At 55.4% G+C, this 69919-nt stretch overlaps 1 protein-coding gene across 2 annotated transcripts; it reads left to right on the top strand.

Moving 5' to 3' along the window:
• Window positions 1-13187: 13187 nt before the first annotated feature.
• KCNJ12 (potassium inwardly rectifying channel subfamily J member 12) lies at window positions 13188-50304 on the top strand. 2 transcript variants are annotated; one of them, XM_040245754.1, is made up of 3 exons: window positions 13188-13443; window positions 39684-39802; window positions 45770-50304. In XM_040245754.1, exon 3 carries the CDS (start codon window positions 45831-45833, stop codon window positions 47112-47114), a length of 1284 nt encoding a protein of 427 aa, XP_040101688.1. In that variant the 5' UTR covers window positions 13188-13443; window positions 39684-39802; window positions 45770-45830; the 3' UTR covers window positions 47115-50304. The 2 variants fall into 2 exon arrangements, with proteins under 2 accessions (XP_040101688.1, XP_040101689.1); XM_040245755.1 differs by lacking the exon at window positions 13188-13443 and adding an exon at window positions 34699-34921.
• Window positions 50305-69919: the final 19615 nt, after the last annotated feature.

Below are 69919 nucleotides of genomic sequence, written 5' to 3'. Positions count from 1 at the left end.
GGGAAGCGAGGGCCACCGGGTTGGGTCACAGCAGCGGCTTGGCCATTAACAATCCATTAGCCCCGTCCCAGCCCCCACTCCAGCCGGGGACCTGCACTTTCTGGCAGCACTTCTGCCCCCACGCTAACCCTGCGGGCTCTGAGGCCCCCACCTCTGCTCAAGGGCTGGCTAGCCTGTGTAGGGCTGAGGAGGACAAAGGCAAGGAAGAGCCCGGCAGGTGTGAGCTGCTGGCTGGACCTCTGAGCAGGGGGTGATGGCAGGTGGGGAGGGGGTGCGCTGTGGGGCCAGCAACTCAGCACAAACTCCCCTCTGTCCCTTTACCAAGTAGGGGTAGTATGCTGTCCTCTGCGTCCTCCCTCCAGCGTGCGTGAGGTGCCTTTTACCCAGGAGCAGCTGTGCCAGATCAGGTAGGCAGTCAACAAATATCCACCAAGCTCACAACCAGCAATGTTCCATCAAACCTTCGGTGTGAGAATAAGACTTAGACTCCCCTAGTTACCGAATTCATTCACCAACACTAGGTCTCCTGAGCTTCCTGCCCACTTCTCATACTTTCTAACTGGGAGAGTCTAATTCTATTTATTGAGCATCCACTGTATGCCAGGCCCTGAGCATAGCAAATATTCCCGGGGCGGGATGGAAAATAAACATGCGAAGCGACCAGTGGGGCAATTTCTGAAGGAAAGTGCCATGCAGGATATAAAACACGGTCCCCCGTGAGCAAGAGTGGGGGGGCCTCTGTGGTCTGGGGACTTGTCCTGGGGCTGTCGAGGAGGACACCACTGAGCTGAGGCCTGGACTGTAAGAAGGAGCCTGGTAAGTGGAGCGCTGGGGGAGGAGTGCTCCAGGCAGCAGGGACAGCAAGTGCGAAGGCCCTGGGGTGCTGAAGGAAGCCCGGAGGCCAGTGAGAAGCACAGAAAGAGGTGGGCGAGGGCATGGGGGTCACTGAGGACCCTGGGGGTCTGGTTTTTTGCTACACCAGGACAGTTGCCAGCGAGCTCAGAGCAGTGGTGGACTCCATCCAGCTCACGTTTCCAAGGGCTCGTCTGGCTGTGCGTGGCTGCAGAGGGGCCAGCAGGGAGGCCTGAGAGGTGGCTCTTGCCACTATCTTGGTGAGCCTCAGGCAGGGTGGGTGAAGGGTGGGACAGACTTGGACTTGCTTGGAGTCGGAGTCATCAGGTGTTAGAAGCCTTGCGAATCTGAGGATTAGACGCTCCCAGTTAGAACCAGAAGGAGAAGCCTCCAGGCACTTGGCCTCAGATGCTGACAGGAAGCTCAGGAGACCTGGCTCCTGGCCTTGTGGCCTCAGCCTCCACCTCTGCCTGAAACAGCCTGCCCCCTACTCCGACTCAGCTGCCCCTGAAACCACCATGTCTGACCCGCTCCAGTCCCCCAGCGTGCCCTGAAAGGCTGCTCCGCCTGCGTCCCTCATGGCAGGACTGGCCAGTGACCCAGGCTGTCCACACTGAGTGCTTCATAATATTCCTTTTCCAGCTCCTCCTGAGGCCCTGATGAGATGCGGGCTGCTGCCCTTTGGGCTCCATGCAGGAGCTGAGGTTCAGCAAGGGTCCAGATCAGCTTTTGCCAACAACCAGAGACAGGCTGGAGAGGAGTGTGAGTGGGTACGGTGGGAGGGCGGCGCTTGCCTGCCTTGCTAAGGGGGTAGTGGGAGGAGGGGAAGACAGTCTTCAAGTGAGGAGGAATGTCAAGTGGTGCTGTAATTGGGATACTCCAGGAACTGGTTCAGTGGGTGAAGAATCTGCCTGCAATGCAGGAGCTGCAGGAAATACGGGTTCGATCCCTGGGTCAGGAAGATCCTCTGGAGGAGGGCATGGCAATCCAGCCCAGTCTTGCCTAGAGAATCCCCGTGGACAGAGGAGCCTGGTGGGCTACAGTTCCTGGAGTCACAAAGAGCTGGACATGACTGATGCAACTGAGCAGCATGGGAGAAAAACTGTTACACATGCTCAGTTATTTTATATTAAGCCCATCAGGGTGAGGAGAGACCCCAAATCTCAGCAAAGTTGGTGTGTGTAGGGGGCGCACTGGTGCTGGGGGTGGGAGGAATGGAGGTTTCTTCAAGTTGCAAGCCCAGGAGGGTCCTCTTACCCCCCAAGCTCATACCCTCATGACGGAGGAATTCCAGGTGCTGCGGGGGACACTTTGGTGAGGATCCCAGAAGCAGACAGACCCTTTCTCCTTGACCATGCTAAGTGGAAAGGAGGGCCTCCTGGGAAGGACAGACCAGCGTTTATCTCTGTCTGGGTCACCAGCAGCTTCACACCCTCCATGCCTCTCCACCCTCCCCCGCCCCCCTCGCCCTCCTGATAAGGTCCCAACTCCCTGATAAGTGGTCCTCATCATCTTGTCTCATGGTGTCCCTCTGGTTTCTGCCGGGTCATTCCCTGAGACGCTTTGATTCTTAACCAGGCCTGGTAGGTTCCTGCTACCTGGACCACCATCTTCATTTTGCTCACAGCTGGAGAACTTGATGTCATTTTTTTCCTGGTTTGGTTCAACTTTTCTCCTCAGTAAATCATCCCATGTGTCTCACCGCTGGCAGGAGTCCCTGGTATGTCCTTGGCCCTCGGTTACCTCATCTCTTCAGCTGGGATGGAGGCTGGACTGAAATTTCAGAATTCTGAAGTACCTGCGCTGGGAAGGATCAGGGTCTCCAACCCGCAGGCCCTCGAGAAGGTTTCCACAGTGGCCGGCCAGAGATCAGTCATCCCCAGGAGCTTGGTCCTCAGCAGAGCCTGGCCCTTGGCAGGTAGTCAGTGTGAGTGAGGAAAAGCTGAACATTTTAGCTGAATTCCATTTTAGAATTAAATTTTAAATTTCAAATTAATTAAAGGAAATTTATTTGGCTGCACCAGGAGTTGTGGCACTTGGGATCCTTAGTCTCAGCAGATGAACCCTTAGTTGTGGCCTGTGGATCTAGTTCCCTGACCAGGGATGGAACCTGGGCCCCCAGCATTGGGAGTGTCGAGTCTTAGCCACTGGACCACCAGGGGAGCCCCTCAAACTGATTTTTTAAATCATGATTTTGCCTTCACAAATATGTCTGGGAATGGAACAGTGGCTGGGAAATGGGAACCTGATGGGGAATCATTTCTGGGGGCTCCCAGGAGCCACCCCATGGGCCTCCACTTCCCCATCTGTGAAATGGGAACACTCAGGTCTCCATGGAGGACTGAGTGTGTTAGAGAGGCTCAGTGTTATTGACAGTAGCTGTAACAGCTCCGCCTCCTGTGGAGACAAACGTCTAGATTTCTCCAGGCTCCAGAGGAGGCCCTCCTGAGCCTCCACCCCTCTGAGTCCTCATTCACCTACCTATCCCTCAGTTTCCTTTCTTCCTCATTTACAGCGTCAGTTTTTTCATTCACCTCTCACCTCCATCTGATTTCAACCTCCCAGCTAGAAGGAGGTGAGAGGTGAATAAAAAAACTGACGCTGTAAATGACTAAGAAAGGGAACTGAGGGACAGATGGAGGGTCAATGGATAGATGAATGGATCAATAGGTGGCTGGATAGACAGGGAGATGGATGGATGGATCAATCGATGAGAGGATGGGTGGGTGAACAGATGGTTGGGAGAAGGACAATTATGACGATGATAAGAAGCGGCTATGATGCACGGAGGGATTCCTTTGTGCCCTGCCTGCATTTCACATACTCAGTCTCATTAAATTCCCATTTCAACTTGGTGAGGGAGACATTTATGCCCCCATTTCAGAGAAGAAAAAAGCTGAGTTTGAGATGAAATGACTTACTAAGGGCTCACAACGAAAATCCTTTCTCAACCTCCCTCTGTCCTCCTCAAATGATGCTGGGGGTGAGTGTGAGCCCAACCTTCAGAGCCCTGAGAACAGCAAGGCTACAAGGGGCCCCAACCCGGCTGGGGGGCCCAGGTAGGGGCAGTGCCTCCTCACCCAGTGTGAGCTATGTGCTGACACAAAACCCCGGATTTCCTCACCTTGCTTCCTTCACTGCACGCATTTTGTGCCTAAGACCTGGTTTGATGGAAGGCTCAGGAGGGATCCCCGGACAATGGTGTCCCTCTGGGCACTGCCCTTGCAACTTGACATGCCCCCTGTCCCGATGAACACACACACACACGACACACTGACCAGAGCCCCCCCAGACGGAAGCAGCCCCTGCCTGCTGCTTAAGGACAGAAGAGTCCTGGCTACTTGCACACCTCTTGTAATGAGGCTCTGACCACCCCAATGGCAGCTCTGTCCAGCTTTGAGCTGCTCTGGTGGTAGGAAAAGTTGCTCTTTCTTCTGCAGGAAGAATGGACCAGAAGGAGGCTGACTTTTGGCCTCCAAGAGACTTTGATTCCACACCTACCACCTGGTCCCACCACCAACTATTTGTCTTTTCTGTTCTCTCTGCCCAAAGGCCCTCCTTGCTCCTGTTCATTTTGTAATGCTGGGCCTTTAGGCACCTGAGGACGAGGGGGGAACTTAGCCCCAAGACTCTTTCAGGAAAGGGGCAGCAGCTGTTGTGAACTTCAAGTCTGGAGTCAGTACTTCGTGGCCGTGTGATATCAGACTCGAGGGCTCTGTACCTTGTTTCCTTCAACACAAAGAGGCCAAGATGCTTTCACAGGGAGACTGGGGGTGTGGGTGGAGAGGTTGCCTGGAGAATTCAGTGAGTTGAACCCAGGGATGAGCTGAAAATATCCTGAGGTCTTGGGGCCTCCCCAAGAAGCCCGGGTTCTGGGCCCCCATATTCAGCTGAGCTTTGGGAATTGGACGAGGAGCTGCTTTCTCCAGGCCACCCACCTGCCCCATTACAGAGCCCCTTGTGGACAATGCCTGCACCCTCTCAACTTCCCCAACCTGGGCCCTCTCATCTCTTTCGCTACCCCGTCTTCTGAGTGCTGGTTTTGGGTACTGGAGATTCTGGCTCTGCAGGGGTGTCAGGAGCCTCGGCCTGGATACTGGAGAGGGACCTGCACCTGGGGAGGACGGCTCCCTGGTGGACTTGGAAATGGCAAGGCCAGCAGGGAAAGCACAAGATCTCTTAGGGCACCCCCAAGGACAGCACCTGCCTGGCCCCCACCCCAGGGCACAGAATCCCCTTCTGGCCTGACCCCCTGAGGGGACCTTGGAGCTTATGCAGATAGCTGTGCTCAAGGAAGGGTGAGCTTGGGGCTCTGAGGTGTGTGGCCATAGGCCCAGGACCAGAGCTGTGGTGCTGCCTCTCTGGGGCTTTCCGGCCCTTTCCTGTGCCCTAGACACCTCCTCAGCATCTTAGTTTTAAATGTATCACCTAACATCCAGGGTCCCCGCGGGGCCAGTTATCACAGAGGTTAAAAAGCTCACTGTGATATGGCAAGATGTGAGCTGTGTGTGCACACCGATGATAAAGCTGAGCGGCACATTTCATCTCAACCACACTTTGGGGCCAGAGATGAACAAAAATGACATACCCCCAGCCCCTGGGATATGCGCACTGCTGTGACTCTTCTTGGTGATGAAGTACTACTACTTCTTCTACTGCTACTGCAGATACCAGGCTTTGCTGCTTCAATTTACAGCTGAAGGAAATGCTAAATTTCAGCTGTGCTTGGTAAAAATAGTGATACTCTCCCCATTCAAACACGTGGGCCCAAGTCCATCCCTGACATTTTGCCTGCTCCCACCCTCTCTGCCAGGAAGAACAGCAGCAATAATAATGCCACATTCAGTGATGGATGGTGACAAGTGACGATCACTGGTCTTTATGGAGGCCTTGCACTGTGCCAGACACTGGGTGAGTGATTTTTCTGTGTCTTATCCTTACCACTTCCCTGGTGGCATAGACAGTAAAGAATCTGCCTGCAATGTGGGAGATCTGGGTTTGATTCTGGGACTGGGAAGATCCCCTGGAGGAGGGCATGGCAACCCACTCCAGTATCCTTGCCTGGAGAATCTCCATGGATAGAGGAACCTGGTGGGTTACAGTCCATAGTGTCGCAAAGAGTCAGACACAACTGAAGCGGCTAAGTACACACGGCACATCCTTACCATAGTGCCTGCAGGGTAGGCACTAGTATGGTCCCCATTGTGCAGAGGAATAAACTAGGGCACAGAGAAGTTAAGTAACCCAGCCAAGGTTACTCAGCTTGTAAGTGATGGTATCAGGATTTTAATCCAAGCCTATCTAACCCCAGAACCTGTGGTCATTACTGAACCCTCTGTGTTCACAGAGGGATGTTCTCTGGGGCTGGGCTGGGCTCTAAGGATGTATAGTTGATTCTGTGTTTGTCGTCCCCATCCCTAGGCTAATGGATTTTAAATGGAGGCGGTACTAACTGTCCCCAGCTGTGGATGGGCCAGTATGGGGGCAGGGTTCCCTCCAGCTCTGAGCGTGTGGCCAAGATGCCAGTAGGGGTAGCACTGGGCCAAGAGAAAAGGGCAGGCACAGGTGTGCAGGCCCCTACAGACCACTGGGGAACCACGCGCTCCCGTCCCTCAGAGCAGCAGCTCCTCCTGGCCCCTGGCACAGGGCGAAGCTGTCCCCAAGGAGCTTCTGCGAGATTTAGGTCATCACAGAGTGTTTATTAATCACCACAGACAGGACGTGGTTGGGCAGCTCCACGGGGAATCTGGAGCCGGAAGGAGCACTCACAGGAAGGAGCGGCAGGGGGTGAGGAGTAGGGGGGTCAGGATGGCTCTCTGGACCAGCCTCCTGGGCAGCAGGGAGCCCCTTCTCCCCTCCAGCTTTTATTTTTGGCTATGCTGGGTCTTCCTTGCTGTGGGAGGGCTTTCTCTGTTTGCAGAGAGCAGGGGCTACTCTCTAACTGTGGGCATGCAGTTTTTCCTTGCAGTGGCTTCTTTTTGTTGTGGAGTATGGGCTCCAGGGCATGCGGGCTTCAGTAGTTTTGACCCAGGCTTAGTTGCCCTGCGGCATGTGGAATCTTTCTGGACCAGGGATCGAACCCATGTCTCCAGCACTCTAAAGCAGACTGCCAACCACTGGACTACCAGGGAAGTCCCTGGGCTATTTTTAATGAATTGATGTGTGTGTGGTGGTGGTTGTGGCGGGGGGGGGGGGCGGTGCATGGAACCCTTGAAGGTGGTGTAAAGGCATAACTGACCCACAGAGAACAGCACATCTCCCTCCTGCCCCTAACCTCCTGATCCTCCTCCGGGGAGTCAGTTTCTGGCGTCCTTCCAGAAGGTGTCCTAGGTTGTGTGTGCGCATACACCCTGCTTAAGCAACATACACTGATGACATCCAATCCCGTCTCTTTTGCATTGTGCTTCTTCACTGTGTCTTAAAGAACTTGCCCCATTTGGTTCATTCAGCAAATATTTATCGAGCACCTACTGAGTGTCATCTTGTGGCACTTCCAGACCCTGGTCCTTCCAGACCAGAGCATGGTCCTCATTCCCCAAAACTGTGTGCTCCTCACCTCCCCGGGTGTGGGATGAATCCTCAGCATCAAGGGATGTGTCTTCTTAACTTGGCCAGTGGTAGCCAGACCATGGTTGAAATGTCAGGGCCTGGCTGCAGGCAGGGAGGTGACCCAGGCTGGAGGTGGTTCTGATGCAATGGAGAGGGAGATATCTGAGCTGGAAGGGGGATGTGTTTGGGGAAAGTTGGGGGGAAGTCCCCTCTGCCCTTGAGGAGCCCCCCGTCTGAGGGAGAATCAGGCTTGGAGAAGGACAGTGATGTGGTGTGGGCAGCTGGCAGGCTGTGGGTGCCTGGGGCAGGCGTGGGACCCAGCCTGGGAGGGCGGGGCACCAGCGAGGCCGAGGGAGCCCCTGCTGTGCTGGGAGAGCCGTGTCTTCTGTCTGCTCTTCCAGTGAAGCATCTGAGGGCCACCCTGGTGCTGGGCGCTATACCTGGGTCTCACTGCACCGGCTCCACAGCAGAGGACACAGAGGTATGGGAGGGGAGGGCAGGATCTCCTCCCTCCCTCCACCCCAGCCCTGCCCCTGTTAAGAGCCCAGGCTGTGGGTGCTCCTTATATAGGCGCTTCCACCCAGGCTGATCCCTGAGATGGGACCTTAGGACACCAGGGAGCCTTGTCCATCCTGTCACTTTATTACATTTACAAAATAACTTGACTTAAAAAATGCTGAAGTGAAAATGCTTTCTGCACAAAATTAAAAAGAAAAAACAAACAAAAACGACCAGCCCTGAAACCCACCTGTTGTACTGTGCAAACCACTCTGGTTCCTCAGGGTGGAGGCTGAGCTCCTGCTGAGGGGTCTGGTGGAGGGTGCTGCAGAGGCAGGGACCCTCCAAGCTGGCCTGAGCTCAGAGAACTCAGGAAGCAGGGTGGACATTTTCCTCCACACGGAAGTGAGTGAGGGGAAAAGGCTCCAGACCTCCAGAAGTTTTGCTTTGCTGATGCAAATCTAACTGTAGCTGTTCTTAACATAAATAGGATCAAGTAATAGGCTCTGTTCTGCTTCTTGATCCTCTGGGGGCTGGTGAGGAAGTGGAGATGGTGGCTTGGCCAATTCACTCTCTGTTATCTGGCCTTACAGATCTACCTTTATTTCGGAGTCAGGCCCAGTTCAGAAGACAGGAGATGGAGGCAGACAGCTCCAGCCCTGCCCCCTTTTGAGGAGGGAGGGGTGGGGGGCTGGTCCTGGGGCAGAGGCTCCATAGGTGGGTGAAGGCCCCTGTGGAGACTGCGATGGGCGCAGGCAGTGCCCACTGGGTGGATTATCCCAGCAGGGAGGCCTCCTTGGGGAAAGCAATTTTTAACTGTGAGAGCTGAAGCGACTTCCCTCCCCTCCTCTGTTGCCCTTTATTCCTGTCGGCCTGGACCTGCAGGTCATAGCCCCTCCGGAGGAAGGGAGAAGGTCTTGGACCCCCACGGTTCTGCCAAGGAGGAGGAGAGAGAGGTTCGGGAAGTCTGGGGGTGGTGTGGAGGCCTTGCTGGACTGCTTACCCCCTCAGCAACCCCTTGACGCTAGGAGCAGAGCCCAGGGATTGCTCTAAAGGGGTTCCCACGGCCATGTCTGGAGTCAGTTTTTTGCACTTTCACCTCTGCATTCCTCTGGGAGGGGGTCCTCTCAGGTGGGCTGAGCCCACAGTGGGGCAAACGTGTCCCTAGCAGCCCCTGGGGACAGAGTTCATCAGCCAGCTAATTTAAAGTCTTGGGGCTGGTTCTCATTGGTTGGCTTCAATCACATGTCCACCCCCAACCAATCACAGTAAAGCTCACAGCCAGGCGTGGGTCCCTTGTATTCTGGGCTCACTGTGGTTCCAGCCATCCCTCCAGCAAGCAGGTGGCAGAGGGCACAGGGTTGGCCTGGGTAAGATTCTCAGGAGAGGGGCCCAAACAGTGGGAGGATGTGGACCACCGAGGCCTCCTAAGTGGCCCAGCCAGTACGGCACCTGCCCAGCGGACAGGAAACACTGGACGGAGTGGCCTTCACCCTAGTGCTGCCCCCTGACCTCCAGACAGCTGCAGCCGCGGGGCAGCATGGGGAGGAGGCTGAGTGCAGAGCCCGTGGGAGGGAGACGTCAGCCAGCCCGCTCCAGGCTGAGATCAATGCCTGCTTCCTGACCGGCTGGGCAGGACTCAGTGTCCTGTTTCCAGGGCTGCCCTCCATTCCTGAAGTTCTGTTCTCATCAGATAGATGCTGAGGGTCAGCTCAGGGCCTGCAGGTGCCCGGGGACAGGGGAATGCATGGCCAGGAGCTCCCAGCTGTCTCTTTCTGGACCTCTCCCTGCAGTCATGTCTCCACAGCACTCCTGATAGAGGACCTTAGCCTCAGCCTGCACACCTGTCACATCCTCCCCAGGCAATCACTTCCTACTGTTCTGGGGCTGCGGGCTGTGAGCAGGCTCTCCCTGCCCTCATACAGCTGACATACCTTGGAGGAGACCGACAGTAAACAAGATTCTGCAGAAAGTGGCCTGCTGGGAAGAAAGCAAAACAGGGGAAGGGAGGCTGTGGGCGGGCCTCGCCAAGAGGTGCCCTGAGGTGCCCCTGAAGGAAGAACACCCTGGGAGGAGGGCTCAGCGGCAGAACCAAGCTGGTGGCGTCTGAGGCCTGGAGGGCCAGGCAGTGTGTCGGGAACAGGGAGGCCGAGGGGGCGGAGCACTGGCACTTTGGTTCTCTGTCCCGCCCTGGGTGGCCGTGAGCCCCTTGTATGTTTTGAGGGTTTCCTGCTGAGGAAGGAGAGACCTGGGCAGGTTCCTGGCAGGAGGCAGTTCCTGGGGCTGTGACACGGAGAGGAACCTTGGGAGCTTCAGGCGGCAGCCTGCAGGGCGAGGTACCAGTGAGGCACTGCCTGGTTTCCACATCCCAGTCACCGGTTGATTGACGCTGGTACTGTCATATTAAGATGCCAGTGTGACAGGAGCTGGCAGCTCTGAGCCTGCTGGCCACTCAGCCCAGTAAACCCCAGCCTGCAGGGTCCCCTCCTCACCCACCCCTGCTCCTCATGGCTCTGTGGCCCCAGGAGCAGCCCCTAGTCTCTGGGCCTCACATTTCTCAAATAAAGGAGCGGCTCAGTTGGGCCGAGGGGCTTTTTGCCCTTCTGGCTTGTCTGTGGCTCTGAGAGTGCCCGGCTCAGCAAATGTTTCTTCAACAGCTACTGTGTGCCCCACTCAAGGCTGGGAGGGCCTGGGCCCCACCTGGAGTAGAAGAGAGTATTTCAGAGTAAGGTGTGCTGGGAAGGACTGGCTGTAGCCAAAGGTCCTGCTCATCTCACTGGCTTCTCACACAGCTGTGGGAGGGGGTTTGTTTTACAGAGAAGGAAGTGGGACCTGCCTCACAGGGCGAGCCGAAGTTCTCCTACCTGGCCCTGCTTGGTCCCCTCCACATCAGGAGGTGTGATGCCCCCCTCTGCTGTGGGCAGTGCCCTGGAAGGGCCATGAGCTCTCTGCCCACAGGTAGACAGCGCTTGCATCTGGACATGGGAGTGCCTCCCCAGGGACGCTGGTGACCTCTGTTGCCCAGCCAAGGGCCCATAGTGGCTGCTGGTGGGTGTGATTAGGTTAGGAACTGAGTTCCCACCTGGCAGGCAGGTCAGGAGGGAGTTGCAGAGCCTGAGGAGTCAGGCTTATACCTCTGCTGGATGACCTTGGGAAGATGCCGGCTTCTCTGGGAAATGCTTCTGATAAAGGTTCTGGGGGAGGCTGGGGCCTCGGGGTCCAGCTGAATAGCTCTGAGACTGGCCCTCTGGGTGGGGGCTCTGTACTTGGGGCTGAGGGTGCCCTTGTCCCAAGAACTGCTTGAGTTCGACACAGAGTTGATCCAAGGTATTCCTGTCTAGTCCTCCGCTGAGACCGTTTGCTGGAAGTGTCTCCCAGCTGAGAGGTGTCTTGGCTCCTCTGGGGACCCTGGTGTCTTGGGCCCCTTCCTCCTAGGATAGTACTCTGTTCTCTGTCTTCTGGGAACCTGGGCAGGGGAGGGGGGCGGGGAACTGAGCCACTTCCCTCCTTGGTCACCATGAGGAAGAGGGAGGAAAAGTTTCCTGAGAGCCTTTGGTCCCCAGGGAGCAGGAGAAAACCAGGACACCAAGTGCCAGTGAGCGGGGGGAGGGGCTGTGGCTGGGATCTCCTGGGATGCCCCTTCTCTCTGCTGCAAGCTGTCAAGGCAAGGGCGCTCAGTCTGGGGGCAGATATACTTTTGAACTTGTGAAACAGGGCCAGTGTCGTGGTAACAGTGGAGTGTGGTTGTGAGCCAGCGCTCGGTCAGCGTTCCCCCGTGAGCCTGCCGAGGGTGTTGGGTATGCTTGGTCCTCAGTCCTCACTGTAGCTGCACGACCCAGGCGAGGAGAGTGAGGCACAGGGAGGTGAGGGGATGTCACCACAGCTGGGCAGAAGACCTGGTGTGGCTCCAACTCTGGACAGCCTGGGGTGAGTTTTCTGGGTGGCCTTGGCCAGGACGAACCACCAGCTGCCTGGGGCTAGGAGCCTGGGGCTGGTGGGGCCTGTAGACCGCTCTGTCTGAGCCGCCAGCAATCTGGGCGGTGGCCAGAAAGCCATCCTCCTTGGTTAGAATCCTGCAGCCAGTCTCCCTGCTGTGCAGACACATAATTATATTTCACATTAAAGGGGAAGCTGGAGGCTGAGGGGGCCAGAGAGCTCTTTGAGGCTGCTGCTCTGGGCACAGACCTGTCTCCTTGGCCCAAATCTGTGGCCCCTGAGCTGAGCAAGGGTTCAGACTGGTGATAAAATGGGGTCTCCCTTTTAGGCCAAGGTCCAGCAGGGCAGGTCTGTGTGCCGGGATGAAAGGCCTGGGCCCTGCCAATGGCTGAGAGATCTGAGGCCCAGACAATAGGCCCCAGGAGGCTTGAAGGGCAAGCCTGTGGGAACAGGCTGGGAAGAGGCAGAGGCAGGGGTGGCAAGAGAAGAGGGTCACATGGGGGTCAGGTCCTCCGAGAAAGAGGGCAGGGGGAGGAGCACAGAGAGAAAGCAGGAGAGAGGAAGAGTCAAGCAGAGCACAAGATGAGAGAAATTCTATTAAAGAGGGGGAAATATGAGTGTCCGAGTGTGCACGCCTGGTGTGCAACGGGCAAGGAGTCCATGGGAATGTGCAAGTTGAGATCTGTGCACAGGTGCCCTCCTGCAGCCACCAGCCTGCACGTGGAAGTAGGAGTGCTTATCGCACCTGTGCACCTGCAACCGTCATGTATGTCGCAGCATGCATTCTGCATGTGTGGATCCAGACGCCTGAGCTCGTGTACTTGGCTGTGTGTGCCTTCGCCATGCACCTGTGTGGGTCCCTGGGAGGACATGCCTGCGCCTGTGTGTGTGTATGTGTGTGTGCGCGCGCGTGTGCACGCTCGCGCGCGCGCTCCAGTGCGCAAGTGGCTGGTGGTGTGTCTGTGTGTGGAGGGGGGCCGGGGCCAGGGACGCCCGGTCAGGCCTGGGTCTCGTGGGCGGGGGCGGCGGCGGAGCGGCGCAGAGCGGGAGTGCTCTCGGCTGAGAGTTAGAGTTGTTGCCGAGCTGGGTTCTGGTGACAGCCGGGCGCGGAGCTGGGAGCGCGCCGAGCCTCAGTCTCCTGCCGCCTCCTCGCCCTCCATTCCACTCTCCCCGCCTTCTCCGGGCCTTGCCTCTGCCACCGCCTCCCGGGGAACCGTAGCTGAGGGCGAGCGGCCGGAGCGGGCGTGGAGGCGCGGGGCGCCTGGGCGTAGGGGAGCGCGCCGGGCCCAGCTTGGGATCAGATAGCAGCAGGCGGGGGAGGGGTTGGATCGGCCGCACGAGCCGCCGGACTGAGGGACGGAAGCCAACCGCGCCGACCGGAGCGTGCGCCCCGCGACCGGGGGCGCCGTCCAGGCGCGCGCCCCCGACCCGCGGCTGGACCGGGGCGATCGGCGGCCCAGACGGACGCGCCCCTCAGCATGGAGCGCCCCCGGGGGCTGCCCTGAGGCGGCGGCAGCGATGCAGGCAGCGCGGCGGCTGCCGGGGCCAGGAACAGCCGCCCGGAGCTCGGAGGACGCGGAGCGCGCAGTGCCCAGGGCACTGACCGAGGTAAGCGCCCGGGGGCTCGGTTCCAGCTCCCCGCCGGTCCCCTCCCGAGCCGACCGAGCAAGAGAGGGTGCCGCAGCAGGGCAGGTGGGACGGCGGGCTTGGTTCGTCCTCTCGTTTTCTGTTTTTTCCTTTTTTCCCCCTTTCTCCCCCTCCCTGATGAGCTATCGGAGGAAATGCTGACTGCAAGCTTTTCTCCCCTGCCATGTCTCCAGCCGCCGCCACCAAGGAACTTCGCTTCTTGCTAACCTTCGTCCTGGGGGCGCTCCGGGAAACTTTGAGGCGCCCACGGTCCCCTTCTGGACGACTTGCACGAAAAGATTCGGGAGGGAGCGTGGGAAGGCACTTTCGTGGGCAGCGTCAGTCTTACCCATGACCTTCTCCGGAGACCCCCCGACCGGGGTCGGGATGCGGAGGGGAGCGCGGACTACTGGAGGCCGGGAAAATGCCCCCAGGCCCAAGGGCTGCGGGTCCTTGGAATCGGCTCTCTTTCCCATCTTCTGTGCTTTAATGGAGCAAAAACATTCTGGAAACGGTGTTCTCCGCTGGCGAGTGAGCTAGCCAGCGAGTCCAGGCGCACCTTTTTTTTTTTTTCCTTTGCTTTTAGAAATCGGCCTTGATCGCGGAGCGGGGCGCCTTGGCTAAGAAGCCCGGCGGATTCAGGGCCGGGGTCCCCTCACCGTGCTGCGGTCTGCTCTGGACGTCCTGGGGAGCAGGGAGGGCCCCCGGAGAGAGCAGTTGGGTGCAGAGCTCCTGTGGGGCTTCAGATGGGATTCGAGGCCTATTCTGACGAGTGTGCACATGTCATGTGAATATTTAAACACCTGTGTTCAGAAAGGGAGAGCACAGGAAAGTGTCTCTTTGGAGGTGGTCCTTAGTTCTGCCTCCCCACGGCCTGGATCTGCTAGGACCTGGCCACCCTGCTTCCTGGGCTTCTCATCCTCCCGGAGCACTGCACTGCCTGGGACCCCTGCCCACTTCTTCTCTGCTCTCCCATGCCCAGGACGGGCCCTGGAATAAAGTGCTGGGGACCTCCTGTCCCCCATATCCATGTCCCGTCCCACAGCCCGGGGTTTTCAGGCTCCGTTTCCTGGGAGCACAGAGGCGCCCACACACCGCTGAAATCAGCAGCCGCCTCCTCGAAGGTGTGAACCCAGAAGGTGGTAGCCTCTGGCCTACCCCTCACCTGCTCCCTAGGTGCAAAGGACAGCCAGGCCCTGGCTGCTGCCCAACTTGGACCCCAGCCTCCCCTTGTGCTAGTTTGCTCCTTTGCCGTGCCTCATCACAGGTCTCCGTCCCGACCGCCACCATGTGGCCAGGGAGGGCCAAGGAGGGGACAACCCATGGAGCAGGGGGGTTTCCGGCCTTCCTGCTGCATGCTTCCTCCTCCGTTGTGAGAAGAGCACCCCCACCTCGTGCTGGATTCCCATCCCAAAGAAACTCCCCAGCAAAATCTGCCCCTCAGCTTTCGGGCAGCCCCTCCCTTCCAGGTAGGGGGCTGGGTTTTGGTAGCTCCAGAAAGGGGGCTTCCACCATGTGAGGCCAAGACCCCAAGGGAGAGCAGGGTGCAAGGGAGAGGGGCTTACTTGAGCATCCTTGGGGACAAGAAGGGGGCACCAGTATGCTGGACAGCCATGGGGGCCCTCTTCTCTACTGATGTACCGCTAAGGGCATGCACTGGGCATTCTACAAATGCTGGGTGTTTACAAACACCTGTGTGTGTATATGTTTGTGTGCCTGGTCACGTCCAACTCTTTGTTACCCCATGGGCTGTAGCCTCCCAGGCTCCTCTGTCCATGGGATTCTCCAGGCAAGAATACTGGCATGGGTTGCCACTTCCTTCTCCAAGGGATCTTCCCAACCCAGGGATTAAACCTGGGTCTTCTGTACTGGCAGGTGGATTCTTTACCGCTGTGATTGGGACACACCGGCACATCTGAGTTCCCAGTCCCGGACCTTACCTTGTGCCCCCTGTCCAGGTGAGGGTAGAGCAGAGCCCCCTCCCTAGCCCTGAGTGGGATGGACCTTCCCTTGGTGAAAGGGGCAGATCCTGACTTTGTTGGTCTCTCCCTGGACCTCCTCCCATGCCCGACTGCCATGTCAGACCCCCTTTGGGCTTCAGGTTGCTCAGGAGGGGACCCCCTGAGATATGTGCCTGGTGGAAGGATGTTCAGTGAACTGTGCTGTACTGGGAGGAAAAGGTGCCCAGGGAGGGGTAAGATCTTGCCCAGAGCCACACAGCTTGTCAGGAGCTTGAGCGTAAAACTCCACCTTGCTCTTCCTGGGCCAGAGGGCTGCCCTGTTGGGTTTCCTGTCCCAGGGCCATGCTGTCCCTCCTCTCAAGACTGCCCAGACGGGACAAGGTAACACTGGTGGCCCTGAGGCAGTGAGTAGTAGCAACAGCAGTGATAGCAGGAGCAGCAGTCACAGCGACAGCAGCGCCTGTACTTGTGAAGCACTGGGACCGGCTTGGCTGTGGGCAGATTCCTCTGGCCTGGCGAGGCCTCAGGTGCCCTGGGCCATGGCTGGCAGCACCAAGCATGGCACCCGGAGCCTTGGCACAGTGTCTGGAGTGGAAGCAAATGCACTGTCACTCCCAGAAACCTCTGTGGCCCTTGTCTGGCTCCAGGCAGGAGGCTGCTGGAGCCCCCTCAGGGCCCACCTGAATCCCACTCTTAGCCTGCTGCTCCCAGCTCCAGCTGGCTGTCCTTTGACTGGGTTCACCTGGTGCCCATTGCTGGGCCCCTGCTGGGGCTTTTGCTGTGAGTGACACTGGGCACACCTGCCCCTCCCCTGGGGCTGCAGCTGGAGGCTTGCCACCGCTGACCTGGAGGAGGGGTTGGGGAAGGCAACTCATGGACAGCAAGGGGGTGGAGGCTGGGCTGGCCACTCGGAAGGTGTGGTGGGTGTGGGCTTGGTCCACAGGATGACTGCTCCAGAGGAATTTGGCCGTGTGGTAGGGAGACAGCCAGGGGAAGGCCAGAGATGAAAGAGAGCCAGCCTGAAACTGGGCTGCGGGCAGGGCAGGAGGCTCAGAGGCTTCAGAGAAGCCGTGGGGGTAGGGATGGGATTGGGGGTGGCGGTGAGGCCAGGCTCAGGCAGGCGGGTTTTCCAGAGGATCTGGGGCCGAGAGCAGAATTGGAGCCCTCACTGGGCACTGGCTGAGGGCCCAGCACTTTGCCAGCTGATTTAATTTCCTAATGGTCAGCCAGTGCAGAGGGTGGCAGTAGCTTTTGAGTCCCAGGGAGGCTCCCGGAGAGACTGGAACATGGCTCCGACCCAGAGCCCACCTTCCTGCATCCCCCAGATACCCCGCCCAGATGTGTCTCTGTGCCAGGCTGACTGTGGCGGCTTCTGCATCCAGGGCTGGTCCCCTACAGGGCCTGGTGCCTGCCCGCCATCTCAGCTCCCAGGTTGCTGTGTCCTCAGGGCCTGGTTAAGGCCTCGCATGCAGTAGGAGCTCTGTAAATGTTCAGCGGGTCTGTGTCTGGGCTGCTTTCTCTGCCGCAGAGCCTCAGCAGAAGTGTGCTCCTGGGGTGGAGACTCTGGTGCTCTCTGCTGAGCTGTGGCCTCAGTGCAGTGTCTGGCATACAGAAGGTGATTCATAAATGGGTGTTGAGTAAATGGAGACCCGGCCCTTGCCCTCAAGGATCTCCTTGTTTCGGGAGAGACTTTGGGGCAGACAACTGGGGCAAATGCAGCCGGTGGTCTGACTGTGGCGAGTCACTTCTCCTCTTGGGCCTCAGTCTGTCATCTGTGAAGTGGGATCAAAGCACCAGGCAGGGAGGCTTCTGAGATGCCCAGGACGGGACAGTGAAATGTGAGCCTCTGTGTGTGCCTCTGGGGGGTCCTAAACCAGTTGGGGTGTGGAGTGGAGGGGCTCCGTGGCAGAGGGCGTGGGCTGGTGCTGGGGCTTTTGCTGTGAGTGACACCGGGCACAACTGCCCCTCCCCTGATACCTTCCTCCACTTGAACAGGTGGGGAAACTGAGGCCCAGCGAGGGCAGGCAAGTCGCCTCCCCACTCCACTGCCTCCACTCACCCCACCTGTGTCCCGCTGCTCCGTCTTCCTGCCCAGCTGCTGAAGTGGCAGCTGCAAAGGCTGCATGAGGCTGTGGGGGCCCTGGGCCCCTCATTAGCCTTTAGTCAGGTAGTACCACACGTGGCCCTCTTCGCGTGGCCCCTGGGGTCTGGGCTCTGGACCCTCCTCATCCTGGTCCACCAGGCCCTGCAGACTGGTCCTCCTTGTGCCTTCGCTTCCTCTTCCCCTCAGGCCATCCTGCTGCCTCGCCTCTGCACCTCCAGCACGCAGGCCAGCTCCTGCCCCGACACTCCCCTGCAGATGTCCGCTTGACTCCGCCCTCATCACCTTCAGGTCTTGCCTCTCGGGCCCCTGGGCAAAGCGGTCCCTCATGTTTGTCTTGTTTCCTTTCGGTCTCCCTTGGAGTGTTAGTACCTTGAGTGCTCATCTCCTGAGTTCACCTCTGGGACACAGCCTGGTCCCACCAGCTCACTGTGGCCATGGTCCCCAACTGTGGGGGCATCCTGGGGGAGAGGACGGTGGGACATGCCCACTCTGGGAGTGGGGAGCCTGTGGCCTGAGAGGGACAGCCCCAGCTGGAGGTGGCAGGTCTCTCTAGGAGCAGAGTTGGGGGCAGCAGTTGAGACCCTCTGCCCCTAAAGCCTCCTCACAGCATCTTGGAGGCATCCCTTGGAGAGCTGGGCTGAGTGGGTGAGTAGGGGGGAATGTGGAGGTAGCGAGGTACTGAGCTCTGTGTGTGTGTTTGAACAGCCGATGGCCGAGGTCAGGGAGGGGCTGTGTGCCCCCGCTCCCCGCCCACCTCCTCTCCTTCCAGCTGCAACCCAAGCCCCCTGAGTTGGCTGCTCCAGCCTGCAATTCCCCAGCACTTAAAGCAAAAATAAATCTCTGCCAGCAGCTGGCATTCTGGGTGGTAGCAGTCACGCCACCCCCTGCCCTGACCCTGTGCCTCTGGGCTCTTGGTTCCAGGCCAAGCTGGGCCAGGGGTGCCAAGGGGAGCTGGCTTCATCCGGCCTCTTTCCAGAACTAGAGGTGCCTCTGTGGGTCACTGTCACTGGGAGGGCAGAGGAGGATGGATGCTGGTGACTCCTGTGGGAGCTGGGATCTGGGGGCAGGTGGGGGCTCAGAGGTGGGGCTTCCCAGGGGCCTGGGCCATGACCTTGTGGAGGCAGGGTGTGGGCAGGGCCCTGGAGCCCCTCTCACATGACACCCTCGGGATGGACCCCTGGATCTCGCTATCCTTGCTGGGCTCTCTTTCTGTTCTCAAAGAGCCCTGGAGGTCTCCGATAGATGAGTTTTAGTGACACAGGCCTCGAGGAGCTCAGAATTCAGCACTATTCATTCTTCTGACAATTAAGTCTCCAGCAAGCATCATTGCTATGCCCTGTGCCTGGGGCTGGGGCCTGGGAACTGATGTCTTGATTGGGGGGATAATGAAACAAGTGAACAGACGTTTAAGGAAGCATAGACTTTGTCATATTCTTCTGCTAATTATCACAGCTTTTTATGACAAGAGTGTTACATGCTCATAGTAAAGCATCAGACAATTTTAAGGATAGAAATGAATTTCTTTTTCTCAAACTTTGTCTTCCCCTCACCCCTACCACGAAGCTACATGCACTTGAGGTGACTGTCATTAGAAAACTTTCTGGGTTGTCCGAGTGCTTCACCAGTACATGTCGGCAGCGCCCTGTGTCTCTCTCCCCATCCCTGTTGCCATGTTTCTCATCTTCTATCACTGCTGTCCATGCTGGTGCCCCAGGCCCCATCCCCTGGGGCTTCATCCTATCTCCTTTGATGGTGTTGGGTTGAGGGCTAAGTCAGAGCCTTGGGACCATGGAATCTTAGCTGTGGAATCTAGGAATGCACAGCCACCCAAGTTCCCAGGCTCTGAGTTGTGGTTGTGGCCTCTTTAGGACAGAGAACCTGGAATTGCAGAATTGGTGTATCTTGGCCTTGGGAGGTGTATTGGATCTTTGCTGGGGTACCTCCTTCCTCAGCCCCCTCGGGCAGCAGTTGGAGAATCCAGATCTGGCTCCACCCTCAGAAATCCTGGTTCCAGGGGCCCGGGGTGGAGCCCTGGCTTAGCACCCGTGGGTAGGTCCCCCTGCTGTAGTCAGACCTGGGCTGTCCATGCCTTCTGGGTCTCAGGGACTGTGTGGCCCAGCATGGACAAATGCGAGGCTGAGGCTGGTGTGGTGCCTGACCCCAAAGGGGAAGCACTGGCCAGGTTGCTCCTCTGAGGCCCTGGGGGTGGCGGAGGGGCCAGGGAAACAGGCCTCTGCTGGGGACGGTCACCCTTAATCCACCACTGAGCTTCCTGCTGGGTGCCACCATCACTCCTGTTACCTGGTTTGGAGGAATCAGGACGGTCCCCACCTGGCCCCACTGAGGGCCCCTGGAAAGGGTCTGCGAGGCTGAGTTGAGAGGACAGCCCGGGTGCTCATCCCGAGCCTCAGCAGTCCTCCTTGTGAAGTGGATGTGAGCATCACGCCTCCGTCTGGGAATCTGTTTTCTTATCCCCCTTCTGCTCCAGCTCTGCGGCCAGGGCAGCCAGGGCAGCCTCCTCGCTCCCTGCCCCCAGCCCCTCTGCCATGCAGGCCGGAGGCTAACTGTGCCCATCACCTTGGCCCGCTGTGCCTCAAGCTGTCAGCAGCACCTGCCTGGCCAGGGTGGCCAAGTCCCCCCCACCCCCCCACCCCCCCGGCTCCAGGAGCCTTCAGGACCATTGGAGGGGATGCCTTCAAAAGTCCTTGAGGGCAGCCACAGAATGGCCTGTCCCCTCCCTGGGGGCTTCATAGCAGAGGAGACCCCAGCCACCCTCTTTCTTTCCTCTGCTTGCCCTGCCAGCTATAGCCTCAGGGCACTTGTGGGCTTTGTCCCAATCCTGCGGCAGATGCCCTGACCCTGAGGCTACAGAACGAGGTGGCCAAGCTCTGGGTCCTGTCCTGACCCAGCTGCCCTCCTGGTGGGCCTCTGATCAGACCCTGGGGGAGGGGGTGGGGGGGGCAGCACCCCTGGGAGCTGTGACCTGAGCCTGTGGTCTCAGGCTGCTCATCTGGGAACTGGGAACATGAGGGCAAGTGGTTGAACGAATGAGCACAGCTGCCACGCGTGCACTGCCCTGCGTGGGGCTGCCATCCTGTGGGCGTCAGTCAGCTAGGTCCCAAGCGGAAAATGGAAGCGCGATGGTGGGCAGCAGGGGGGTCTGTACTACTTTCTTCCATAACAAGTCAGAACAGACTGGCGGGCTTAAAACAGAGCAGGCTATTGTCTCTCGGTTGCAGGGCCAGAGTCTGAATTCAAGACTTTGGCAGAGTCGCTTCCTCCTTGAGGCCTCCTGGGGTTCCTTGGCTGGCAGACGTGTCCCTGCCATGTGTCTTCACATGGCCTTCTGCTCCCCGAGTCTTCTCTCCTCTCTAGAGGACACTTGTCACTGGATTTAGGGCCATTTTCCCCTGAGGACTCAGTGGTAAAGAACCCGCCTATCAATGCAGGAGACGTAAGAGACCTGGGTTTGATCCCTAGATTGGGAAGATCCCCTGGAGGAGGGCATGGCTACCCACTCCAGTATTCTTGCATGGAGAATCTTGTGGACAGAGGAGCTTGGCGAGCTACAGTCCATGGGGTCACACAAAGTCGGACATCGCTGAAGTGACTTAGCATGTATGATCCAGGATGATCTCATCTCCAGATCCCTTGCTTAATTATATCTGAAAAGACTCTTTACCTAAATGAACTCACATGCACAGGTACTGGGTGAACACGTAGTTTGGGAGAGCCATCATTCAACCTGGGTATGCTGCCCTGCATCCTGATTTTTTTTCTCCTTTAAGAAAAATATGTAGTTTTTAGCAATGTATCTTGGAGAGAGAAGCATATTCAACATGCTTGGTTTGTGCTACTTACCAGCTGTGTGTCCTTGGGCAGAGTTCTTGACTGTTCTGTGTCTCTATTTGCTCATCTGCAAGTGGAGGTATTGATGGTCCTCCCTCTCATCAGACTGCTGGGAACTCTAAGAGGAAATGGACAGGAGAGATGTAGTAGATGGCACCTTTGATCAGTACGTCCATGAGCAGAATGGTTTTACAGTCGCCCGCACTGCGTGCATTGGGCTGGATTTCTGGTTTGTGAGCAGCCTCATCACCCCACATAACACTGCTGTGATCACCTGGGTCCTGAGGTCCCTGTGCCAGGACCATGCAAGCAAGAAGTCCGCATGTAGCCCTGCCGGGTCAGAGGGCCTGCTCCTTGGCAACTTTTAGAGCCGCTAGCAATGTGCCCTCCAGGGTGGGTGCTGCCCTGACCCTCGGAGAAAGGATGAGACTCTGTCCTTGTCAGCGCCTCCATGGGCACCTTTCTTGTTTTAGAGCCAGAGGAGCTTTTCTTCCTGTTGAAATACCTTCCTGTGGTTCCCTTCCTGGCTGCTGCTAGCTCCTGCTGAGCGGTTATTTCCTTAACCTTTGTCCTTCCCCAGGTTGAGGTCTTTCCCGGGGCCCCTGCCACATGTGGCACCCTTTCTCATCCTGGTGGGTCCTCATGGTTAGACCCAAGGATGGTGAGCAGCTGCCCTATTTCCAGATGCCAACACTGAGGCTCAGAGAGCCCAGCCTCTCGCTTCTAATAGTTCATCTGTACCTGGAGCCTGCAGGGCCTCCCCAGGTGTCTTGGTTTCCCTGCAAGCCTGCTGTCACTGGAGGGAGAAAGTTGGGTTTCAGTCTTCCTGTGCCCCCGTCCTGGCTGCATCCCTAGGCTGCCAGGCAGAGTCCCTTTGGAGATGGCTGATGTGCTGTTGAGCCGCTGGGATCTGCTGGCCTGAGGTTGCTGCCCTGGGAGCTTGGGTTTCCTCAGCCCCCTCCCTTGGCTGCTGGTGACCATCAGGATATTTTGGATGCTTCAGCAAAATGCCTGCCTTGGCAGTGACTTCAGCAACCCGTGGTGTCACTGGGTGCCTTTATTTCTCAGGAAGTGCTCTGATGTTTCACTGAGACTCGGCACCCAAAGATGATAATGAAGATGACTGTTTACTGTGTGTTCTGGTTCCAGGCACTGCGCACAGTGCTCTCCTGAACTTTGTCTCATTTAATTCTCAAATGTACTGGCTGAGAGAGGGGCAGGGATTGAGAGATGAGGCACCAAGAGAGGCAGGCGGCCAGGTGGAGAAGCGCCGAGGCTGGAGGAGGCCCCAGGACCTTCCAAAGACATGAGGTCCTGTAGGAAGGCCACGGGTCCTGCTGGGTTCTCCCCTGAGGGAAGGCTGAGACCTGGGCTGAGGATCCAGGTGCAGTGTTGGGCATGAGCCAGTTTGGCCTAGATTTAAGTAGGGCTGCCCCTTGCCCTGTCTGTGGCTCCAGGCAAGCAGCTTCACCCTTCTGAGCCTCACTATTCTGAGAAACAGGGCCAAGTCTGCCCTTTCAAACGTGATTCTGTGTGCCAGGTTTTAGGAGTATTTCAGAAGCCTAGATGGTGAAGGGTTCTTAGCGGCCTGTCCATTTTGCCAGTGGGAAAATTGAGGCTCAAGAGGAGGAGGGGCTGAATGACCTTCCCCCAGCCATCCCCTGAGACCTCAGCCACAGGACTTGGGGCTGGTCCAATCTCCCTCATCTTTACTCCCACAAAACTAGGATAGGAAGACAGGTCATTGTTTGAGCAACTGCTCTGTGCTGAGAGGCTCATGCAAGGGAAAGATTTAGGCCAGGGCCCTGCTAAAGCTATCAGGGTAAGGATCAGGCCTCCTTTATCCTTTCCTTAGGCAGAAGTGAGGCTCCCATCTCTCCATCAGCCCCTTGTCCTGGGAGCCCCGACCCCTCCCAGGGCTGAGTTCTGTGCTTCTGCATAGGTGGGCGCATTGGACTTTCCACAGACCTTCCCAGGAGTGCTGCTGAGAGGCTAGGATGCAAGGGCCCAGCAGAGCTGCTTGGGGTGGAACAGCGCTGCCCATCGACCCATCCCCCATCCACTTCACTTTGGATCAAAGTTAAATGAATTCACGTGGCCTGAGTAGAAGTCCTCAGCAAGGACGGGCTGGTGGAGCAAAGAAGGTACCTCGGGGGAGGGGTGTCTGGCCCTGGCCCCACGGAAGGCTGTGGTGGCGCCCGTGCCTCCCAGGGTGAGTGTGCAGCCAGTGGAACTTAGAGAGCCCTTCAGAACCATCCCTGGTGCCCTGGTCCCCTGCCGCTTGCTTCCTGAGCCCACCCTGTCCCTCCTGGACATGCAGGAGACGAGATTTAAAGGGCATGACCCTCTGCTGCTCTGGTGCTGCGTGGACCCCTCTCTTGCTCTGGTCCCAGACCCACCTCCTCCCTCTCCATCCAGAAGCTGCTATCTCGGTCCTGGGGCCCTGCCTCCCCTCTAGGCTCCTGGACTCTCAGCCGACAGTGTGGCCGCCCCATTACTGAGAAAATTGAAGAGGCGCCTTCCACTTGCTCCCACTGCAGCTCCCACCTCCCGCCACCTGCACCCCTTCACCACAGCTGCCTCCCTTCCCTGTGACTCCCCACCTCCTGCCACCTGCATCCCTTTATGCTGCCTTCATCCCTTTCCTGTGACTGGATTGTTGTGCTCCACGTGCACTCGGCCCCTCCGCTCTCAGCCACCCAAGGCCAGCGCTGTGGCGTCTCCCTCTCCCTGCTAGAGCCTTTTCTACGTGCTGCACCGGTTCCTTCCTGAGGTGGCCACTGAGGGCCTGCCGTGGGCTGACGCTTCCTCCAAGCACCAGGACATACCAGGGGAGGAAACAAAGCCCGGCCAACATCTGTTTGTAATACAAATTCTCAGTGAACTAGGAATCGAGGGAAACTTTCTCAACTTGCTAAAGGCACCTACAGAAATCTAGAGCTGACATCCTACGGTGAATGAGATGCTAGTGGGAACGATGAGAAACTTCCCACTAGGATCAGGAACAAGGCAAGGAAGTTGTCTCTCATGACTGCTTTTCAACATCTTACTGGAAATCCTGGCTAAGGAGGTAAGAAAAGGAAATAAAAGATATACACACTGGGGAGGAAGACATAAAACTGTCTCTACCCGCAAATGACATGATCATCTGTGTAGAAAATCTGAAGAAATTGACACAAATGCTCCAGAAAGTATTTCCGTGCTCCGTGCTAAGTTGCTTCAGTCGTGTCCGACTTTTTGCGACCGATCCCATGGACTGTAGCCCACCAGGCTTCTCTGTCCTTGGGATTCTCCAGGCAAGAGTCCTGGAGTGGGTTGCCATTTCCTTCTCCAGAGGATCTTCCCGACCCAGGGATCTAGCCCATGCCTCCTGTGTCTCCTGCACTGACAGGCAGGTTCTTTACCACCCAGCCACCAGGGAAGCCCATGGAACTGTTTAGATTGGTGCAAATGTAATTGCAGTTTCAGATGTGAATTTTAAATCATTATACCTAGGTTCAAACACATCTTGATTACTCAAAATAGGAACCATTACAATGAATACATTTTTGCCAACTAGAAATAAGGAAATCAGTGTGTTTATTCCTGTAGCGTAAAAACCCATGTTTTGGGATTATATGAACTCTTGGAAAGCATTTTCTGCCTCCTGCTGGTTGTGGAAGTGTTTTCCCTGTAAAAAGCTGTCGAGAAGCTTTTAGAAGTGGTAGTTAGTTGGCGAGAGGTCAGGTGAATATGGCGGATGAGGCAACACTTCGTAACCCAAGTTGTTTAACTTTGGAAGTGCTGGTTGTGTGACATTCAGGCTCGTGTTGTCGTGGAGAAGAATTGGGACCATTCACTTGACCAGTACGGCTGCAGGCATTGCAGTTTTGGGTGCATCTCATCGATTTGCTGAGCATACTTCTCAGATTTAATGGTTTCACCAGGATTCAGAATGCTGTAGTGGATCAGATGGGCAGCAGACCACCAAACAGTGACCGTGACCTTCTTTTGGTGCAAATTTGGCTTTGGGAAGTGCTTTGGAGCTTCTTATCGGTCCAACCACTGAGCTGGTCATCACCAGTTGTCATGTAAAATCCGCTTTTTGTCACATGTCACAATAATCTGATAGAGAAATGGTTTGTTGTTGTTGCATAGAATAAGAGAAGATGACATTTCAAAATGATTTTTTTGGTTTTGGTCAGCTCATAAGACACCCACTTATTGAGCTTTTCATCTTTCCAATTTGCTTCAGATGCTGAATGACTGTTAATGGTCGACATTGAGTTCTCCAGCAACTTCTCATGCAGTTGTGAGAGAATCAGCTTTGATGATCGCTCTCAGTTGGCTGTTGTCAACTTGCGATGGCGGGCCACTATGCTCATCTTCAAGGCTCCCACCTCCTTTGCAAAACTTCTTGAGCCATCCCTGCACTGTACCTTTGCTAGCAGCTCCTGGGCCAAATGCACTGTTGATGTTGCTAGTTGTCTCCACTGCCTTACGACCCATTTTGAACTCAAATAAGAAAATTGTTTGAATTTTCTTTTTGTCTAACATCATTTCCATAGTCTAAACTACATATAAAATAAATAGCAAGTAATAAGTCATTAGAAAAAAAATAAATCAAAATATGTGCATTAAAATGATGTATAACATAACCACATTTATTTATTTAAGAATGTATTCCAATATCAGATGGCGAAGGTTAACAATGCAAACTGCAATTACTTTTGCACCAACCTAATAATAAGCAGTTAAAGCAAGGTTGCAGGATACAAGGTTAATGTGCAAAAGTCAATCACTTTCATATACACTAGCAGTGAACAAGTGAAATCTAAACTAAAATCACAATACCATTTGCATGAGCACCCCCACAACGAAACTGTGCTGTGCTCAGTTGCTCAGTCGTGTCTGCCAGGCTCCTCTATTGACAGGCATTTTCCAGGCAAGAATACTGGAGTGGGTTGCCATGCCCTCCTCCAGGGAATCTTCCTGACCCAGGATCGAACCTGGGTCTCCTGCATTGCGGGCAGATTTTTCACCTTCTGAACCACCAGGGAAGCCCATGAATACTGGAGTGGGTAGCCTATCCCCTCTCCGGGGGATCTTCCTGACCCAGGAATAAAACTTGGGGCTTCTGCATTGCAGGTGGATTTTTTACCTGAGCTACCAGGGAAGCCCTCAAAGAAACTACCTAGATATAAATCCAACAAAACTCTGATGAATGAAATCAAAGAAAAGCTAAATAAATGGAGAGATATTCCATGTACATGGATAGGAAGACTCAATATTGTTAGATGTCACTTATTCCCAGCTTGATCTATAGGTTCAATGTATCCCAATCAAAATCCCAGGAAGTTATTTAGTAGATAGCAGCAAACTAATTCTAAAGTTTATTAGAGAAGTGAAGGACCCAGAATAGCCAACTATTGAAGGAGAAGCACAAAGTTGTAGGACTGATGCTAACTGACTTAAAGACTTACTATAAAGCTACAGTAATCAAGACAGTGTGGGATTGGCAACAGAACAGACAGATAGATCAATGAAGCAAAATAGAGAGCCCAGAAATAGACACACACAAACATAGCCAACAGATCATTGACAGTGGGGCGAAGGCAGTACAGTGGAGCAAGGATAGTCTTTCAACAAATTGTGCTGGAGCCACTTGGATGTCCACATGCAAAGAACTTAATCTGGACACAGACCACATTACCCTTCACCACACGGGTCATAAATGTAAATGTAAGGCACAGAGCTATGAAACTCCTAGAAGATAGTGTAGGAGAAAACTAAGATGACCTTGGGTATAGTTAACGGCTTTTTAGATGCAATATCAAAGGCATGATCCATGAAAGAAATAATTGACAAGCTGGATGGACTTCATTAAAATTAAATGCTCTGGGAAAGATGATGTCAATAGAATGAGATGGCAAGCTTCAGACAGGGAGAAAATATTTGCAAAAGACACATCTGATTAAAGGCTGTTATCCAAAATAAACCAAAAACTCTTTAACACTCAGCAATAGAGAACAAATGACAGACGACAGAAAACAAATGGACCAGAGACCTGAACAGATACCTCAGCAAAAGAAGGTATAAAGATGGCAAGTAAACATATGAAAAGATGCTCTATGTCATTTATCTGCAGGGAAGGGTAAGTTAAAACAACAGTGAGACACCACTCCATACCTTTAGAAGGGCTGGCGAGGAGGTGGAGCAACAGGAACTCTCATCACTGCTAATGGCATACAAATGGTACAGTCACTTTGGAAGACAGTTTGGCTGTTTCTTATAAAACTCAACATACTTTACTGTATGACCCAACAGTGATACCCCTTGGTATTTACCCAAGGAAGCTGAAAACTTATATCCACACAAAACCCTGCATGCAGATGTTTCTAGCAGCCTTATTGGTTATTGCTAAAACCTGGAAGCAACCAAGATGTCCTTCAGTAGGTGATGGATAAATAAACTGTGGTCCACCCTGACAGTGCAGTATCCTTTAGTGCTAAAAAGAAACCAGCTTTGAAGCCATGAAAAGATATGGAAGAACCCAAATGCATACTTAGCCATACGCACGAAAGAAGTGAAAGAAGCCAGTCCTGAAGGCCTGCATGCTGTGCTATGTGATTCCAGCTACCAAATGTTCTAGAAAAGGCAGACCTATGGACAACAGGCAGGTCAGTGGTTGCCAGGGGTGGAGAAGGGGACATGGATAGGCAGAGCACGGAGCTTTTAGGGCGGCGAACCGTTCTGTGTGATACTGTCATGGCAGATACAAGTCTTGGTCCATTTGTCCAAACCCACAGGCCGTACAGCACCACGAGTGAGTCCTGATGTAACCTGTGGACTCTGGGTGATGCTGACGGGCCCAGGCAGGGCCATGGGTCATAGAGAAGGTCCTGCTCTATTGCGGAACACTGATGACGGGAGGCTGTACGTGTGCGGGGTCAGCGTAAATGGAACTCTCTATTCCCTCCCCTCAATTTTGTTGTAAAGCTAAAACTGCTCTAAGAAACACTCTTGAGGAAAAAGGGAATCCCGGCCCTCACATGTCCACAGGCGACTGAGTTTGTGACCAGAGGACCTGTGAGAGGGCAGGGTCGTCTGAGCAGAGATCCATGTGGACTTGGGGAGGAACCAAGAGGGGGCCTGAGGGGGGCGGGGGTGGACGCTGCTCACCGGGTCAGGTGTGTCAGGCTGCGACTGGGTTCATGTCTCTTTCGTGTGTGCCCTTATATTTGGTGTGTGCCCTCGTAGGAGTGGATCGCGGTGAACTGAGGAGCCCCCGAGCCCCGTGTCGCTGGGAGTGCGATAGAGTCACGTCGCCCACTCCAGACCCAAGTCGAGCCATGGGAACCCTGGGTTCCACAGGCCTGGCATACAGTAGGCACTCAGCGTGTGCTCACTTCAGGGGCACAGTTGTGGACGTGTGTATGCCCTACAGTGCCCAGTCCCCCAGGCGTGGGCTCCCCAGGGAAGGGTGGGTTCGCCTGCTGCAGGGAGGGCAGAAAGGCAGGCAGGGGACAGAAGCCCCTCCTGTGGCACCCCTCAAAGGCTGCAGCTGCTCCAGTGGGAGGCGGGGGCCCAGCTGGCCCCCCACCCCCTAATCAGCCTGTCAGCACTGAGGAGCTGGCAGGAGCTCCCATCAGCACTATGCTGGTGGCTGGATCTGGAGGGAGGCCAAGCCACCTGGCTCCCCTTGGCCCGGGGGGCGGGTGCTGTGGGAGTGCAGGGTCTCACGGACCACCACCCTCCTTTCTGTGTCCCCCTGCCTACAGCACAGCATCCTCAGAGGGTAGAGCCCAAGCAAGTGGGTTCAGAGGGTAGGCTTGGGTCAGGGTTGTAGACAGGGTCAGGCTGTGTGAATGGCAAACAGTGTGGACGGCCAGTGAGCAGGAGGGGTGCTTGGCGGTGTGTTCCGTGGCTGCCCAGGGCCGTGACTGTGTGGAGGGTTGTGTCTGAACGTGTAAGCAGGAGTGAGGGGTTCGTGCACTGTGACAGTGATGTGGATGCAGCCAGTGGGGCAGGTGGGGGAGCTGTGCCACTGCGTGTGTGCAGCACCTGAGTGTTGTGCCCAGACCCTCAGTAACTTTTAGGTCCCAGTGCCTTCTGTCATCCCCGGCCTGCACTCTGTCCCAGCACCTCCCCAGCTCATGGGTTTTCTGACCCCGTCACCTCTCCACCCCTCTCCCCAGCTGCAGGGAGGGCGGGCTCCTGGGTCTCGGGAAAGCATGCTCCTGGAAGCTCCTGCTGCCTTGGGCTTTCTAGGTGTTGATGCATGGCTTCCCTGAGGCGACCTCAGGAGGTGCCAGTGCTCTTCTTAGCCCATTTACAGAGGAAGGCATGAGGCTCAGAGGAGGTTGGGGACTTTCTGGGGCCTGAGGTGCCCCCTCTGAGCCTCTGTCTAGAAGTCTGGCTGTGGCTGACAGAGTAGCCTTCGGAAGCCTGGCTTCAGGGCCCCAAATGGTCTGTCCCCACATCCCTGGCTATTTTCAGGGCCAGCCTGCTCACCTCACCTCCATGCTGCCCTTGCTCATGGGCACAGAGTCTCTGCAACTCCCTGCCTTTGTGCCAGGCCTGGAGCCTCCTCTTCTTTGCTTATGGGGCCATCACAGTCTGCTGGCTGTTAACCTGGTGCCAGGACCTTTAATGCCCCTCTGGGGGCCTGAGATCCCTGAACCGGTGACCTGTCAATAGGAGGTGGAGGCCTGAGTGGCAGGAGGCTGGTGGACCCTGGACAGTTAGGACCCCCTACCCTTCCTTCCACACCTGATGGCTGAGTGCCCTCTGCCGGGTCCTGGGCTTATCTCTACAATCCATTATACAGAGCAGGCTGCAGAGACCCAAGTGCAGCCTCCAGGTGCCTCCTGCTCCACCTTCCAGCCTCCACGTCTCCACTGAGGGCCTACATTGGGGCTAGAATGTGGCTTCCCTAAGCTCGGGGCTGGGAGTGCCACCAGGGCTCAAGGGGGCTGTTGCCATTGCTGGTCACAGCCCACATGGTCTTCAGCATTCAGAGGCCACCTTTCTGTGCTTCAGTTTCTTCTGATGTCAAAGCAAGACTCTTGGGAGGCTTAAGGGAGAGCATCGAGATAAAGTCCTGGTGGACGTGCACACTCATTTCTGGTTCTGCACACAGATGTCAGCCCTTGCTCCTGCCCGGCACTGTGCTGGGTGACTCCAGTGATGAATCAGATCCAGAAGCTTGGGATACCTAGTGTGGCCACGGTTTGTGTGATACAAAGAAACCCCAGGCTGCCAGTGGGAGCTGCTGGGGTTCAGCATTGCCAGAGACAAACCATCGGAAAACGTGCATTCATCTTCTTTCCAGAAACTCTTTCTAGGCTGTGCTGGGGCAGCAGAAAAGGGCTGCCTGGACATGCTCGAGGACTCCTGGGGCCTGGCAGGCCTGGAAACAGACCATGAGCGCACAGCATGGCCAGTGCTGGAGTGAGTGGGTCCCTCCTGCTGTCCCCCTGGTGCCTGGCACAGAAATGCTGCTGCTGCTCATGATGGTGGTGGTGGTTACTCTTCTCTAGGCTCTTTATGAACTTGTCAGTCCTCAAAGCCGTCACATCTGAATGCCCGCACACTACAGATGGGACCCGAGGCCCTGAAAGGCCAGTGACCTGCCCAGGGTCTGGCCTCATCTGACCTGCAACCCTAGGATTGCACGTAGTCGGCACACAGGCAGGGTAGTGGACTGGCTGGGGGAGGGTAGGGAGGGGCCGTGCCCTGTGGCTGGGGCACTGCGGGCCCTCACTGGGCCCTGGAGGGGAGGCCCAGGTGGAGGTGTCCCTCAGGGGTGTCTGCTGCCCTGGCCTTGGGGTTGAGTGGAATGAGAAGCTGTTTGGCTCTCAGGCGCTTGCTGAAGCTGAAGTGGAGTCTGGCACACACCTGGACAGGCCTGTGGGAAGGCAGGGAGACCATGGCTCAGAGGGGCTGCCAGGTGCCTAGACATGCAACCAAGGAGTCAGAGATGGAATTTGAGCCCAGAACTGGCACACTGCAAAGCCCATGCAGCTCTGTAGCTCGCAGGTGGGCTGTTTCCCACTTTGCAATCGTCAACATGAAAGGCTACTCTGTGGCCACAGGCTGAGAGGTGACTGTGAAGGCCCAGCGCTGGGCCCCACATCCCGAGGGCCCAGCCCCTCTCGAGGGCCTGCTGCACCTGTCTTACAGATGAGGACACTGAGGCCCACACTGCATTTCGGTAGCCAGAGTTCTAGCTGGCTCAGTTCCCAGGGTCTCAGGAGAAGCCAGGGATTACGGGATGCCTGGGGGATGGGCAAGGGATTCCCGGAATCCCCCATCCAGTGCTGCTGTGGCCTACTGAGGGGCCCCTCGCCTGTGAGGGTGATGGTCAGAGGTTAGCAGTAGGATGCCAAGCCTCTTCACACTTGTCCCTGTGTTGACAGCTGGGCCCTTGGAGGCACCAGAGCCCGGCAAACTGGCCTCCACAGCTGTCTGGAAGGTGGGCTGGGTGTTGAGGCAGGGCCACCTCGCAAGGTGAAGGGGCCCCACATGGCTTCTGCTTCAGGTAGCAGTGGGGAGTGGCTATGCTGGGCCATTCTCTCCCCTCGGGGGCTGCCCCCTGCAGGCACTGGAGGGTCACCAGGGCATGGATTGGGGCACATTACCAGGCAGGGTCATGTGTCTGGCTTCCCTTCCTGGATGCATGACCGTGAGCAAGTCCCTTCACCTCCCTGAGCCTTAGTTTCCTCTTCTGTAAAACAGGAATCGTAATGAGTCCCTCGCCTCTGGGACTCAACTGGGGAGGTCTGTGCTGTGCAGCGAAGGCCCAGGTTTTGGGGGCGGCCTGGCAGGGGTTTTGTCCCCAGCTCTGCGTCTTAACAGGCTGTGTGGCCTCGGAGAAGTCACTTTAGCTCTCAGCTTCCTTATCTGCCCGCTGGGGACAGCAGCAGACCCTACCTCAAAGGGCTTTCTCAGGACGCAGTGAGCAGGCAGGGCAAAGCCCCTGTAGCTGTGAGCGGAGGTCTGGCCCAGGCTCCTGAGCAGAGTGTGTGCACCTCGACTCCGCCTGACGCTGCTGGGTGGCTGCCTGTGGGGAGCGGCGCCCGGCTGGTTCCGTCTGATGAGATATAAATAGCGGGCAATGTTTGCGAGCAAGGATCCGCCTCCCTCCCCAGCCGGCAGGGCAGCGAGGCTGACGAGCTGGTCGTGGGGACGGGAAGGGGACGGGAGCTCGTGAATAAATCATCACACGACCCGGCTTAGTGCCCCGGCCTCAAGGCGGCGGTGCAGTTAGCGCCTCAACAGGCGGGAGAGGGTGACGCGTGCGGCTCGGCCCAGCGGCCCTGATGTGCCTGGCGTCTGGAGCGCCCTCTTCTGGGGCCCGGTGAACCTGCAGGGCGGCCCCACCCAGTCCCTGTCCCTGCCTGCTGCCTTCCCCGGTGGACTCCCCGGTCTCCGAAGGGACCCACACCACGGACTGTCTGCCCACTGGGTCGAGCACTCGTGTCCTGGCTCTGGCAGCCCTCACTGGCTCAAGGACAGACAGGCCAGGTTGCGAATGGAGCCTGGGCCAAGCCTGGCCCTCTCAGCCCTCCTGCTCCTCTTGTGTTCAGTGGTTTGATTTTTTTTTTCTGGGAACCAAGGCCGCCCCAGCTTAGCCAGCTCCTGCCCCATTACCAGGGTGACCAGGCCAGCCATAGCCTTCACCCCACAGCTGCAGCCAGGGTCAGGTGAGGGACTTCAGTGCATGCACATGCATGTAGCCTGAACATGTGTGCATGGCTATGTCACACCTCCTACACACGTGTGTACACACAGCTCACACATACAGATACACGCGTGCAAGAACAGACACATGGAGACTCACCCCATGGTGTCCAGCCCTGGCGTGATGGAGGCACAGATGTGCCTTCGTGAGGACACAGCCCAGGCCCTTTTGCTGGTGTTCCCAGAGGAGCAGGGGTGTGGACGCTCCCCGGTCAGTGTGTGAGCTTTGTTCCTCGTGCCCTGGTCTCTGCATGAGTGCCACCTCTGGCCACGCAGCTGCGTGATGAACACAGCACCCTGTCTCCTGGCTGCTGCAGCCTCCAGCTCCCACAGCACCTGCTTCCAGCTGCTGTCCTTCTCCGGTCACCTCCCAAAACCTCCACTCTAGATCTGTTTCTGGGGAAACAAACTGGGGCCATGTGCGTACACACTCTGACGCTCCTGGAGTCACACGCACCCACACCCCAGGCTGTCTATGCAGGATGTGTGCACATGTGTGTGCATACGTTTGTGTGCTGGACTGGGGTCTGGGCACTGTGTGTAGACTAACAGGCAGGCAGTAGAACTGGGTCCCTTTCACAGATCTGGAAATGAGACAGAGATTAGTCATATAAACATGTAGCTCAGATGTAGAGGAGGGTAGGCTGGAGCCGGTGAGGCCGGGACCGTGTGTAGGACTCCCTAGCCCCGGCCTCTGGCAGTGCTGATGGTGCAGATGAAGGCAGGAGCAGCCTCCATCCCTTGGGCTCTGGTCATGGGCCCCAGCCCCTGGGTACGCACAACCTCTCCAGGATGTCCGGCCTGAGGATGGCACTGACTAGCCTGTAGCCTTGGGGCACTGTATTCTATCTCTGACCCTGTTGCTTCCTCTTGGGGCAGTTTCAGGATTGTTGAAAGGTGCACACAGTTGGTGCTAAATAAAGTTCCAGGTAGGAGAAAGCTCTTCCTGGGGCTCTCAGTGGCCACTCTTCCCGCTCTTGGGGAAACTGCCCCCACAATCTACCTCGTCTTCCTGGGCACAGGCTCAGAGAGGGCCAGTGGCTCAAGCCACACAGCACAACAGGGCCTAATATGGTCCAGACTCCAGGCCCCTGTCCCCTAGTCTTGGGCTCTCTGCAGCCCCTGGCCTCCCACAGTACTGGTTTGCCATGAAGGAGAGGCACCTGGGGAAAGCTTCCTGAGCCCCTTGGAGAAAACTGGTTTTTCCTGGAGACATCTGGGCCAGACATGTGGTCAGTGCCCGAGTCTTGGTTTCCATGGCCCTGAATCTGGACTCCAGTGATTCCTACCCAGCTCTGGGTGGACCAGCTGTGTGACCCTGGGCATGGTGCTCACCCTCTCTGAGCCCCAGTCTGTTGTGACTATCCGAAGGAACCGTAGTGTGAATGGAAGTAGCCCATGTCACAGTGTCCACATGGGTGCACAGTTCCAGCTGTTAGGCTTGGAAAAGCATCTGTGGTGGAGGCCAGTGTGAGGCTGTGTGGGTCAGAGGGTCAGACGCCCTCTAGCTTGCTGCCTTGCCACCCTGAGCCTCAGTTTCCTCGAGCAAGGCAGGACGTGGGAGCGTTTCCTCCAAAAGCCATTTCTGGGGCGTGGATTGTTCTTACTGCTGGCAGATGAGAAAGAGGAGGCTCAGGTGCCCCAGCACACGCAGCTCTAGCCTTGCTGCCTCCCTCCAGTGCCTTGAGCACATGGAGCAACATCCCAGCCTCAAGGTCTTTGTCCTTGCTCATATTTCCAAGAACGCTGCTGTCTCCTCCTGCAAGCCTCAAGTCACTTGTCACCCCCGCAGAGAGGTCTTCCTCTGCCCACTCTGCTTCAGGTATGACTCGGTTCTTTCCTCCCCAGCATGGTTTTTGTCTGCCTTGCCCCCACGCAGTCTTGGCCCTGAGCACCGTGTCTGCATACAGCGGAGGCCCAGGCGGTGTCTGCTGAGTGAGTGAATGCCCCGTCCGTCGAGCAGGTGGAGGCCCAAGGCCTCGGCTGTGCTCCTGGAGCCCAGCTCTCCAGAGGATCCTGGGTGGAATGATGGGTCGTCAGGAAGCCCACCCTGTTTTCTCGGCCTCTTGATCTCAGAGCACAGCTTCCGGCCCATCCCAGGGTGAATCCTGGACCTCAGAGGTCTGTCAGGCCTTCCTAGTGAATCTTCTGTTCCCAAAATAAAGCCAGATTTACAAGATGAGGATGGGGAGAAGAGGGAAACTGAGAAAACAACAGTCCCTCTGCTCCCCTAGCAAGCGTCCAGGTCCATGGGGCACTGAGGCCAGGAGTCAGGCCGTGTCCTGCCCGACTTTTGCCTGGAAGGCCTCACACTGTGCCCAGCCTGCCATGAAGCAAGGTGGCCCTCGGTCAGGAGGGTTCCTTAGGGAGGAGGTGGCTGGACACAGAGGGACAGAGGCCAGGTCGTGGATGCGGGGCTTGGTGATGGTGGACACAATGCTTCTCTCTGCAACTTATTTCCTCCTTGCTCAAAGACACGTGGGCCATCTCACCTGAACTGTCCTTGGGTGCAGTGCCAGACACTCAGCAGAAGCTAGGCATTCACTTCCAGGGTTCTAAGAAATGTGCTGCCGGGACCTGGCAGGGAGCAGCAGGGGACCCAGGGAAATCTTGAAAGGCTTCCTAGAGGAGGCATCCTCGGAATCTGAAAGACGAAACGCAGAGCAGGGTTTTCCGAGGTGAGGGCCCAGCCCAGGCTGAGGCTCTGGGTGTGCACACTCCTGAGACGTCCCCCACTGAGGATGGGGGTTTCATATTCCCACTGTGTCCTTTTCTCTTGTTGATTTATAAGAACCCTTTATATACTAAGTCTATCAGCCCTTTCTATAGCAAACGTATCATTTACCGTCCATTTTGCTTACAACGCATTTTAATAAGCAACATCATGAATATTTTTATGGTGGCCGATTTTCCAACCTTTTGTTTCGTGGCCTTTCATGTCCCAGGGCGTTCCTTGTCCCTTTGTCTCAGGTCTCTGCTCTCCTGTGCACACTTAGAAACTGTTTGAGACTTAAGTTGAAGATTGGTAAATTACAGCTGTAAGGAAAACAGACACCACAGTGCCTTTGCTCACTGCATGGTCCCTCCCATCCTGTCTATCCCCTTCCTACTTGGAGTGAAGTCCAGTCCAGGCCCTCCATGGAGGGACCTGTGACCCTCCCCCTTCAGGGTGAGTCAGAGGCTCAGAGATGTGGTGTTGGGAAGGTGTGGGGGGACCAGGATATTTCCAGCTCTGTGTACTAACCTGATGAAACCCATCATGACCACATGAAATAGATAACATTATTCATCCCATCTCACTGGTGAGAAAACTGGGCTCAGAGAGTTATATGACTTGCTCAAGGTCATCCAGGAAGGGACAGAGACAAGATTGGCATGCAAGCCATACTGCCTCTGGTTTTATACTTTCAAACTCTTCTTTGGCGCCCTGATTGCCGTTGGGGCCAAGTCCAAACTCATTAAAATAACGTGCAGGGCCTCTCAGCACCTCTGCTTCTACACATCGGTGTGAAGTGCACAGGCACTCAGCGCCTTGTTTCCCTGCTTTTAGGGTCTCTTTCTGCACCCTGCTCAGCTGAATGCAGGTGCTGGAAGGGCCATCCCCCTCACGTGTAGTAGGAGCAGAGTTCAGAGTTGGGTGAGCTTTGCCCAAGGCCTAGTGTGTGAAGAGCAGAGCCAATGCGCACCCTGCTCTCTGGGACCCCGAGTGCTCCTGGCAGTGGGTGGTCACTCTCAGCTGGGCCCTCCCCAGGGAGTCCCCTGCCCCCCGACTGGGTCACACTCCTCCCCTGGCCTCCAAAGGCTCTGACCGTGCCTCTGACCCTGCCCGTTATGGCTGCTACCTAGCTCGCTGTCTTCCTGCTTGGTGAGGTGCCCCTTGTAGACAAACGCTGCTGGTCCATCACAGAGCCCCTGGTGCCCAGCTGAGACCAGCAGTGAGTGAGCGCTCAGGAAAGTTTGCCTCCCAGAGGGAGGTCCAGAGAGGGACGGGGGCCTGCCCTAGGCCACACAGTGAGTTTGAGCAGAGCTGGGGGCCCCATGAGTAACCCCAAGATCCCCCAGGCCCCACTTGGTCCCGGAACCCAAGGAGGCCCAGGGATGGGGCAGAGTCTCTAATGGCCACTCTAGCAAAGGGCACCAGGAGTCTGTCCTCTGCTGCTTCAGGGGCCCGGGGCCAAGGACACCCTGTCTCCCTCCTGCTCCTACTCCTCGTGGAAGGATGTTCTCAAGATAAAAATACCCTCGGAAGTATTTCCTGGTGCCTGGCGTGACCTGTCTTCCACATTGAGGGCCAGAACTTCCTGCCCTGGCTTCACCTCGGGGCTCAGAGAGTGGACATTTATCCCTCCTGGCCGCATGGCTCAGCCTAGCCTTGTGGTCAGTGCATCCAGCCGTCTCCAGGCCACGGAATCTAAGGGGCCTGAGAGGTTGTGTTCGCTGTGGTTCCTGTAGCCAGCACTTACCGGGTACCCTTGCCAGAGATGACACCCTGGGCACAGAGCTGGGGGGTGGGGGCAGGGCGGCCAGACCCAACCCCTGCAGAGCTCAGGGCTCTCCTGCTTCAGAGCCTGTTGGGTGCGTCCTGAGAGCAACACACCAGGCCACACAGGAGGGTGTCGTCCTCTTAGAACACTGGGACAGCCGGCATTTACTGTTAGTCTGCTGTGCTGGACACCTTCTTTGTAGCCTCCCCATTTTGCAGATGAGAAGCCTGAGGCCCAGGGAAGTTCCCACTGGGAGCTAGGGGGTGATCAGGCCTCAAATGCAGGGCTGAGGCTCGCTGGTCCCCAAGCCCCACCCTCCAGGGGAGGTTGTCATTGGTGAGGATGGTGACTGTGGTGGTGGAACCACGTGGTGCCCGGCTGGGGCCCAGTGCACTTCCCCCACGGCACTGGAGCAAGGCTGAGCAGCAAGGGGAAGGGACCCGCCCCTGACTGACGGGATGGTCCTGGGGGAGAAGCAGAGGGCTCCTCTCCCTTGCTGGGAGGCTGAAGGACAGTCTTGCTGTCGCATCAGGTCATCCCTGTCGGCTGAAGACCCTGCCCCTGCTCTGACCTTCCCTGTTCAGGACTGTGGACCCCCCTCAGGAATATGTTTAGTGAACCTCCGAGGGTTGGGTGTCACATCTGTCTCATGGGCCGTGGCCGCTGCAGGGGAAGATGGAGTGCTGGGAGGGTGTCAGATCCTGAGCTCTTGTCCCTGAGCTGCCACTCACTCTGTGTCTGTGTGACCTGGGGCAGGTCCCTGCTCTACTCAAAGGCTTTGTCTCCTCCTTGTGGAGCTGGTTTGCTTCCCTCACAGGAGAAAGCCCGTTTTAGGGAGCAGGGAGGCAGAGGCTGAGAGAGCCAGGGAAGGCAGGCCGAATGACCCCAGGAAGTGGGAGGCAGGCGCTCCTCCGTCTGCCCTCCCCATGGCCAGATGTCATCTCCCCTGCTCAGTTCCAGCTCTCGGTGACCTCACCCATCTCAGCCTCAGTTTTCCCATCTATCCCTCAGGGTGGGCTGTGAAGGTTGAAGTATCACTGAGGCCAGGAACCCAGCACCCAGGGCCAGATACAGTGGTTGTCCACTCCAGAAGGACAAGAGGTCAGAGGCCCCGGAACTAGTCCTCTCTGTCAAAAGTCCAGCTACCTGTTGGGAGTCTGGGGTTGAGACTTCATCATTTTTAGAGGGACCAATGGCAAGGCCCCTGGTTGCTGCTTTGGGAACCATGAGGGATGGGGAAGCAGCAGGCTGAGGACTGGGTGTCTTGAGGTGAGCCCGGAGTGAAGGGAGACCAGCCAGGCCACCTCCTAAAAGCATGAGCAGGTGCCCTGAGCCAGGAAGTGACTCAGCCAAGGTCATACAGCTGGTGAGAGGCAGAGTTGCAACTGAAACTGGGTTTGTATGCTTCTAAACCCACCACTGGCGCTGCCTGAGAAGGCTTGTGATATGGGGCTGACTCACCACCGTTCCCTTAATCCCAGCTGGAAGATCCAGCGTGACTGTGGATGCCCGCCAATGGTGGCTGCGAGAGAGTGGCCTGGCACAGTGTCCACTGTGGCCAGAGGACATTTCAGGTGGACTTGCCTCCAAAGACTCCCTGATGCCCCCTTCCCCCTGCCCCCTGCCCTGACCTTATGGCATGCTGCAGAGGAAGGCAGGGGCTGTCCGCTCACAGCGGGGCCTGTGGTTGGTGTGCTGAAGGCTCTGCAGGTAGCCAGGTATGCAAGTCACACCCTGAGGTCATCTGACCTGAGGAGAACCATGACAGTGCCCCGTCTCTGCAGCAGGAGCAGCAGCAGCTCTGACTTCATAGGGTTCCAATGTCATGTGGCTTGCCTGAGTTGATGTCTGTGAAGCGCCTACCAAGTGGCTGGCACGCAATAGTAGGCATTCGGTAACTGCCAGCGGTCACTTTCTCTGGGGGCCCGCATTGTACTGCCTTTCTCTGGTTCTGAAGGGTTGTTATGAACAAACTCACAGGGTCCTCCACCTTCCACGGGGTCCTGGGAAAGCAAGCAGAAATGGGGGTTTGTGTGGGAGTTTATGACTGTTGAGCTCCCCCCAGCAAGGAGAATGGTAACTGTGCTCTATCAACTTCAGGGTCTTCCAGCCGCTGAGGCCTCTCCAGCTGGTGGGGAAATGGCAGCCACTGCTAGTGCAGCCTTGAAGACGGTCACTTGCTTGGTGAGCACCGTTACTTAGAAGATAAGGTTCCAGAGGTAAGACTGGGTCATGGGTATGCACCTGTTCACCCAGTCATCCTTCCATCCATTCATCTCTTTACCCACCTGCCCATCTACCCATCCACCCACCTATGTGACCTCTCATCCACCCTCTATCCATCATCCATCCATCTAACTCTTCATCTACCTACCCAACCCATCCAGCCATCCTTCCATCCATTCATCTCCCCTGCCAGCTATCCAGTCACCCATTCATCCATCCATCCACCCACCCACCCACACACCCATCCATAGATTCATCTGTCCATCTGTTCTTTCACTCATTCATCCATCCACTCAAACATCCATCCACCCACTCTGTCCATCCATCCATCCACTCAATCCATCCGTCCATCCACCAATCCACTCAAACATCCATCCATCCAACTCATCCAGACGTTTCTCACCCACCTAACTAATCTACCCCTCTAGTCATCCTCCATCCATCCATCCATCCACCTGTCAGCCCCGTTTATCCATCTACACACTCGACCACCCATCGGTACCTGTGAAGGTCTCCTCATTCATGATTCATCCAGCTCCTCATCCATGCCTCTGTTCAGCAGCTTATTCCCTTGTCTTTGTCTGAGCAGCAAACATTTACTGGGTGCCCGCTCTGTTCCAGGCCTTCCTCAATCTCTCTGGACTTCTGAGATTGGCCAGAGATGGGGCCAAGGCAAAACCAACTCTCACACAAGGTGGAAAACACCTTCTGGTCTTGACAGAAGGTGCCCAGGGCCGGAGAATCTAAAAGGGCCTCAGGGAAGTGGTGGGCTTCCACTGGTTCCTAACCAATGGATTTCCAGCATTCCCATTAGCTGTGATTTGGAGACTGGACCACGTGGGGCGAGGGTCACCACAGGAACATCCATAAGGAGCCTGTTGCAGTGTCCAGATAGCAATGCCTGGAGAGGAGGGGTCTGTGGGCAAGGAGTGGGTGGATGGCTTTGATCATTCAGGAGATCAAATGCACAGGACCTGGGGAGGGAGTGGATTTGGGGGCTGAAAAGGAGGGAGGAGGCCAGGCTTGTTGGCTGGGGTGACTGGGGAAATGGTTGGGCTGCCCAGTGACCCCATAGGGTGCTGGGAGTGTGAGGAAACAAGGAGACTGAGGGGGGAAGAAGGGGGAAGGGGGTGAGCTTTGGAGAAGAGGAGGAGCCTGTTGGCTCTGCGGGGCTGGGAGGACATGGGGGGTAGTGGGCTGAGGGTTTGGAGTCCTTGCTCCAGAGCAGCCCAGAGGCCTGAGGAAGGCCCAGGCCTGAGGGGCCCTGCGAGCTTTGGTAGAGTAGGCGCCCCAAATGTGCTCTTTGTAGTGGGGAGCTGCTCCCTGGCCTGCCACTGCACAGGTGGAAAGACTGGTGTTAGTGGTTGGAAACTGGGCAGGTGGGCCTGGGAGTGGGGAGGGCCCAGGGACAGCTGAGCGTCGGCCAGGCCCATCACCAGCACACAGCTCTATTCAGGCCTCACGTGGGCCTGGCAGGGGCCCCACCCTGAAGGCCTGCACAGTGTTGACTCCAAATGTTTGCAGCCTGGGGGTGACATCTGGGGAAGGGGAAGGACTGTGTCTGGGAAAGGTGGGCAGGCACAAGAGATGGCCATCATCACCCCAGACTGTGAGGGGAGAGGTGTTGGGCTCTCCCCAACCAGCCTTAGCCTGCTTACTGGACCCTGAGGTGCCAGCCTGCCCTCCCCACTCCAGGGATGCCCCTCTCCCGCCTTTGCACCCTGAGCTGCCCTGTCTCCCTGTGGTGCATCCTCCAAGCCTGGTCCAGACCGCTTGCTCCCTGTGTGACTGGGTGAGGCACCCTTCTCAGAGCCTCCGACTCCCTACCTGCGGATGAAGGGCTGCATTTTTCAAGCCCTGAGTCTGATAGTGTCTGGATTAGAAAAGAGGGCGTGGCCACCACAGGCTGTAGTGAGAAAGTGCTCTGTGATGGATTAATGATGTCTGCCTTGGGCAGGGAAGGAGGAGGAGGTGTTTGTAGGTTACAAACACCTGGCTTTCCCTGAGACAAGTGCTTTGTAAGGATTCTTCCAGTTGGCCATGGACTTGTAAGGAGCCTGAATGGCCACAGATCAGGGGTGCTTGCGAGGGTCTTGCCTCTGCTTTTGTGTGCTGAGAGAGGGGCTATTTGTGACTTATCACCACGTGGCATTGCAGGGACCCTGAGGACTGAGGCTGGGAATACAGTGTTATGTCCACAATCTGGCCTTGGGGCCTGGAGGAGATAAGGAGATGGGAAGTTGAGTTCTCTTCAACCCCCCACACTAGGTGCTCACTTATGAAAGGCTGTGTGACCCTGGGTAAATGGCTGAAGCTTTCTGAGCTTCAGTTTCCTCACCCAGAAAGTCATAAGAAGGGATTACATGACCTATTTGAGCTCTTAGTGCCTGGCAGGTAGTAAGTGCCTGACAAATACTGATCACCCTGTTCACACCCATGCAGGGGTCCTGCCACCTGGGAAGCCTCCCAGGGAGGGGGACATTGAGCGCCTCCTCAGTGGCCCCTCTGTCAACCCAACTAGTTAGTGCTTTCTTGGCTTCACCCTGGTCTTCTCTCTGATGCTGCAGAAACCTGAGGCCCAGAGCCTCAGGAGACCTGGCAGAGGGTGGCCCGCTCCATCCGGAGGCACCTCCTGATGACTCGGCCCCACCGGTAGTCACGTGTTAGCTGCCTGCCTAAAAGCTCCCAGCCCAGTCCCTGCTGGGGCACTGAGTCTGCTGGGTGCCGGAGCCTCTGTGCGCGGGTGCTGTGGCCAGCGGGCATGCCGGCTCTGGAGACGCTGGGATCAGGACAGGTTTGCCTCCCCTTGGGGCTCTCTGGGTCCAGCCCACTGGGGGCGCCTCACACCCCACCTCCGCTGCTGTAGTCGCCTGTCCTGGCTCAGGCGGGAGATCCCAGTGCCTGTCTCCCCTTCCCCTCTCACAACATCTGGGACCCCTGCTGGTCAGCCTGGGCTTCCACCTGCTGTGGTGTTAACTATTGTCTTTATTATGTACCTCAAAGTCTCAGCCTCAGTTTTCCCATTTATAAAATGGAGAGCTAGCCTCCTTGCTTGCTAAGGCCTCTTCCAGCAAAGCAAATCTAGCTTCCTGTCAGTCTAATCTAACTGTATGTACCTGTTGAGCAGGAGCCAGATAGGCCTGTACATCTTGGTTGAGAATATTGTCCCACTTTGGATTTTTTTTTTTTTTGGCCATGCCCTGCAACTTTCAGGATGTTAGTTCCCAGACCAGAGATGAGATCCAACTTAGGTCCCCTGCAGTGGAAGTGCAGAATCCTAACCACTAGACCGCCAGGGATGTCCCCCACATTTCTTAAACCAAGTCCTTGAAGACCGCAGAGCCCTGCAACCTTGCCTTCTGTGTGTGGAGGGTCCCGGCATGTTTGGCAAGTTTGTGGTGCCAGGGCTCCTACTGTGGGTCCTTTCCTCAGCCTTTCTTTGTGGTGGTGTGTTCACAAGTGCCTGTGAGGGCTCCCCACAGCCCTGGCATCTCACACACACACACACGCCCACATGTGCACACAGAGCTGCCCACTGTGTCTCTGCTCCTTGGCTTCCAGGGGTCTTTGCCTGGGTGACTTGGCTCCAAGTACCAGCTTCCAGCTGAATAGTGGGGGAGTGGCTGTGAGTGTGGCCTGTGGATTTTCTCTATGGTTTTAGGAGAAACATCAATAGAATAGGTGTGGGTGGGGCATAGGCACCCAGCCCAGGCAGAGATGCCAGTGGTCACCTGCCTGGGAGCTGGCCAAGTCACAGCCTCCATGTGAGGCTTCCCAGCTGCTGGGAACAGTCGTGCCAGTCTGGGCTCTCCTGGCCTTTAATTCTTTTGATTCTGTCCCCATTACAGGCCTCAAGCTGCTCAGAGCCTTACCCAGAGCAGCTGTGACCTGCTGGACATCCCGCAAGTCCTCCCGGCCACACAGACCTGCCCCTTGCAATCTGGTGGCATGCTGCCAGCTTCTGAGTGCCCCATCCTGGTCACCTCTGCTTGGAAGGCCCAGGAATCTTGGGCTGGGCTGTCTTCCACGGTTCCTGGGGTACCCCCACCACCGGCTCCTTGCCTCCTGGCCCAGGCAGAAGCAGCACCCACCATTATAGCCTCAGGCCTCAGCTCCTCAGACCCAGGGTGAGGTGGTCAGCTGCAGCAGCTGTAGCGGAGAATCACAGCGTGAGAAGAGCTGCCGCAGAGCCTGGGGTCCCCACGTTGGGAGACCTTATGTCAGACAGAAGTGGTTCTGAGTTCAGCTCTCCTGCTTAGTGGTTATGTGATTTTGGGAAAGTCACTTGACCTCTCTGAAACTCCATCCAGAGAGTAGAAATAGCCACAGTAGTTACCTCCTTGGGCTGCTGAGGAGTGACCCAGGAGTGTTTGCTGACGGGTCTGGCCTGCCCTCCCTGTGGGCGGATGAGCTGGGAGCATTGTGTACTTGCCAGACCTGGGGATCCAGTGACATTGGCAACTGGACGGCCCCTGGGAGGGGTCTGCAGCCTGGCTGGTTGAGTGGGATCCACCTCCACCTTCTCCCAGGTGTTTGGAGCAGAGATCAGAGGTGGTGCCCTCTCTGCGGCTCTGGCTGTACCGCATCCCACAGACCAGGGCTGATCCCAACTTTGCCACCTCCTGGCTGTCACCTCCATTCCCTTTCTCCTGGTCTGGCCGCCCTGGGACCTTCTCTGGGGCCTCAGCATCTCAGTGCATTCAAGCGCTCCCAGGCTCATCTGGCTCTGACCTCGTGGTGTGACTGATTTGGAGTTGGGGAGGCATGGAGCCCAATAGTGCCCTGCCACGCCGTTCCTGCTTGGTGCCTGACATGGACAGCCACATGGCCTCATTGCCCACCCATGGGGCCAAGTGGAGTTGGGATCTCCCGTCTACAGATGCTGCCCCAGAACCAGCAGGGCCATGGGGAGGGGTGGCTACCCGCGCATCTGGGGCCTGGATGCTTGCCCCCAGCAGTGAGAATGGGATTTGTCTGGCTGTGGGAACAGTGCCGTGGGGTGTGGCCTGGGACCACCCAGCGTGCGAGTGTGTGTGCCAGCCACGTGCTGTGCTGAGTGGGCTGAGGATGAGGACTCTTCTGAGTGCTCCCCACATGCTCTTATTTAGGGCTGAGGATGGCAGGGGTGGCGGAGGTCCCCAGGCTGAGGTCAGTGACCCCTCTGGAGGCTGACTCGTGGGCCCCCTTCTAGCCACCTTTGGTGATGGGGAGGCCACAGGCCTCGCTTATGGGCAGTGAGAATAGGCACCTGGGGGAGGTGTGAGTGTCAGGAGGGTGGTGGGTCCAGCCTTGGGTGTCCATCAGGCCCAGGCCCCCAGAGTCAAACGACCGTGAACAACAGCAAACCCCTGTACTCAGGGAGCTGGTGGTCTTGTGGTGGGACGGCTTGTGCAGCGCCGAGCAAGCTCTTGTTGTGGTCACTAGTGCTATGGGGTGAGGGAGGGATGTGTGGGGTTCGAGTGGGGTTCTGGGGGGTTTTCTCAGGTGCAGGGAGGCCCTGGGAGATGCCCCCGAGGCATCAAAGCCAGGGCTCAGAGGAGGGTGTCCATGTGGGCCCGGGGGCGAGCAAGGGCAAGGCTGGAGACGAGATGGACTGACTCCCAGTGGCTGCTGTGGGCACTGGCACCGAGCAGGAAGGCCAGCATGGTGGCTTTCATGCTGGTCTTCGTAGGTGATTTCAAGGACTCCGGCTGAGAGGGTAAAAGAAGGAGCTGGATCCTGAATCCTGAATATATTGGAAAGCAGAGCCCTTGGTAGGAAAAGGAAGAACCCAGGGTTCTTGTCTGGAAGCTGGGAGGATGGAAGCAGGCGAGGAGCTGGCTAAGATGGGAGGGAGGACCAGGAGCTGGTTGTGGGTGAGTCTGGGTCTCCGCAAGCATGGCTGGGACGGGAGGTGTGGAGGTTAGAGGGCAGCTACTGCGCCAGCACCATCATCAGCCCTGCCATCCTCTCTGTTGCAGGAGCTGCCCAACCCTGAGCCAGTCTGGGGTCAAGCAGGGTCCCGCTGCCCCCACCTCCTGGATGACTGCGTCCGGCCGCACAAACCCCTACAGCATCGTGTCTTCAGAGGAGGACGGGCTGCACCTGGTCACCATGTCGGGCGCCAACGGCTTCGGCAATGGCAAGGTGCACACGCGGCGCAGGTGCCGGAATCGCTTCGTCAAGAAGAACGGCCAGTGCAACATCGAGTTCGCCAACATGGATGAGAAGTCGCAGCGCTACCTGGCGGACATGTTCACCACGTGCGTGGACATCCGCTGGCGCTACATGCTGCTCATCTTCTCGCTGGCCTTCCTCGCCTCCTGGTTGCTGTTCGGGGTCATCTTCTGGGTCATTGCGGTGGCCCATGGGGATCTGGAGCCTGCCGAGGCCCATGGCCGCACGCCATGCGTGCTGCAGGTGCACGGCTTCATGGCGGCCTTCCTCTTCTCCATTGAGACGCAGACCACCATTGGCTACGGGCTGCGCTGCGTGACCGAGGAGTGCCCGGTGGCGGTGTTCATGGTGGTGGCGCAGTCCATCGTGGGCTGCATTATCGACTCCTTCATGATTGGCGCCATCATGGCCAAGATGGCGCGGCCCAAGAAGCGCGCGCAGACGCTGCTGTTCAGCCACAACGCGGTGGTGGCGCTGCGCGACGGCAAGCTCTGCCTCATGTGGCGTGTGGGCAACCTCCGCAAGAGCCATATCGTGGAGGCCCACGTGCGGGCCCAGCTCATCAAGCCCCGCGTCACCGAGGAGGGCGAGTACATCCCGCTGGACCAGATCGACATTGATGTCGGCTTTGACAAGGGCCTGGACCGCATCTTCCTGGTGTCTCCCATCACCATCCTGCACGAGATCGACGAGGCCAGCCCTCTGTTTGGCATCAGCCGGCAGGACCTGGAAACGGATGACTTCGAGATCGTGGTCATCCTGGAGGGCATGGTGGAGGCCACGGCCATGACCACGCAGGCCCGCAGCTCCTACCTGGCCAACGAGATCCTGTGGGGCCACCGCTTTGAGCCTGTCCTCTTTGAGGAGAAGAACCAGTACAAGATCGACTACTCGCATTTCCACAAGACGTACGAGGTGCCATCTACACCCCGCTGCAGTGCCAAGGACCTAGTGGAAAACAAGTTCCTGCTGCCAAGCACCAACTCCTTCTGCTACGAGAATGAGCTGGCCTTCCTGAGCCGCGACGAGGAGGACGAGGCGGATGGAGAGCAGGACAGCCTCGGCCCCCAGGCCAGGCGTGACTTTGACAGGCCGCAGGCCGGCACAGCCCTTGAGCAGCGGCCTTATAGACGGGAGTCTGAGATCTGAGCTGCCGTCGGTCGGCCGAGGTGCAGCATCTGCCCCGCCAAGGAGAGGCCTGAGTGCCTCGAGGGCTCTGGGCCTGAGCAGGATGGGCTTGGGCCCTGGTTGCAGACTCAGTAGCGTTTTAGATGTTTTATGTTTCTTTATAACGCCTGGGAATGTTGGCGGGAGAGTGGGTGGCTTGTGCTGCCTCCGGAGCTGGGGAAGGCCCAGGGGTGGGGAGGTGGCCTCCGGGCACTGGGCTGCAGGAGCCAGGGCCTTCTGCCTGAGGAGGGAGCTGCAGCCTGTCCAGAGATGGCTGACCAGTCCCCTGACCTCTGTGGGTGAAGGCCAGCAGGCAGTAGGGTGCCTCACTGGTTTTTACCTTGGGGAGAAACACCAGTTTTGGCTTTCTCAATCTTAGTTTGAGTAAGACTGTTTACAAAAAAAAAAAAATTAATATGTGATTGATTTTTATAATTTGTTGGGGGGAGAAAGGACAGTTAGAATTCTGTTAGTCTGCTAGGATACAAGTAGCTGAGTGGAGTTTCCAGCAAGTTCCCGATGCTGGGCAGGCCTCTCTTCCATGAAGACGGCACATGTGCCTGATGGTGCAGCCTGCAGGGTAGTCGTGGGGGTCACCCCCATTCTTTATGCTCACAAAGTGAATTGGATTTCATTTGTGATGGCAATACCAAGACCATGTTAATGATCCTAATGGAAGCTTTCCAGTGTTGCTGGGGTCGGGGTAAGAGCCAGGAAGAGTCTGGGAAGAGCTTTCAAGTTTGACTCTGTGCCTCCTGCGAGGCGTGTCTCAGGGCCGGGATGGGACCTGCCGCCCACCGTCCCCCACCCTGACCTGCTGGGTTCTCCTGTTTGCTTCTCTCTCCTTTTCTGCCCAGAGACCTTCCCCAGAACTGTGGGGGTGGATGGCTCCATGGAAAGGAGAGCTGGGTTCCCCAACTCCAAGGAAGTGTTTCAGCCCCATCCCCACGGGGCCCCAGCATGAGTCGTGCCTTAGAGACCCTGGGAGTTTGGCTCCAGTTGTCACCGTTTTTACTGGATTCAAGCATCCTCTCCACAGCCCCCAACTCCATCATACTCCTCTGTCTGCAGAGGTTGGGCTGACCTGGCACCCCACCCTCCCAAGGCGAGCAGTGCAGGTGTGCCCAGGCAGGGCCCAGCCGGGCTGTGCCCTGATGCTAAACACACAGGAGTGTCCTAGGAAAGGTGAGCTTGTCAGCACACACCTCTGGGTCAGGTATAGGCTTGGGTTCTTTGTTTGTCACTGGCTTTTGGCTCTGCCAGCCCAAGAGCTGCCCAGCACAGGCTTGTTCTTGATGGAGAAAGCAGGTGGCAGGGGACAGGCCTCAGGATGGAGCCTGGGGCTTTCCCGGGACTGCTGAGAGCACTGTGCTCACATATGACTGGGCTGTTCAGTCATTAGAGAGCTGGCATCTCCCCAGCCTACCTGCCCAGGTGCTGTGGGACAACTCACGACCAGGAGGTGCTAGGACTCCGGCCCCTCCCCTCCTCCAACCCCAAGGCAGCTGGAGGCTTGCCCCAAGGTCAGGGGCCATGCGGGTCCCAGCACAGACTGTCCATTCCCAGCCAGACAGCCCTGCCCTGGCCTCAGACCACACCCTAACTTTCAGTCAGGAACAGTCAAAAGGGTCAATCCGAGGCAGGTGGAGGCTGCTTGTCCGCTCAAGATCTACCGGATGGGCCTCTCTCCTTCCCAGGCCTGAGCTCCGGGCTTCTTCAGCCTTAGTCCTGGGGGGGATGTGGAGTGCCCGTGGGAGCCATGAGGGTAGCAGATGGCCCTGGTCGCTTGGGCTGGCACACAGGCCTGCCGGGCCAGCCCTCCACTCACCCCACCCAGGCCCCAGCTGTCTCGAGTGGCCTGGGGCCCCTCCTCTCAGGCCTGTCCACCTCCTAGGCTCACACTGGATGGCTCAGGCCACAGACTCTGCAGGAGGGCCACTCCGAGCTGCCTTTCATCCCTCACCAAAGGCAGATGCTGTGTTTTCAAACTCCACTATCTGCTTTTTGCCTCCTCTGTGTTTATTTATTTATTTATTTATTGCTTGTGCTAAAGACCAAAATAGTCTCCCTCTTTAGTGCCCTTGAAGCGGGAGGGCAGATGGAGGAGCTGTGTGTGCAGAGACAGGATCAGGTGGTCCCTGGGGCGTGTGTGCCTGTGTGTGGGGTATGGAGTGTGTGAACTCACTGAGTGTTCAGTGTGCCATGTGCTGTGTGTGCAGAGCACGTGTGTTGAGTGGGAGTCTGTGGGCACACAGGTGTAGGTCACATGTGGCCTGTGTGCTGTACAGGTCGGGGTACAAACTTGCTCTGCCCCCGCCCCCTGGCAGTGGTATTTCCAGGAAGCTTCCTGGCAGCCTGGGCCTGGTGGTGTGGGGGCTGGAGCTGCCCGAGGCGCCCTCTCTCCTGAGAAAGCAAGCTGCTTACGTGGGGAGGGGCCTGGAGCCAAGTGTGTGAGAGCCGAGGCGTGAATTCCCACGTTGAGTCATCTCATCCATGTGCCAGTGAAGTGTGTCCAGTGACAGCTTTTCCTGGAAGTGCTCGAGTCTGTGCATGGGAGTGTCCTGCAGATGTGTGCCCATGGCCATCGCCACGTGTGTGTGCAGCCGGGCAGGTGGCGTCTGTGTGTGATACTCCGTGTGTGTCTACCCATGGGTCTGTTTGTCTGTTTGTTGGTTCCTGTGTTTCCAGGTGCAGGGCTGGGCACACAGTACTGACAGGCCCCAGCTGTGGTCCCACCAGCCCTCTGCCCCGACTCTCCACATGGGCATGGAAGGGGCACGGGCGACAGGGTGAGGCTTCTGTGCACGTTGGCGCAAGGTGACAGCCACACGAGTATGTGAGTGTGCCGCCTCCAAAGGTGAGCGTCTGCGCATGACTGCCTGTTAGGAGGCCTGTGTGCATCTGTCCACAAACATACGTGCGTGTGTGTGCCAGGCTCTGGCAGCAGAGCTGCGCCTGCCTGCCGAGGGCGGTGTGTGTGTCTGTGGACCGCTCCTGTCCGGTCAGGCCCAGGTGTGCTTCTCAGAACACGGCCCCTGCCTGCCGTACCTGCTGGTGCTGTGCCGCCCAGTCCCTGCCCCCAGAGGGCCCCAGTGCGGGCCGTGGACCTGGTGGGAAGGAGGCCCCTGCAAAGGGCAAATCGACGTCAAATATATTTTAAATGGTGAAACGAGGAGAATTTTCACGTTATTTTCAACACACAGAGTGTCTGGAGATGTCGCCACGAGTCTAGACCGCACTGCGCTCAGCTCAGCCTCCTGGAGCGGCGCCGTGTGCAGATGCGTGTTGAAAGGCCCTGCTGGGTGTGCTGCGCACGGCCCCTTGTGTTGCCCCCACCCCCACCCAACACCCCGTGACCTGCGGGGGGCTCCCCAGAGGCTGATGGAGGAGGACAGAGAGGACAGAAGCGGCCTCCTTGCAGACCCCTGCGTGCTCCTCAGGCTGTGACCTGGCCCAAGTGTGCCAGGCAGCCGCCACAGCTGGGCCCTGGGCCTCCCTCTCCCTTTCTCCTGCAAGGGTTTGGCGAGGGCAGGGCTGATGGGTGCTGAGCCCCCAGAATGAAGCGGACTTGGCTCCCACCGGTGTGAGGGAGCTGAGGGGGGTTGAAGTGGGGGCAGCAGGGTCGCAGAGGGCAGGCTCGTGCAGCTGCAGTGTGGACGCGTTGGTCTGTTCTGGGCTAAGGATATCGTCGCCTCGAGGGTCTCTGTTGGAAGAAGCCCCCAAGGAAAGAATCCTTCCTTTTGCCCAAACTTTCCCTGACTGGAGACCCCTCTGTATCAGTGAAGATCCACGCGATGATTCCGGGCCGCTGGAGAGGGAGCCGGGTGGGGCAAGGGGCTTTTTGGCCCGTGTTCCGGTGGGTTGGACCCCGAGGCAATTGGCTTAATGAAGGGGGCGGGTGCTCTCCTCCTCTGGCCCTGGAGCTTCCCCTGGGGTCCCAATGCCAGAATTTAAGCCAGTCGTGGCCTTCCCTGTCAACCGCCCCCCACTCCCACCCCCGAGAGCTCTCGCCAAAGCACCACCAGGCCAGGCCTCCGGGCAGGAGAACCCAGCTCCAGCTGGAGCTCAGGAGTCCCTCAGGCCAGCCCCAACTCAGTCCAACCCCAGGCCGCACGCTTGATCACCAGTCGAAAGTGGCTTCCTTTCCCCCTCTGGCCTCAGTCTCCCCATCGGTGGAGAAGGGCGTTCCCAACAGTGGCCAGCTTGCAGATTGGTTGGAGAGTGAAAGAGAGAGCCTGTTAAATCAGCAAGAGCCTTGAAACCGTGCCCTCGGGTTGGAACACAAGTCCTCAGGCCCCCATCCATATGTGGCCGTGCCCACTAGCTGCCTCTACTGTTTCCCACCTCCCAGAAGATGAAATGAGTCCACCTTGGAATCTTCCCTAAAATAGGTAAAAATGGGTCAGGGGAGGGGTGGGGAAAATCTGAGATCATAGGACAGGCTTACTGTCCTGGAGGAGGACAGTTCAGGGTCATTGAGGGTGTTGCCCAAGGGCAGCGGGAGGGTAGTTATCTGATCTGGGGTCAGAGCTAGGGCTCAAGCCCCAGCGCCCCATGTGGCCTTTGTGTCTGGTCACTGGACACCGATGCCTCCTAGTCAGGACCGACAGGCTGGCCAGAGGGTCTCCCCAAGTCCACCTTCTGTTGAGGGGGCATGCGACTCGGGAGGAAGTTGGAAATGGGTTTCCCTTCAGTGCCAAGGAGTCAAGGTCACAGCAGTGTCCTCAAAGGACCCCCCTCCCCCTCCCACAGGCCACTCCACCAGGACCAGAGTGGTCTCCAAACCAGAGTCCAGCCTTTCGCCCACGGCCTGTGAGCCCTCCCCGGCTTCCTTCCGCACTAGGTCCTGTCGGTCCAACCTGCCTTCATCCTGCCCTCCTCATCCCCCTCTGCTCCAGGCGCCCTGCCTCCCTGTAGTCCCTTGAGAGCGCGTTCTTGTCCCCACTCCAGGGCCTGCACAAGGTCCCTTTGCCTGGACCGCCCTTCCCCTCACCCCTCACCCTTCCCCTAGACTCACCTCCCTATCCTCCCTGGCCCCCTGCAGAGGCTCCCTGTGGGCAGGGATGGTGTGTCTCAACCCACAGCTGAGGGCCTAGTGCCAGGAGCAGGGTAAGATGCGCTCACTGTGTGTTCATCTGATGGAAGATGGGTGGGCGGAGGGTGGGTCCTGTGGGCTTCCCAGCCAGAGAGGGGCCTTCAGGTCTCACCAGCCTGCTGCCCCCGCTCCCACCTTCTCCCTGACCCCGCGTGGGCAGAGGCCAGCCACCAGCCAAGCTGGGAAGAGAGCAGTTCAGTCTGAGTGCAGGGAGGGTGGAGAGCTTGGCACTCCAGGGAGTCTGAGTCAACTGAGGGCCGTGGGCCCCCTCTTGTCAGTGCTGCTGAGACAGCACAGGAGGAGTCATCCTTGCCCAAGGCTGGGCTGGGGTCTCAAAGGCCTTCTGCCTTTGTTTATGATCGGCCGTCTTTGGGCCTCAGTTTCCCTGCGTGAGAAACGGGAGCCCCATCTATTCCTCCGACAGCATTTATGAATTGCCACTGTGTGCCAGGTATTGGAGCCCTGGGAGGAAGCAGGATAGGCCCAGCTCCTGACATCCCTCTCGGGAGTCAGGGGACAGACATTCAGTGGTGTGAGCGCGCAATAGATCCATGTGCACGTGACTCAGTGGCAGGGGGCGGGGCGGCCTGGGGGGTTGGCGAAGGAAGCAGTAGAAGCAGGAGAGGAACTTAAGGGCAGATGTGGGAGCAGCTGAGGGCCAGCCACCTGACCCTGGGTTCAGGCGTGTGAACTGTGGCCCCTCCGCACGGGGAGGCACAGCCTCTCAGCACTTTCGGGCCCAAGTGGCTCCTGTTAACCTGAATGATTCTCCAGAGAAGGAGCAGTTGAGGTCCACTGGGCAACGACCCAGCAGCAGGGCGCTGGGCTCACCCCAGTACAGGCGTCCGGTGATGCACAGACATACCTCTGCCGCAGCCGCTGCCACGGGGCCCGAGTGAGAGGGATGCTCAGGCCCCAAGGACGAAGCCGGGGAGGCCTTGTTGGAGGGACCAATGGGTCCAAGGAAGAGGCATTTCCTCTGAGCTCTGAAGGATGAGTAGAGGTTTCCCAGGTATATGGGAAGGGGCTTCCCAAAGTGGGGTCAGCACCAGCAAAGGCCCCTGGAGTGAGAGCATAGGAAGAAGTAAAAGGAAGAATTTGGCTGGGGTGGGGAAGACCACACAGGGCCCCATGCAGGGCCTGACCTCCTTTTCCAGACCTCAGCCTTCCTCAGCCCTCCGTGATGGCCTTGCAGCATTGCCCCACAGCCTCTCCAGAGCAGGAGCTCTGGTCCTCTCTTGTTCACGATGGAGCCCCAGCACCCAGCGTAACCAGTGCCTGGCTCCCTGTAGATGCTCAGCTTGGGCTGCTCCCACAAGATGTAAAAGAACCACGGGAAGTTGTTCTTGACCTGTCCTGGGAGGGCCCCGGGGCCTTGCCATGGAGCTGGCTGAGGAGTAGGTCCAGGAGGGCTCCTCCATGTTGGCCCAATTGCGAGGTGCCTGCAGGCTTGCACAGTTTGTGTGGTGGTATCCTTTTCAGAAGTGCACAAAATGGAACAACCTATGGTTGCCAAGGAACCCATCCTCATGCAGAACAGTTAACAAAGTACAAACAAAAAAATTTGTGGGATATTAATAACTACAGGCTTCCCAGGTAGTGCTAGTGGTAAAGACCCACCTGCCAATGAGACGCAGGCTCAGTCCCTAGGTTGGGAAGATCCCCTGGAGGAGGGCATGGCAACCCACTCCAGCATTCTTACCTGGAGAATCCAATGGATAGAGGAGCCTGGTGGGCTACAGTCCGTGGAGTCGCAAAGAGTCGGATATGAATTACCGACTGAACATGCACGCAGTAACCCTGTTTCCTCACTAACTGTTGATGCCAGCTTCCTGGAGGTGAGCACAGCCTCACTGTCAGGGGTTCCAGAAAGTCACCAGCAAAGAACCCCACCCCTACCTCCCCACATCCCCCACCCCCACCATTCTGCAGGTGGCAGAATTGCCTCCATCTGTAAAAGAAGAGGATGGTCACTTTTCATTAGAGGTGAGAACACAGAGCTGTACATGCTTCTCATCCAGGTACATTCCCCGAGCCCTGGTGGGCGTGCAGGCCTGGCTTCTAGCCCTGCAGGCCCAGTGGTTTGGAGACAGGCTTGCTGCTGTGGGGCAGGGCAGGGACACTTCTCCTGCAGAGGTCCAAGAGAATATGTATACTGTAGGCTTGTGGCTACGAGGTCACTGGGGGCAGCATGGCTCTGTTAGCCTGAGAGCAAAGCCATTATTATTACTGTTCAAATAAGGTCTCATTTATGGGCACTGATATCTGAATTCCATGTATTTTTCACATGGCACAGACTATTACTCTTTGACTCCACTCCCTGCTCCCCCTCACCCCACCATTATTAAAAAATGCAAAACTATTCTTAACTGGAGGGCCATGTGTGGGCTATATCAGAATCTCCCAGAACTTCTTTAAGCTCATACCACTGTGAGTTCTGATCCATCTGGCCCTTGGCAGTCCCTAGATGTGTATTTCTAACAAGTTCCCAGGTGATGTTAAGCTGTCAGGTTGCCTTACCCTGAGAACCGCTGTTTTTCTGCCTGGGAGATGAAGCCCCAGAGGTTTGTGAGTTGACCACCCGCCCTGGCTCTCACACAGTTATAACCCTTCCTGAGTGTGAGATTAGGTGGCCTGGTGTTCCCTACAGAGGTGCCAAGCCAAGGTAGCCCCTCTCTGATGTAGGAGAGGAAAAAGATGGTTTTCCCGTCTATCTTCCCACATTCTTCAGCTTGTATCTTGCAAATTGGACTAATAAAAGAGGAACAAGGGAAAAATAAGCAGCAGTTTATCAGTATACATATCACACATACACACGAGAGAACTCAGTGATAAGTGACTCCAAAGATGGTTGGAATGCAGACTTTCAACAGCACTTTACAGATGAGGAAGCTGAGGTTCAAGGACAAGCAGGAGGGCACTGGCCTCTCACTGCTCAAGTCAGATCTCTGCACTGTTTTGGATGCCCCCTGCCCCCGCCCCACTTTACTCTGGTGCAACACCCTGACCTTTTAAATCTTTAGAATTTGTTTTGAGTCCCAATGCATTTCTCCATCCCACTGCCTCCACCCACTGTCCAGGCCACTGTCATCGTCGACCTGGACGATTGAAGTTAGCACCTCCCTGGTTCCCTCAGCCTCTTGCCTTTCTGTACCTGGGCAAGACTTTAGAGTCCCCTGGGCTTTGGGTCTGGTGGCCTGGGCTCCCTGGCCCTGATAGGCCCGCGGGAAGCCTGCATGAAGCCTGCTCTAGCAGGTAGAAGGCTTGGCTGTATGAAGAGTGGGCCAGTCACCTGGATCCTGGCTCCATGCCCCCTGAGTGACCTGCCAGCCACAGCCCCTCCCTGAAACCTGTTTCTGGCACACGAGAAATGATGTGGAAAGACGCTTCCTTTCCCTTCCAGGGTCAGTGCTTCTTCAGAGTTGAGGCTGGGATTGTTCTTGTTGTCTACTGAGGTGGGAGCTTGGACAGCACAGCCCTGGGTCAGGGCAGGCCCAGGTTGGGCTTAGGAGCAGTGCTGCTGCCCAGGCAGTGTACCGCACACTCCCAGGAGGCCATTCATGGCCTATTCCTGCATGCACAGCAGTGTACCTCCGAGACCTCTGGCCTCTCCTCACTGCCCGCAGGCTCCATGGGGAGGGCCCACAGCACGTGTGGAACGTGTGGTGTGGGGTGCCTCGGCCAAGATGGGAGCTGTTTCTGCAGACAGGGACAACTTTTCTTTGTGAACTGACTACCTGGAAAATACTTGAAAGGGTGACGAGGCCTCCTACCAACACACACACATAACCACATTCACATAGACCCAGACATACACACAAACAGACACCTGAAATGTCCACAAACACACGTGCACTAAACTCACACACACACGACAGTATGTGCCGTATTACACGGTAGTGCCAAAGAGCAGCTCCCAGTGCCAGCGTGAAGGATCCTCACAGTCACAGTGCGGACATGCTGAGTCTGTGGGGCTAGAGCTCAGGCCATGGGCTGCCTGTGGGAGCAGGTGAGGGGTAGGGCCTGGTGGGTTTGGGCTCAGAGGAGTCCATGGCTCTGGAGGAACAAGTTGACAAGGAAAGGGTTCCAGTCTACGTGCCCTGCCCATCAAAGAGGGGCTTTTATCAGTATATGCATTGCACACACGTGGAGGATTCAGTGAGGGAGAAAAAGATAGAGACAGATAAAGTGGCAGGCCAGAAAACACACAGCCTGATAGATGGACAAAGAGAGAGAATCAGAAGGATGGACGCGTTAACAGACACACCAACAAGAGACAGAAAGCTATATGGACAATACAGAGAGGCAGGCAGGATTATGGGCAGAGAGGCACAGGCAAACTAACAGAAAAGTGAGGCAGACACCCAGACAGGCAGGCATGCAAACACACATCTGTACACACAATCACACATGCGGATGTAGGAGTGGCCACACACAGTCACACACACGGATGTAGGAGCAGCCACACACAGTCACGCACACGGATGTAGGAGCAGCCACACACAGTCACGCACACGGATGTAGGAGCAGCCACACACAGTCACGCACACGGATGTAGGAGCAGCCACACACAATCACACACACGGATGTAGGAGCAGCCACACACAGTCACACACACGGGTGTAGGTGCAGCCACACATAGTTGCAGGTACAGCCACACACACAGATGTAGGTATAGTCACACACGCAGATGTAGGTACAGCCACACACACAGATGTAGTGTCACACACACACACAGATGTAGGTTCGGAGAGAGAGGCAGCGCCATGGAGCAGAGAGGCAGGCAGACTCTCTGTTCTTTTTCCTCTGACTTTGAATAGAGTTCCTCTGCGTGGGGCACACTGGCATGAGGAGGTCATGGCCACCTAAGATGCCATTATGAGCTCCTGTCAATCATGAGCCCTGGATTCATATGACTTCAAACGACGTGAAGGGCAAAACAATGTAGATCTGACATCTCGTATGGGATCAGAATGCTTCTTGCTCTTTGATTATTTGACTAAGGATGTACATTAAGAATGGTCATATTTTTATTTTGTTTTTGCTTGTTTCTGTTTAAGAGGAAAAATCCATAAACATTCTATCCTGAAGTCTTTTTCCTGGAATATACCTAAACGAGGGATTCCAGCTGGAGCCAGCAGAGGGCAGAAAGTCATTAGTCACTAGATCGTGTTGCGCAGTCTGTGGACAAGTAAGCTCAAGGCTTGCTTCTGTCGTTGCTTCTTGAGCGTTTGGTTAACTCCAAGACCCGCACACACTCATTCACCCTTAATGAACATGCTGAGTCTTCAGTATTTATAGCATTCAGACTTTCTGCTCTTTCTCAGCAATGAGGTATTAGAGGACACAGCTGTTCTTCGAAGTGGGGTGGAAAATCAACTAAAATCCACTCAAAATTAATTTTATGGGGAGTCCAGGGGGATTATATTGGATAGAATAAACAACAATCCAGAATGAATATCTTAGTGCAATTAACACCTTTAAGCTTATTCATTTTCCTTTATATTGCATGATTTACTAAATTCTGCATCCGCAGAAATACGTGCTGTTCAGAAAGAATGACTTTTGGAAGGTAAGTAATCAAAGCGTGTCTCAGCAATGTGGTCTCTTCATCCAACTGCTGACAACATTTAGTCGTGTATTCATCAGTACTTACAGGCAACCCTCAGCGCCCATCATCTCAAATGTGGTTTGCAACTACAGATGCATCCTTAAATTTTTATGATTTTGGAACAAGTAGGAATAGGCTGGTCCATATAAATAAGATCAAGCATGTTCCTCTTTGAACACGGAAATTACGAGACCCAAGTTTTCCCATTACTATTTGCTTGGAGGCAGTAGTCTGCTGGAGTCTTGATGGGTGTAGAGTTAGGAGATAGCAGGAGGACTCCAGCTAGGACAGCATGCAGACATCCGTTTCCAAGGTGAGAGGAAGGCCCTCTGTGCTCTCGGTGAGCCTCACCCTGTGGACCTACCACACTTGGAGTCTGTTGGGCTTTGCGGTTCCTGGACCTCCAATCGGTGCAAACACACGTTAGGTATTTTTTCATATCTAGCTTTTCCAGTCCATGTTAAGTCTGTGAAATTCATCCATATTATAGCATTATTTCATATAACAGCCATTCCTGTCATCATTGCTAGGTACTACTATCGTTTGACTGTATCAAAATATATGTATCTGTTTGATTACTGATGTAAACTTTCTAATTCTCTGATTTTTTTAGCTTTTTCCTACTGGCACATCTTCTTATGGACATAAGCCATAATCCCTGTCAGGCTGTGTCATATAGGGTGTGTGTGTATGCTCAGCTGTATAGATATTGCCAAGCAGTTTTCTTTCCAAAGTTGTTATATTGTACTAATTCACACTCCATCAGCAATGCTTATCTTGCCAGGTTTAAAATATTTTATCTAGTCTGTTTAATTTTAGTCATTCTGATGTGTGTGTATGTGCTGTGTATGACATTCATTTGAATTTCCTAAAGAGTAATGAAGTAGAATTGGCTTTCTGAGGCTTCTTAGCCATTTGGATATGTTCTTTTTTGAAGGACTTATTCAAACTTTTGATTGCTTTTAATTGGGCTCTCTCTTTAAAAATTGATTTATAGCATTTTTAAAAAGATGTTCTGGGTGTGAATCCTCTATGGGATAAACATATTGCAAATACATCATTCCTGTTTGGGGCTATAGTTTTTACCTAAAGTTTTAATCTTAACAAAGTACAATTTAACAATCTTTTACCTTATGGCTGTTGCATTTTTGGAGTCCCTTTTGAGAAAGCTTTTCTGACACCAAGTTCACACGCACTGTAACATCAAGAAGACGAAGTCCTGTGTTTTTTCCCAGGACCTCTGTAGTTCCACCTTTCCTCTGGGCAGGACCTTCTCCAAGGTCTGCATCCCAAGTCTGAGTAGCTTTCCTCTGGCCCAGCCCCAGATGCCTCCCTGCAGCCTGGTGACGGTGCTTCCCCAAGGATGTGAGCTCTGGGGCCCCAAGCCCTGTGCTTTGCTCACGTGGCCTTGCTGGCAGTGTCAGCTTCCCGTGTGTGTCTTCTCTTGTCTCGGGTGCCCCCTGCATGTGTCTCCTGCTTTCTACGTGCTGCACTGGTCTCTGTTAAACTAATCGGTATGGTTTTGTTTTTTTTCTCCTACCTGGACAATGACAACATGATTACTAACCTGGAAAAGGTAAACTAAATCTATTTGCTGTTCTTGTTAGCTGTCTGATGGGTAACAACTGAGAAGATTGGTAACATTCAGGGGTGATCAAACCATGGGTAAATATATACACGGAGCTACTGGGCGGAACATAGTAATGTTACAAGGGGTATGGATTTGACCAGCAAATTTTCCTTCATACCACCCCTACCTTTGGAGAAAGATGCTCACCTGAGTAGGAAGGTGCTCACTGGCATGATCACCCACATGTGGTCTGGATGCAAATGGTCATGACAGGACAGTTGTCAAACTGGCATCTCTGATGTACAACCTGAGGTCAGTTCATGCAGACTGACCAGGATAGGCAGGACATATGGGGTACAGAAGTGTCAGTCTCTACAGAGAAGCATCTGGAGTCTTTGTATAAAATGATGGCCCACAAACTATCTCATCCCGCTAAGAGTCTCAGGTAGCAACCGCTCAGTTCAGTAGAGGAGTGGAGCGCTAGGTCATCTGACGCTTGGCAGGAGACTGGGGCTTTCATGGGGCACCGCTGGACTGGGCTCACCCAGCTGGACAGCCCCTGCAGCATGGCTGCTGGCTGAGCCCATCAACCCAACACTGCTCGCGACATTTACTTGTTTGTTCAGGTCATCGCGATCACGCTGTGAGCAAGCATGTTCCCAGGTGGTGTGAGAGCTGGGACATGGGCTAAGGAGCTGCCGAAGGCCCAGCAGACAAAGCACAGCAACCTCAGTGGGCAGCTGCCTCCCAGGGTGTCTGCCCCGCTGCCACTCCTGTGATTATGTCATCTTACTGAGCAAAAGGGCTTGGCAGATGGAATTAAAGTTACTGATCAATAACTCTTGGCAGGATAAGATCCCGGTGGGCCTAATCTAATCACACAAGCCCTTACGAACTGACAGCTTTCTCTGGTTATGGGCACGAGGGCAGGTCCGATCTGTCAGGAGCTGAGCTGAGAGGTGTGAGTAGGTGAGTAAAGCCACAGGCCCTGAATGGAGCCGTGAAAACTTTAATCACTTCCTGGGTTGAATGATGCAAGCATCTCCAGCTGTTCCATTGTCCCCCGGGGAAATGGTGCACCTGTTGAGGCTAGGTGGGATAGAGCATGTGGGGGTCATCCCACTGCGGGGTAGGCCCAACAAAAGGCTCTGGTGGTTCTAGGGACCCAAGATGGGTGTGAAGGGGTGCGCTTGGAGTGAAAAAGTACTGGGTACCAAGTCAGAGTGGGGAAAGCTCCTTCAAGTCTTCCCCCTCCTCCTCGAAGGCGCCTGGGGAAGACCCCTGTCCAAGCATCAGATAAAAGCACCTGGGAATGGAGGTGCCAGGGCTAGAAGTGTAAGTCTGTGAAGAGCCCAGCCAGCCAGCGGCCTGAGTCCTTGACTGTGTAGGGGGCAAAATCTGTTACCCGAAAACATCTCTCTGGCATGAGGATTCATTTAGGCTGATTACTTAAAAAACAACAAAAGACTCGGGAAGTGTTTTGTTTTGTTATTTTTACCTCCCTCTTAGCTGCCTATAGAATTTAGATATAGAGACAGCTCCTGGAACAGAGCTATCTCTGGAGAAATCTGCCAAGAACGTGGGTTTTGTGTAGTGGGGAAAGTCAGCAGAGCCTGGAGACCAGAGTCCACTCTCATCCCACTGCCTCTGCAGGGCTTTTCCATCTCCACGTGAATTGTCTGCATTCCCACTGAAGTCCCAAATCCCTACCTGACACCCTCTTTTATCTTTAGCTGAAGATGGTATTAATATTTAAGTTGAGGGTTTTGGCATTGGTGGGTTATTCAGTTTCCCTGGGTCTCTCCCATGTATACATGTTATTAAACTTTGATGCTCTCCTATTAATCTGCCTCATGTCAATTTAATTCTCATACCAACCAGAAGAATCTAGAAAGGTAGAGAAAATCTTCCTTCCAGATAGCTGAGTATTTCATTATACACATACATATAGGGGCTTCCCTGGAGGCTCAGATGGTAAAGAATCCACCTGCAATGCAGGAGACCTGGGTGCGGTCCCTGGGCTGGGAAGATCCCCTGGAGAAGGGCATGGCAACTCACTCCAGCATTCTTGCAGGGAGAACCCCCATGGGCAGAGAAGCCTGGCGGGCTGCAGCACATACATGCACACACCACACGTCTCGCATTTTCTTTATCTACTCATCCATCAGTGGACACTTAGGTTGTTTCCTTATCTTCACTTTTTCAGGAAACGTGGCAATGCACAAGGGACATAGACATGTCTTTGAGATACTGATTCCATTTCCTTTGGATATACACCCGGAAGTGGGATTGCTGGGTCATATGGTAGGTCTATTTCAATTTTTGAAGGTAGCTTTCTCCTGTTTTCCACAGTGGCTGCACCAATTTACACTACTATGAACAGTGCACAGGAGTTCCCTTTTCTCCCAGGGGAGCATTTTCCATCTGGGGAGACCAGCAATGATGCCTCCATAAAACCTCTCTGCTGGTTTCTCCTGGGTCTGAGCACCAGACTTTCCAGCATCACTGTCTTGGAGGATACCTGTGGGGAAGAGGGAGATTGTCCCACAGAGAAAGCAGAGGCTGTGGGAATGAGACGCAGGACCCATGTGGGGAGGGACAGGGAGGCACCACCAGCTACTTCAGCTACAGCTCCTCAAAGGGCCCTGGAGAGTGCTGACAAGGGCTGGTGCTGTCTTGAGAGCCTATCTGAAGAGTCTTCCTGAGAGGTTTACTCCACGTGGGTGGCTGGGGTCTCAGTGAAGTCTTGGGGGCACCAGGGTCCACTGCAGACCACTGGGAAAGCAGCCTCACCTCCCTCCCTCCTGCCCTGAGCCTGGGTTCTCTGAGCTGGAGAACCCACCTCTACCATGCTCCCAAATGCACACCTGCTTCAGCTGCTGGAAAACACCTACTCTGGACATTCCAGGGCAGGTCAAATTTCCTCTCTCATTTTTACACACATTAGCCATTATTTCAACCAAGCATGTCCCTTGTGGATGGGGGACCGAGATCTCTAAGAATAAAGGACCATAGTTTAAATCTTGTTCCGCTTCTTCCTGCCCCCAGCATATGATCATGAACTTCTGAAAATAAATTGGCAACTCTGTCTTGTATGTTTTGCTGCCTCTAGAGAGATGGTTCAGAGAAGGTGATGGCACCCCACTCTAGTACTCTTGCCTGGAAAATCCCATGGATGGAGGAGCCTGGTAGGCTGCAGTCCATGGGGTCATGAAGAGCCGGACACGACTGAGCGACTTCACTTTCACTTTTCATCTTCATGCACTGGAGAAGGAAATGGCAACCCACTCCAGTGTTCTTGCCTGGAGAATCCCAGGGACATGGGAGCCTGGTGGGCAGCCGTCTCTGGGGTCGCACAGAGTCAGACACGACTGAAGCGACTTAGCAGCAGCAGCAGAGAGGTGGTTTTATCCATACTAGAGCACGTGAATAGATGTGCACAGCTAGGATATATTTCTAGCTTTCTAGCTGTCACCTGCAAAAAACTGACATCTAGTAGATGCGAGTTTCTTGTTAAGTGTCTACGATGCCCATAAGTCAATCTTCAGGAGGATGAACGTGACAGGCACTGTATGTTGTTTATCAAGACTCTTTTTGCAATGCCTTTTAAAATAAATGTGTTGAATTCTATAATTAACCACCTTAGACCTCGATAGCAGGCTGACATTTTCAGTGCCTGTCAACAAAGGGCAGTGAGATGCATCAAGATCCCTTACTTGGCCTCCACATATGAGCAGCTACATTAATTCAGTGCTTGTTTATTGAGCACCTATTGTGTGGCAGGTTCTTTGTTTGACTCTGTCCTTGGTTAGGCCCTGTTTAATAAGATGCTTAGCTCTTTGGGTGGAGGACAAATTGGTCTTGGAGACATTAATCCCATGAGTGAGTTCTTTTGTCTGCTACATAACATAACCTTTCTATGTTCATTGCTCTCAAGAAGCACATCTAGGGTTGCGGGAGATGGGCGCCACCCATGGGAACCAGGCTGCTGCTTGACGGCACTGCTGCCTGACCTCAGGATTCCTGGCCCGCCCCTAGACTTGGCCCACAACTGTCACATCCTTTGACTTGTGTGCGGAGAACACAGTGTTTGCATTCTTCTTTCGGTGAACACTGCTGCATGAGCACCTTTGCTTGGTTTTCAAAGATTCTGGAACATTCCTCTATTGTGTCATGCTGCTGGATGTCCCATTTTTTAAGCTCTAATAAATAAGAGTGACCTTCTAATAAATACACTCAAGTAGTATTCAGGATAAGAGGTCATCATGGTAGACATCAACTTGTTTCACTTGATTTTGCTTCTCTTTTCCAGATAAAGGGCCTGTCATAGGAGCTGCTCCCCTGGAAGCACACTTCCCCCCAATCCAGGGAGTGGAGTGAGACGCCTGCCCCCAGGAGCCTGCAGTGTTGGCAGCGTTGGCTCCCTCTCTAACTCAGACACAGGGCCCTGATGGCATCTGTCCCTCACAGTTGCCAACCTCAGGAGATTGAGTCACCTGGTGCACAGGTGTGCAGCCTCACTGAGGTCAAACATTTTGTCGAATGAGAATTAGGGGTAGCAACACCTGTGTGTAACTGACCCAGGCATCCAGGAAGCTCTAAGGAGCCACACCACATCCTGACGGGCATGGCGAGGCCACCGCTTGTCTCACTGGTGTGCTTGTCAGGCCCTTGTTCTCTGTGCTCTGTTATAGCAAATTCAGCTGCAGGATGGCTGGAGCACGGAGAAGGGAAGGCAGGAGGCATTTGCTGTTGCAGGAGAGGCACTCTAGCAGGGGTGACCAGAGGAGGATCCTGGGAAACTGTGAGCAGCAGGTCCGAGAAATCAGAATGCCCTGCAGACAGGGCAGGTGGTGCCAGGGCTGCTCCCTTGGGTCTAGGAGCTGTTCTTGCACTATTGTTCAATGAGCCAAGGACTGATTTTGCAGACATGCATGCCACGCCCCTGGTGGGCAAGGGGTTTCCAGGCTCTGCACCAGGTACTCGGCAGCCATGACTCAAGCTGGTGTCCAAGGAACAAGAGTATCAGTGGGGACCCCCCAGGGTCTCCAAGAGCTGCACCAGGGACAAGATCTCCCATGTAGCCCTGTCTGGCCTCACGCGGCCCCCTCCTCAGCAACATTCATGCATTTTGGACATTGACCAGACTTTAGCTAATTAAGACTCAAATCAGGTTCTGTCCTATTACATTAGTTGACAGCAAACCGAAGTAGATATTTTGAAAATCTGAGTTGACAGAGAAGACTGCCCCCACAAGTAAGTTTTCTGGAAAATAAGCCACAATTATGGAGCAGCAGTGGAGAAGACGATGGCACCCCACTCCAGTACTCTTGCCGGGAAAATCCCATGGGCGGAGGAGCCTGGTGGGCTGCAGTCCATGGGATCACAAAGAGTCAGACATGACTGAGCAACTTCATTTTCAATTTTCACTTTCCACTTTCATGCACTGGAGAAGGAAATGGCAACCCACTCCAGTGTTCCTGCCTGGAGAATCCCAGGGATGGGGGAGCCTGGTGGGCTGCTGTCTGTGGGGTCACACAGAGCCAGACACAACTGAAGTGACTTAGCAGCAGCAGCAGCATGGAGCAGCAGCTCATAGTCCCGTACCTGGGCCTTGTAGCTGAGATCCTCCTATAAACTCCACTGCATGGCTCACATCACGAGTCCTGTTGGTACCCGGTGGTGATCAACACCAGGGCTGGCCCACGTCCATGGCACGGACATGGCCTCAGCACCACCAGATGGGCCACTTGCATGGAAGCTGGAACAGAGAACTAACAGTCTCCAAGCCCAGTCTCTCTAAGGGGATCCAGCCCGCCCAGCAGAGCTACCTGGGTGTGAGGCTTTGACACAGAGACATGTCCATGGTGCTGAAATGACCCCCATCTAACCCCCACTAACCCACCTTCTCCTGCCACAAACAGATGACTAGAAACTCCAGTTCAAGGTGAGTGAGACGGTCTTAACCTCCTGAGATGGAAGGCAGCAAACTGCCCCAGGTCTGACTTCTCCCCTCTCTGGCTCATCCCTGGCAGCATCAAGTCATCTTTGGGCCTCAACCTCCTGCTTTAGGACCAAAGGGAAGGAAACCACTGGAAAAAGCCAATCTCATAGAATCAGCATTTCTTTCCAAGACTCCAGGCCACATCTGAGGAAGGAAAGATCACTGACCAGGCAAACAGGAGCTCTAGGCTGGTGCTCCTCACCAGCCCTGGCTCAGAATCCACATCCAGAGGGAGGGCTCACGGGGTCTGGGAGTGCATCCAAGCAGGACCCCTTGGGGCCTTCCTGGGATAGACCCCTCTCCCACATCCTCTGTCCTCACAGTAGTATCTGACACACACTCCTGAGTTGTTTTGCAAATGCTAAAAGCCCCCCAAGAGAAAGAAGTTAACTATTTGATGACCAGGAGCTTGGAGCTACTAGAGGCTGAGAACTGATGACTTCACCTCTGTGACCCCACCCTGTTACCTCATCATCAACCAATCAGAATTGGGCACAAGCTGACCCTCCTACTCTGTGACTCCCCTCCCTCACCTGGCCTTTAAACCTGTGCCTCCCTTCCACCCTCCAGGGAGTTTGGGAGTTGCCGTATTTTGAGCACCAGCTGCTCTGGCCTCCTAATCTGCTGCCTTTCAGTAAACACTGCAGTTTCCTTCACACAACCGGATGTCACTAGATTGGTTTTATTGCTGCAAAGGCAAACAGACCCAAGGGTGCTTTGGTGACAGAAGGATAGCAGCCCCCAGAGCTCGAGGACGTCTTCTGGCCATTTCCACCACTGGCTGCTGTTTTCTCTGCTTCCCCTGCAGGTGCAGTTGGCCACCCATTCAGAGTGCCAACCGGTCCACAAGAACATGTGGGGCTTCTGGGCACTTTGGGACTGTGGGAAGGTGGTGGAAGTGGCATTCCCGGGCCTGTGCTCCTTAGAAGAGATGCCCCCATGGTTATGGACCCCAGGCATGGGTGCTCTGGGTGTGATCAGGGGTCTGGCTCAGGGCTCAGGGCTCTGGTCAGGGGTGAGGCTGGGATCAGTGGTCCCCTGCCACTCCCATCCCAGGCACTCCTTTGTCTGATGATGGAGAGGGGTGTTTTCTGTCTCCCTGGCCCCAGTGATTGGCCTGGGGCTTAATCTATGTTGGCTGCTCAGGAGATGTTAAAAATCAAATAATGGAATGAGCCCAGCCCAGTGTGGCCCCCCTCCTGTGGGGCTCCCAACAATGCCTCCTTGGCTCTGCACACCTGAAGGACCAGGGCTTGGGCAGAAGGTGCGCCTCTGGGGGATAAACGAGAATTCCTTGATCTGCTGATGTGTTTAAGGACCTTCCCCTTATCCCAGTATGGAGGCCGAGGAGACAGTTGGTGGGAGAGAAAGTCAAATGAGCAAGGGAAGGGCTGGGGTCCAGCAGCTAGAACCCTCAAAGCCTGACACTTGGAGGGAAGAGATACAGCATCCTCTCCTCCCAGCTCACTTCGCCTTGCTAAGAGCCACCTCTCAGAGGTCTTCCTGGGAGGATGCTCTCATAGTGGCCTTTGATGTGTCAGATGACTGGAGTGTCACCTGGAGACATGTACTGGCTGAAGGGTCCCCCACCCCGACCCTGACTCTGATCCCAAACCAGGAGATGCATGAGGGCCCCAGGACGGCTCTCTTCCAGGAGGGTACCTCAGTCAGGAATGAGATCCTCTGGGTTCCCGGCGGCCCTCGTGTGGGGGCGGTGCTTGGTGGGGCCTGTCGTCCACCAGCCTCTGCTTTTCCATCGGAGCCCCTCCCAACAGCAGCCCTTGTAGGAAAAGCTCCTGAGGACCCTCTCTCTCAACTTCACTCCTCTCTCCCTCATTCTGGAAGGTTCTGAAGCACACTCTCTTGCTCCTTTGTCAAGCTGCTGTGTCAGAGGTTGAGACATCACCAGGAGACTTCTGAACCAGGCGCTGACGTGACTTCATCAAAATGGCCCAGGTAGAACACAGAACCACTGCAGGCCCCGCCCATGTCCCCAGTGGGGATGAATCCATCCGGGCACTCGGGCTCACAGACTTCACGGAAAACCTGTCTTCAGGACTGGTCTCCTTTCTTCCAACCAGCTGTTGGTCAGAGGCCCAGGCACCTCCATCCTGGCTCCACTCCCTGGGCCTGGATTCTGGGACACTTTAGGGGTAATTCAAGACTGTCGTGCTCCTTTATTTGGGGACAAGAAGGTCCTAAAAGCTGCCTTTGGCTGATTTTGGAGGTCTGATTGTTTCTTGTCCATATAGGCGGAAACATGGAGTGTGATGTTCCTACACCTGCAGGGCCTTCCCAGGGTAAAGATCTGTGTGTTTTCCCAGCCAGTCCATCCCCTACACCACCCTTCCAGAACACTCAGATCCAGGATTACAAGAGTAGAAGCTCTCCTATTGTTTATCGTAACTTGGATTCCCAATTGAGGAGCCTGGCTCCCACCATCTGCCCTTTATCTGTGTATTGCTCCTTTCCAGATTACACGTGCAGAAGTTTCAGCATTGTTAGCTACTACACCCTGGAAAGAACCCCCAAAATAAAGCCCCCTGTTTATGTACAGTCTGTTTTGCCTTTAGTCTATAGATTCCATTCATTTCTAAAGTTAACTCAGGTCAGCACGTTTTGCCCCCACCCTGACAGTTTTTCCCATGTATTTCTAAAATAGTTAGATTCTATGTCGCAGTATTCCACCCTGTGACACTCCTACATCCGAAATAACTAAATCTGAATAGCTTATGATTGACCCTCTGGGCTTTACAAATCTTTGGGTTTGGACAATCGAATAGTGACAAGTATCTACCCTGAAGTATCACATATAATCCTTCAGACCCCCATGCCATGGTCTGCTATCATCTGTGTAGCTTTGTCTTTCCTAGATGTCCTAAGTGGGGTCATACTCCATGTGGCTTCTTCAGACTGGATTCTTTCACTTAGCAATATGCACATAAGACTCACCTGTGTCTTTCCATGGGTTAATGGTTCATTTCCCTCTATTGCCCAGTCGTGCTCCATTGCACATGCATGGCAGGAAAAACAATTTTCCCTCTCCCTTTCTAGGCTCTTGGATGAGATTCTGTAGGTCATAAAAGACAGATTAATAGGAGAAAAGCAAAGAGAATTTGAATGCATTCATACGTCATTCATACATGGGAGATAACCAGGAAAACTGAGTTAACTCCCTGAAATGGCCCAAGTCATCACTTAAAATACATCTTCAGCTAAAAACAAACAAAAAAGACTTTGGGGAATGGAGGAAGCCAGTTATGACAGGTTATCATGCAAAGCACAGTAAACAAGAGTGTGGTTGTTATGCAGCTTAACTCAGGACTTCTTCACTGACGAGAGTTTCTAGCAATTTAGTCATCTTTGTGTTCCTGGTACAGACAGGGAGACACCATTGGAATGGAGATTTCCCTTCTAGACGTAAATGTCCCTCGTAAAGGGCAAACTATACTCAGTTTTCTGAAATTCTTCAGTGTGTTTTTAAAAAACTAATCAGGTCAAAATAATCCTTATGCCAAAGAATGTTTAGGGGTGGCGTATTCTGTTCCCCTTGACAGGGATGTACCCCAATTTGTTTATGCATGTATCTGTTGAAGAACTTTCTGATCTCTCCCAGTTTTTAGCCATTATGAGTAGAGCTGTTATGCATAATTCCATCCTTGGTTTGGGTATAGTTTTTCAAAGCAGTTGCCTAAATACTGGAAGCACACTTTTTGGATCCCAAGTTGAGACTTGCTTAGTTTTGGGAAAAATTGCCAAGCTATCTTAAAAAGTGGCTGCACATTCATTCCACCAGCAGGCAGAGAGAATTCCTGTTGTTCCTCACCCTCCAAGAACAGGTGTTGTCATTTTCTGGGAGCTCGGCAGTTCTCACAGGTGTGCAGTGATATCCCATTGTTGTACTGATTTGTAAACTCCAGTACTTTGGCCACCTCATGTGAAGAGTTGACTCATTGGAAAAGACTCTGATGCTGGGAGGGATTGGGGGCAGGAGGAGAAGGGGACGACAGAGGATGAGATGGCTGGTTGGCATCACGGACTCGATGGACGTGAGTCTGAGTGAACTCTGGGAGATGGTGATGGACAGGGAGGCCTGGCGTGCTGCGATTCATGGGGTCGCAAAGAGTCGGACACGATGGAGCGACTGAACTGACTGAACTGAGTGGTGTATGACACTGAGCATATTTTTGTATACCCTGTATATCTTTATTGGCCAGGTGTCTGTCCCTATCTTTTACCTATTTTGAGTGGGGTGGTTTGTGTTTGAGGTGTTTGTTTATTTGAGACAAATCCTTTACTAGATATGTGTTTGCAAGTACTTTTCTCCCTGCTTCTGTCTTATCTCTTCATTTTCTGAAGGAGGTCTTTCACAGGGTAGAAATCTTTAGCTGTTTAAAGTCCATAATATTACTTGCTCCTTTTTTGTGGATTTCCTTTTTGTGTTGTGTGTCAAAATTCAAAGCTCATGATCTATGAAACAAAACACAAGGTCATGTAGATTGGTTCA

This window comes from Oryx dammah, unplaced genomic scaffold (genome assembly GCF_014754425.2).
Source record: "Oryx dammah isolate SB20612 unplaced genomic scaffold, SCBI_Odam_1.1 HiC_scaffold_8, whole genome shotgun sequence".
Taxonomy (NCBI): Eukaryota; Metazoa; Chordata; class Mammalia; order Artiodactyla; family Bovidae; genus Oryx; species Oryx dammah.
The sequence above is the reverse complement of the archived record's forward strand: the minus strand, read 5'-3'. Positions and strand labels throughout refer to the sequence as shown.

What these genes read in the sequence shown, in the direction of transcription:
- KCNJ12 (XM_040245754.1), top strand. Translation starts at nt 45,831, where the DNA reads ATGACTGCGTCCGGCCGCACAAACCCCTACAGCATCGTGTCTTCAGAG.